Source organism: Hibiscus syriacus, unplaced genomic scaffold, assembly GCF_006381635.1.
Source record: "Hibiscus syriacus cultivar Baekdansim isolate YM2019G1 unplaced genomic scaffold, ASM638163v2 tig00117056_pilon, whole genome shotgun sequence".
NCBI lineage: Eukaryota > Viridiplantae > Streptophyta > Magnoliopsida > Malvales > Malvaceae > Hibiscus > Hibiscus syriacus.
The window spans coordinates 1,178,695-1,234,177 of NW_024063539.1; the positions used below are offsets into that span (position 1 = coordinate 1,178,695).

General features: G+C 33.4%; 3 protein-coding genes and 1 pseudogene across 3 annotated transcripts; 1 reads left to right on the forward strand and 3 right to left on the reverse strand.

The window, feature by feature from the left end:
- Positions 1-3,014: 3,014 nt before the first annotated feature.
- Positions 3,015-9,456, reverse strand: LOC120198337 (26S proteasome non-ATPase regulatory subunit 1 homolog A-like). Its single transcript, XM_039199674.1, has 13 exons — positions 9,148-9,456; positions 8,301-8,370; positions 7,696-7,801; positions 7,395-7,506; positions 7,153-7,321; positions 6,483-6,958; positions 6,244-6,379; positions 5,924-6,169; positions 5,486-5,706; positions 5,144-5,402; positions 4,756-4,988; positions 4,162-4,663; positions 3,015-3,516 (listed from the first exon to the last, which is right to left on the reverse strand). The coding sequence occupies exons 1-13, from the start codon at positions 9,300-9,302 to the stop codon at positions 3,202-3,204; spliced, it is 3,000 nt and encodes a 999-aa protein (XP_039055605.1). The 5' UTR covers positions 9,303-9,456; the 3' UTR covers positions 3,015-3,201.
- Positions 9,457-12,501: 3,045 nt separating this feature from the next.
- On the reverse strand, positions 12,502-13,247 carry LOC120198290 (annotated as a pseudogene).
- Positions 13,248-32,803: 19,556 nt separating this feature from the next.
- Positions 32,804-37,189, forward strand: LOC120197985. The gene is made up of 12 exons (XM_039199387.1): positions 32,804-32,894; positions 32,981-33,092; positions 33,166-33,229; positions 33,684-33,785; positions 33,891-33,955; positions 34,079-34,171; positions 34,468-34,547; positions 34,639-34,858; positions 35,271-35,326; positions 36,078-36,206; positions 36,337-36,520; positions 36,911-37,189. The coding sequence occupies exons 1-12, from the start codon at positions 32,848-32,850 to the stop codon at positions 37,034-37,036; spliced, it is 1,278 nt and encodes a 425-aa protein (XP_039055318.1). The 5' UTR covers positions 32,804-32,847; the 3' UTR covers positions 37,037-37,189.
- A 1,747-nt stretch (positions 37,190-38,936) lies between these two features.
- Positions 38,937-55,251, reverse strand: LOC120197793 (probable acyl-activating enzyme 16, chloroplastic). Its single transcript, XM_039199192.1, has 18 exons — positions 54,878-55,251; positions 52,358-52,549; positions 51,976-52,090; positions 50,843-50,930; positions 49,996-50,207; positions 48,880-48,998; positions 47,970-48,119; positions 47,796-47,863; positions 46,360-46,465; positions 44,721-44,879; positions 44,200-44,253; positions 44,036-44,116; positions 43,434-43,571; positions 41,121-41,280; positions 39,954-40,033; positions 39,722-39,867; positions 39,191-39,248; positions 38,937-39,111 (listed from the first exon to the last, which is right to left on the reverse strand). Exons 1-18 carry the CDS (start codon positions 55,130-55,132, stop codon positions 39,019-39,021), a joined length of 2,274 nt encoding a protein of 757 aa, XP_039055123.1. The 5' UTR covers positions 55,133-55,251; the 3' UTR covers positions 38,937-39,018.
- Positions 55,252-55,483: the final 232 nt, after the last annotated feature.

The following is a 55,483-nucleotide window of genomic DNA, read 5'->3' on the forward strand; positions in this document are numbered from 1 at the left end:
TATATTTTTTTGTAACTAATTAACATACTCCGATTGGAATGTATCGAAATATTGCTTTATATTTTCGTAACTTATTAACATATTTTGATTGCGATGATTTTATCTTATAATGTTTATTAGCATGATTTTTATAATTTATTGAAATGAATAATTAATCAATAAAATGAAATTTTAATATTTTTTAATTTTTTATAATATATTACTACATGTAAGTTGTAAAATAAACTAAAATAAAACAAAAAAATAAGAAGGGCAATTTTGTCATTTTACATTACTGAAATCAAATTTATCTGACATGTTTGCGAACCAAACAGAATATAAAATTGAATTCTAATTCCTTTACATATTCCAATTCCCTCATAAATATTTCAACGAATCAAACACCACCTTAAACATTAAAGAAGGAATGGAAACAATCATGTTTACAGATATGGGCTATTTTCTGCACATGGAATCTATGTGTAATCCTATCATTATCTTTTATGGAGTAACAAAATAAAAAAATTTAAGTTGAGCATTCTATTGGTTTAAGTTAAAAAAATTTGAATTATTTAAGTTGATAAATTTTATTTTATAATTCAATTTTATTTGATTTTTTTTCAAGTTGATTCGAATTTATAAAATTTAAATCGAGTTGAGTTATTTAAGTTTATGTTTAAATTTAATTATAAACATTTATAATATTATGGTAGTAATTGATTCTAATTTAAAAAACTTTCTATAATCATTTACCATATATATATATATATATATATATATATATATATATATATATATATTATACAGAGTTAAATGATTCGACTTTAACATAAAAATCAATCTATAAATTATTAAAAAAAATTACATAAATCTTATTTTATAATTTAAATTTTATTTATTTATTTAAAAGTTGAACAAGAATTATTAAATTACTGATCAATTGAACTCGAATCAAATGTTTAATATTAAATCGAATAAAAAATTAATTTTTTAAGTCAATGAATATTTTTTTTTCATTTATAATAAGAATTACTTCCTTTTCTGGATGTGGGCCAATAAAAAGGATAAGAAAAGACTTACAAAGTTTCACCCATAAGCGACAAGACTGAAGTGGTCCATTTTAAAATTGTTTTGTTGATCTTATCTTCCCAACAACGTGAGTTGGCACTTACGATAGTCGCCATTCTTTACCACTTTTATAATTAATAATAGATAAAACAATATTTTATAATCAATGATTATTTATGTATTGTATCATTAATTAATTAATTTATTTATTATAGGGTTCGTTAATAAAGAATTGTTATTCATCGTTATAACATTATCATTGTGAATGGTAGTTTAACATGATAAATAAGTTTAACTAATATTATTAAAATATTTGAAAACTTATTTAATCTTTAAGAAAAATGAAAATTAAGAAACTATTTAAACTTTTAAAGTCATGATGTTAAAAGTTGCCTTTAATGTTTCTTTACTGGTCATTTTTTCTTGGAGCACTCTAGTTTTCAGGGTTTTATTTTGAGTTAAAATGATATATGTTTAGATGAAATCTATTTGTTGATTAACTGTTAAAACGTTTTTATTGATTAGGCGAATACAATATAAGTAAAATACTAACGTAACACGCCATATAAGAAAAATGATGTGATATAATATATGTCATATCGATAAAAATATATTTTTTAGAAAATAATTAAACAAAAATCGAATATCATTATCTTATTGATTTAAGAGTTACAAACACAGAAAGATCAGAGTTAAGGGTAAAAAGATTTAAACTCAAGTCTCGACAAACATAAAATTGCATGAATGAAAGATGGGTTTAACTGAATAATTTGCAATACCTTTAATCCGACGTAATTGAAAACCAAATCAATGATGCTATACAACTTATAAGAAACATTCAATCCATCTTCTTTAAGAAACGGATAATTATGTTAACTCATCTTCCATAAATATTAATCAAATATTATCATAATTGATTGGTTTTAAGTTGATAATTAAACGGGTTAAAATGTGCTATAAATAACTGCAGTAAAAACAAAGGCGTTACTATTAATTAATAAAATAAAGAATAAATGAAAATTAATAAAATAAATTTATTATGATGTGTGGTTATTGTCTTATAAGTAGTTTTATTCGAACGGACGTAATTTCTAAAATTGGATTACAGAATTTTATACAAAGAACTTCTTTGCATTACAGAATTTTACCAACACAAAATTTAATGATATATAAAATTATTATTGAAAAAAAGGAAAGAAAGTCGATTAATATATAATATAACATTTTGATTAATTCAATTGCATATTACATAATCGAAATGAATATAACTAAATAAAAAATTTTGTTGTTGTCATTTTGTGAACTTATCCTTCGTAATATGTTATCTTCGCGTCATTAAAATCATGTAAAAGAAAATATATATTCACTACCACGATTTACGATAAACCCACATTTGTAATGGTAATTTAAATCCTTAACATTGAAATACAATTACATTAACGGAAAAGCACAGAACATGAGCATAACACGTTGTCCCTGAAGAGACCACTAGAAAAAACTTAGACATCACCAAACATAACTAAACTAGCTAAGGAGCTCAAGGGGATGGGAAAGCAGCACCAAGACCACTTGCACCTCCGCCGCCGCTGCCGCCACCACCTAGGCCACATATACCTGTATAACCACCTATTCCAGCTGCACCCCCGATTCCACCAAATTTCCCTATACCACCAAGGCCACCAAGTAAAGGGATTCCACCAGGCCAAAATACATAAAATAGGCTAAAATATGGTAGGGTAAACTACAAATTTCATAACTCGACTTTAATTCTACTCGTCTTGAATCTCTTGATCATTAAACTTTGAAAAGAATTTGAGTGTCTCATAGTTTGCTTTTCAAAAACAACAGTTTTTCAGTGTGTTCATATAATATCATATATATTCAACCTACTTACATGCTTCATGAAATACCGTAAAAGGAGAATAATAGTTAAACCTTTTTAATGAAAGGAGACGATGGGAAAATATGATCAATAGAACACTTGAAAATAAAGAAATATTTATATAAATAAGAAAATCAATCAATCAATAGATATATAACACGCCATGAACTAAACTACCATAAGTTTCCAGAATTGTTGCAAAGTTGTAATGTGAAGCACTGCACGATTCTGGAATTATCATTGGCCCTGTTCAGTTCTGTAACCTGGAAAAATCAGGATGTGTACTCAAAAGGCTGCGGGACCTGAGGCTCGTCATTAAGCGCCATAGCCGATGATCGACCTGCAGCTGGGGATGCCGCCGATGCAGGTGCATCTGTTAGAGAGAGCACCTCTGGTTCGTTAGGACACAGGTCTTTAAGGAGAACAAACCCAGATGGTGCCGGCTTCATAGGCACATATCGGCTGTCTTCTAAAAACTCGATGAACTTCTCCTGAGCAGGAACTACTCTGGCTGGATTGGTCAAAATCTCAAATGTCGGTTCCGGCTCCGGCTCAGGTTCTACTTTCTTCTCTGGAAGGCTATCAACCTGCGCTCAACATAAAGCATCAATGAAAGGTTAGTAAATATTTTGATCGATCATCTACTCAGCAAATCTCAAACAATCAATGAAAATCTTTGTTCCGATTCTTAATTTTTCTATAAATAACTGTATCCGGCAACCATATCCAACGCATATCAAAATATAGATATGAAAATATGATCCTCCATAGACCATGCAAATACATTAGAAAACTTGGAAAATAAGTGAATATAACTGTGCCGGATGTAACACTCGCATCCAAGTAACATAGATTAAAACAAAGTATTCGAAGAGAAATTATGTCTCTTGATTTTAGAGTTCAACTGAATTTTAGTCCCAATCCCAGCGTAACACAAATGAGTTACTGAAATAATGCTCACTGCTCACTCCACTAAGCCCCCAAAAGTCTTGAATTCTAAAATCTAAACCTATTCTTAGACTCTTCATTTTTTTAAGACAAGTATTTTGATAAAAATAGGAAGATATGATCTTCCAAAAACGCTTCAAAATACATAAAAAGAAAAACAAAAAATTGAAAATACCAGTGTTGGACACATATATTCAACACATCTGAATCAAATTAAACATAGATCTATACAATAAAAGAGAAGATTTAAACATTGTTCAAAAGGATAACTTGATGAATTTTACCTGCATAGCTTCCCCATCCTTCTCACTAGATGATTTGCCTTTTCCAGTATTCGGAGCAGCAGATGATCTCTCAGCATTAGCCTTTTGTTCTGCCTCTTTCTTAGCCCTAGCTTTAGCCTTTGCTGAAGTTGACAGGACAGCAGTTGGGAGTTTAACAGCTGACGTAGTGGTGGGTGCAGTAGTTGGCTTTGGATACTCAAAAAGCAAAGGTTTTGCATGGGATAATAACTCAAATTTCGGAACCTTCAGGTCGTAGTTCAGTCCGATAAAAGCTGTGGGTGAGAACGATAAACTCACAAAATAGATTAGGGGATACCAGTACCAAAATTGGCTAAAAACCGCAAGACCGACAATGGCAGTGACTTTGTCGTGCTTTGTCTTAGAAAGCAATTTTATGGTCACATTCCTCCCACCAGCATCAAGGATCCCAGAGGCCAAGATTGCTCCCATCTTGCTCATTGTATCCTCATGCTTATCACGTATTATCTTCTCCAATTGTCGCCTAGATTAAGGAGTTAAAAAAAAAGGGTTAGCTAAATAAAGCAATATATATGTACAACAATTAAACATGCAAAGGAAAGGAAGAAAAAGGACCTGAATGTTCCAACACGTGAATCACAGGCTTCATTGATCTGGACCATGACCATAGCCATCGCAATGAGGGCACCTTGACGAACAAAATCAACAGCATCCGATATTAAGGGTTCTAGCAATGATACGGCTTCACTCAATCCTGTGCCAGCACATGAAATGCCCACTGCAAGTGCCGCACCATATCGAACATGTGGGTTGTAAGACTCAGACAGTAAAGAGACAATTCGAGGAGTCTGCAGTGTTGACCAGACAAAATTGTGAGATCTTCAGAAATTCATAAGCCCGATGACAGATCCAAAGATAAATTATAGTTAGAAAAATTATGGGTAAAAAGGTGCATCAAACATTAATAACATCCCACTGACAGATGAAGGAAAACAGCACCTACCTGTGATGGCTCTGAATATAGAACAAACCCCAGCGCTAAAACAGCAGTTCTTCTAACATCATCACTCACATCCGATACAGCAAAGTGCAGGAGCTGACGAATAGCCTTGTTGTTTGCAGTCCCCCTATAGGCCAATGCTAATGCATACATGCCACCATAGCGTAGTATAGGATCTTGATGCCGAGTCATCTGCTCAATTAATGTATCTGCTTCCTCTTCACTTCCATAAACTGTAAGAGCTATCCCTAAAGCTAAACCCCTGAAACCAAAAGGCAAAAACATGCGGAGTAAAGAACACTACCAGGATAAAGCCTGGTCTAATACCAAGATATGAAACTTTACCTGATAATTTTCTCATGCTGTGTCTCATGTGCGTAAGCAAGCATCTCGCTTGCCTTCTCACTTGCAGTTCCAACCATAAGCAATCCCATACTGATGCCAGCAGCTTCACCGGCAACAGCACTGTCAGTATAAAGCACAGTTTTGACCTCATCATAGATTTCTTCATCAGCAGTTCCTAGCGCTGCCAAACCAAGACCTAAGCATGCCCCATGTTGGATAACCTGAAGAAAAGGTATCCAGTAATTTATTTCAAATAAAGTAGATGCTATTTTATCAAACAATATACGACAAATCCTCACAAATGGCATAGAGGTAAGAAATTACAAGCTGATGAGCATGTTTTCTTGTGAGTAGATATAAAGTCAGTATCTCTCATTACTTCAAGGCCTATTCGTTGGGGGAAAATGAAGCTATTGTAGGGCAAGAAAGTCAATATACCTCAACATTAGTGTTGCGTAGGCTGTCTCGAAGGAATTGCTTAATGCCTTCACCATGGTTGGCATGAATGAGACCCAACGCATACAGTGCACCACCTTCAGAGTATGGACTCCCACCACCACCACCACCTTGGGGAAGGTATGGAGCCATCAAAGACCTCCCCTGCTGCAGATGTCCTCTGTGGATAACACCAAGCCCAGCTGTTGCACTGAATTTGGCCCAATTTGTGGCTCTACTCAGCCAATCCTGATGATCACAACAGTAATAGTAAGTATACAGTCCAAAAGAGTGAAAAGGAAACAGTAAGATAATTATTTTACCAGATTGTCCCTCAGGAACGTATCAACTGTTGTTCCAGCATGCATTATAGCATTTGCATAGATTGTAGCACTGTGGCAAACACTATTTCTCATTTCAACAGACTGCTTTATAGCCTTCAAAATTAATAGATCCGATCTAAGATGAACAGAAACCAGTTAATACCTTGTATATACAATAAAGAAACACAATAAGAATTTATTTCCACCAAAAGATGGTATAAAAGGAATCAATGCCTCACTTGTTATGACTGTACAAGAACTGTAGGGTCAACTGTATTGACATCTCTCCAGACAAAATTCCTTTTATTTTTTTCAGCCTCTCAGCATACATAACTTCTTTAGGATCAACCGCAGGCACATCTGTTGGTGAAGCAGAAGAACCATCTATCATCTGAACATCCTCTGGAGCATTAGAATTTTCATTTTGAACAGGAGCAGGGTCGCTGGATTCTGGCTGTACTGATTCAGAAGGCTGAGATTTGGGAGCAGGAAGCCGATCTCTTACATTTAAGAGAAATGCCTGATGCTCATTCTCCACAAGATCAAATGCAACTTGAAAAGCCAAAAGAGCATCCTCTTTATGTTCAGAATGGAGAAGTTTCTCCAATATTTTTGCAACACCTTCAGGTTCATCCAAGAACATGAGACACTGAGAAGTGCTCAAATAATCAGGTGAAGGCAGTTTTTGGTACAATTTAACAAGAAGCTGAAGCACCTGCATGAACCAAAGAATAACTGGCCAACATGATGAATCTGGCAGAATTTACAAGGTTGTAGGAAATTTCCAAGAAAAGGGTAAATAATAAATGAATACAAACTGATCTAATAAAAGAATGTCAAAAAAACTAGTAGCAAAAGATTTAATACAAAGTACATATCTTTTATGAACTACTGATATAACATCCTTACTTCTCGGCGATATTCTCGGCGATATATAAATGAATGAGAGACGTGAGTAGAATATGCTAAAGTTGCATGAACATTATCGCTCCTCGTTATTGCTTCCTCAAGTTTATCAAGTCTTCGGCACTCGATTGCAATTCCCATCGCTTGTTGGTATTTTCCATCAACAATACAACTAAATTAAAGAAGAGTAAGATAAATAGACAAAATCCAAATATTTTCATCATGTATGAAAAAAGCTCTATTACTTGTCGAGCATTCTCTCCACAATCGCCTCCAACCTATGGTCAATCTCTGCTGCTTTATCACTAGACTCTGCTGCCTTTGACCGAACACTAGTGTACTCATCTATTGCCTTGGCTGAAATTAAGAGCAGATGGAGTCAAGAGCATCGAATATCAAATTTAAAACATGAAATATAATATATTCAACTATAAGTGAAAACATAGGCTTCTCTGAAACCCTCATTAGCAGCAAAATACAACCAAAGGCAACATTGTAATGAATTTCAATTGATCAAACAGTCATTAAATGAATAGAAGTTGCTACCAAGGAGAGTATGAACATAATCAGATTCCTCAGAAATATCGAAAAGGGGGCCCGCTCCAAGAGCATAAGACAACGAATCATTGAGCTCCCCCAAATAATAAAAGACCTGAGTGTAAAAACAACGTAGCCCAAATAAGTAAAATGTCAAAAAAGTCAAATTTGCATTAAAAAAATGAAAGCAGAGAGTGGACATCTACTTCTATTACTTCTCAATTAAAAATTGTAAATGCAGTCAAACTAAAGTTTACTGCATGACAGCAGGCACCATCTTAACATGATAAATGTATCTAATGAAAATTATAATATTAACATTAGTTTATATATATATATATACAGAGTATATTAACCTTTCTTTTTTGTTTAGTCTCTAAAAGGTGGACTACTCTTTTGGATCATTAAAATTTGATAATTAGAACTGTTGTTAAGAAAACATGACCAAAAAAGTAAGAGATGCACAGATGAAGATCATGGAGTTCAGATTTTTGTTTTTCCATTTTTTAAAAGAAATCGTCCTTCCAAGTTCCAAAGCATGTGCTAGTTATACACATTCAATAACTAAGATGCACATTAATACATATACAAACTGTGATGGACGAGGGGAGAACCTTTGAGACAAGCAAAGCAGCAAGTTGTCTCTGATGCTGACCAAATTCTTCATCTTCATATAAGCTCTCTCTATAAATCACAAGCATAATATCATTATTCACATAACTCATTTAGCGCACTTCTTTTTTAACAAAATTACTACCATTTCAGGCCAGATAACTTATACGACTATCTAAGAGTGGAAGAAATAGTGCCAGATAAAATTTAAAATAAGCTGGTTTTGTTCAAAAATCAGAGACAACTTGCACTATTTCATCTTATTTTAAATTACCACCCTTTCTTCCCCCAGTCCAAAACAGATATAAGAAATTTTCCAAGTGAACATTGACTTTAATTTAGCATAAGTTCAAAAATCATGGCCACCATTGTTTGTATTCTCCAAAAATGTATAACTAAGTGAAAAAGCATTACCTACATTGCAAAATAATTGCTTTTTTTTGTGTGTGAATAACAAAATAATTGCTGCAAATGCTTCCTAGTTCCTAATTATGAAATGCAAAAATACAAAGCATAGAGCTTGTGTAAAACAATCAATAATCACATAGAGGACTTGCTACAATTTAGGTGAATCACAAATTTCCCGATTGCCTCCTAAAATCTAAGAAAAAAATCAAAACCATTGGAAATCTCTGAAATTCCAAATTTTACGCACTTAAACTATGAATTCAAACCACATTCTCAATCTTTCCCACGGTAGCTAAACAAAACATCAGGAAAAAGAGGCTTTCTACACTTCGTTTCCTTCAATTTTCCCACCCACCAATCAGTTCAAAACAACCAAAACCTAACAGACAGAAGGAAAGAAAATATCACAAAAGGACCACCACAATAAAGAATAAGGCTTACATAATAGGAACACTTGTAGAGATCTCTGGCCAAAATTGATCAACGAAGCTAATAAGATTAGTGAGAGCATGGAACTTCAACTGGGGATGGCTCTCATTAAGCATCGCTAGTAACCCTCCAGCGGAGCTAACCGTCGTCGCCGCTGCCGTCGCCATTCTCCAAAATCAAAGACACTAACGTTCTATAATTTGTGGAGATTCGTCGGTAAAAGAAGAAAATGAAAGGAATTGGGTATTTTCGTCTGAAAAAAAGAGAACCTTCGACGATCCGTAAAAGCGCTCAACAGAAAAGGGACGACGTAGAAAGAAAATTATTTCCGATGCAAAATAATTGAAAAGTATCAGAATAATAAATTATATCTATAAGGATTTTTCTTTTTTAAAAGTAAAATAAAAAATCAATCTCTAACATTTATCTTTTCAAATTTTTATCCAAATATTTGGTGAAATAAGATAACAACTATTTTTATTTTTTTTAATCTTTGATATTCAAACTATTATAGACTATTCTAGGTCGAACTTTACAAATATTCATTGTTCATAAACGTCAGGACTTATAACCTTACTTAAAGAATTTAGTTTTTTATTTATGTTACCATTAATATCACTTGATGAATTCTTTTATTTTTAATTATAACAATAAACTCTAATTTTTGTTTCAACTATACAATTAGATTATTAAATCGTTAACTATATAGTACATGATTGACGGCTACTGACATATATACTATATCCGTCATTTAATATGTCTATTTCAATACTAAAAACGAATCAAAATGTCATTTTGTTGGAATAATATATATAACAAACTATAATTGAGATTAATTTTAAATTTTTTTAATAACTCAAGGACTAAACCCCGATTATCCATTATATATTTCGTGTCCCCAACTATTCTCCGCCCCCAAGCGGAAGTTTTACCTTGACGGAATTGAAATATATTATCTGATGTACATAAAGGTTAGAGTTTAACCAATCTTAAGCTGATTAATAATTGAAAATAAACCTAAGATGCATTATGGCTAAGATTTCACTGATATTCAAATTAAATATATATTTGAACTTATGATTATTGAAATATCATAATTGTCTATTTAAGATTCAAAGCGTAGAGTTGAAGATAATTTAGATTATTTTAATTTCTAATATATATTTAAAGGATCTAGAAATTAAATTATTCGAAATATATGCATTAATAATTGAATCTTCCATCACTTTACCAAATAATACAAAAAGCATCACTTTACCAAATAATACAAAAAGAATACTATTAGATTAGTCGTAAATCAATAAATCGAATAACAAATGTAAACTATTGGGCATCCACTCAAGACACAAAATCAACTTCAGTTCAATCCTAGAATGTTTAATACAAGAATCGATTAAATAGGAGCATTGATATCATACGTTAATCTAATCTAGAAAAAAATCGAACAAAAATTATCACATTGATTGATCGATGTCTGCATGCAAATATGTGATTGGGGACTTTGAAAACGATCAATAAATTCAATTCAACTAACCAACTCAACCATATATTATGCTTTCATTTAATAGATTAGTTTTTGTAGCACGGAACAAAGTTGCAGGCAGAAGTTTGAAATGCAATGTAGACATGAGAGAGAACACAAGATTCTTCCAAAACATTACCACCAACAAAAGCATACCCCACCACTACCTGAAATAAATACCTCAACCATCTTTCAAATATTATTCAAATATTAAATACAACTTTATTATTAGAACTCGAATATCAACAACTTTTTTAAGTTGATGAAAATTGTCATCAAAATTCCTTTGTCCCACACAAAGACAAAGGAAAACTTGAAAAAAAAAACCAAAACCTACCTGTGAAGATCATAAGAGAAGATACAGGAAAAGATAATGAGAAGGAAAAGGAACCATCTTTATTCCAAAATACAGTACAAAAGATAAGAAATTATGTACCAAATTAACTGACCCTGCAAGTTCTAAAATTTTCTAAACCCTAGCCTTCATTCCCTTCCCTTCTTCCTAGATGATCTGTTAGACAAAGGACTTTGATTTTTAATGTTTGTGTAATTCATTACCTCTGTCATGTTACAGACCATTAGTCTACATGTTTTTTTTAAGTCCTAATTCTTTCTTTACAAGTGAATTAATGGAGATGGAAAATGGAAATTAACACCATCACCTTTACAGCTAAAAGACTAATTCCTGTTAGTTGAAAGAAGCCTAACTTTGAAATCATGTGAGAATTGGCTGGAAATCAAGTCCTATGCAACAATGATGTCATCTACAAGTTTAATTTCTCCCATTCATAACATCCTGGGAGTGGCATGTCTTTCACGGGATCAAAGTTGTCTCTGCAAATAAACCCACATCTTTCATCAGATCTTAACAGTATTAACAAAGAGGTACAAAGAAATGTGGAGTTTACTTCTCAATGAACTGTCTTTGTTGCTCTTCTTCTGCAATTGAAAAGAACTCATCCATTTCATGTGCCGTCGGGAGATGTCCGCGCATTGAATTATGTGCTCTCTGGCTAGCCTCTGTTGAGATGGTAGGCCTAGAAGAAGAAGAACCAGGGGTTCTTATAATCTCTGGGTCCCTTATCAAGTTGCAAGGAGTTGATTCCCTAGTGCCCCTGCACAGAAACTATGGCTATTAGTTAATGAAAAGTTTGCAACTCAAACTTGTGCGTGATACATATGCTTAAGGGCCACGTTCATTTTTAAAATTGTAGGCACCATAGAACGATAACTGAATCTAGAGGCAAACACTCAATCAAAGGAAGCAGGAAAAAAAATAAAACTGGCTTTACTTCTAACAACCAAAGCAACGTTGAATGGAAAAACAGACCTACGTCACTGGGACGCTTTATTTTTCTTGAAATACCTGTCTGACACACTGGTATCGAATATGACCTCCAAGTATCCTCCAAATACATGGAAAAACTAGTAAAAATCTGACCATACTCATTTCAGACACACCAGTATCCAGCACTAATACCCAATCGGAGTATACACATTTAATTGTCATATTTAAAATATTAGGTGAGTATATATAGATTTTGATATGTTAATAAATTATCTCTTGTATAGGAATTGGTTTGGTTTCGTTTGATTTGCCTCTCATTTATGCTTCATTCCCTTTTCTCATGATAAGTCTAGGCAACACATACGATGATGAAATTGGAACTTTCTATATATTGTTACAATATAAGTTGGTACTAGAGTTTCATTGGCCTTAAAGCAAACCTACATCATCAATCTTTTATAAGAAACATATAAATCCAAAGGAAATAATATATAAACTCAAATAAAATTGCAAGGAACTTATATTAGATAACATGATGACAACGATGATAATAATAACAATGATGCAAGGCCATTTTTAAGTAGGGATGCTATGGAGCACCACGATCTCAACTGTGAGCCCTGGTCCAAACCCAAATAGGACTCCCCACTCGAGCACTTCACCTGTGGTCCGGACCGCATCTTTTTTTGATTTCTTTCTCATCTCATTCATAATGAACAGCACGCAGGCACTTGACATGTTGCCGTATTCTGAAAGAATGTGGCTTGAAGCTTTTCGGGTTTAAGGGCTAACTTGGCTTCCACTTTGTCCAATATCGCTGGACCACCTTGGTAAGCTATCCAAAAAAGAGAGTTCCAATCGGTGATTCACAATGGTTGAACTGCCTCAACTAGGTTCTTCTCAATGTTCTTAGAAATAAGCCCTGGAACATCCTTGAGGAGATGAAACGTAAGCCCGACTTCACGAAGGTGGCCATCGATGGCACCATCACTGTCTGGCAAGATCGTTTGAGCTGCTGAAACAAGTTCAAACAAAGGCTTCTCTATTTGAAGCACTGGGTCTGAACCAATTATAACAGCAGCCGCGCCATCACCGAACAATGCTTGGCCAACAAGACTATCTAGGTGAGTGTCGGTAGGTCCACGAAAGGTGCGGCAGTGATCTCCGAGCAAACAAGAGCACCTTTGTTGTTCTCAGCCAAGTCCTTGGCCACCCGCAACACCGTGCCGCCTGCGAAGCAACCTTGTTGGTACATCGTGAGGCGCTTAACGGAAGGGCGGAGACCCAAAAGCTTGGTGAGCTGGTAGTACGTGTCTTTCTTGATATGGTAGAAATTTCATACAAAGTTTCCAACATCAACTAATAATAACATTCAAAATCAGAATGAAAGAAATGAAAGACTAAAAAGTATATATATATATATATATATATATATATATATATTTCATCCAAAAAGTGATAATTTTAGAATAAACATTATTCCTCTACCAATTTTCTTCAAAAATCATTAACAAGTCTTTTGATAATAAATTTTGTTAAAATAATTAATCAATTTATATATAAAAAAGAGAAAAAAACCTCAGTGACAAAAAATGCCTTATAATATACGATTTTAACCAACTTTTTTTGGATTTGCTAAAATGACCAACTAAATCGCAATGCGATCGATAATTCGCAACGCGATCTCCGGTATCGCAAATCAGTTTCCAGATTCGCAACGCGATTCTGACTATCGCATTGCGATTTCCCAAATTCGTGTTGTGATTTTCCTAATTCGCATTGCGATTTTCCTAATTCGCATTGCGATTTACGTATTCGCGTTGCGATTTTCATAATTCGCAATGCGAATACGTAAATCGCAATGCAAATTAGGAAAATCGCAAACGTAAATCGCAATGCGAATCTGACTATCACAATGCGATTTACATAGCGCCATTCGTATTAACGCGTATTTTTTTTCAAATTCCAAACACGAATTTCTTAATATATCGGAAACTGAACCGTCCACAGTAATCGCAACTCATAACCTCAAACCTAAAATCACAACACTCAATCCCATCTCCATCTCATAACCTCAAACCTAAAATCGCAACTCATAACCTCATAACCTCAAACCTAAAATCCCCATCTCCGAAGATTTCTGTCCCCATCGCCTGCGAAATCCCTCACAACCATTCACGGTCAGAAATCCCTCACAATCATTCAGAAATGGAAAATCAACCTCCGAGGGTTAGTTTTTTTAATTATTTTTATTTTGAATTTTTTGCATTATTTTAGGTTTTTCATATTGAAATTGATGATAAGTTTACTGGTAATTTCAATAATAGATTAACCATTTCACTTAGATTTCTTATTAAATTCATTCGATTGCTGCCAATACTGCTAAACTGTGTAGTCTTTAACCCTGTGAAGGTAGTATTTGTCTTTGTTTTGTCTTTTGGTTGAAGTAATGCAGAAGAAGAATAGTTTCGAGAATGAAAATCGCAACGCGGAAATGACTATCGTAACGCGAAATGAAAATCGCAACGCGAAACCAAAATCGCATTGCGATTTTCATTTCGCGTTGCGATTTTCATTTCAACCAAAAGACAAAACAGTGTTGCAAATTTTAGTTTCAAGAATAAACTATTATTTATGTTTATTGTTTTTGGTATATCTTCACAGTGTAGTTTTTGGTATATGTAACTTGGTATGTTTATTGTTTTTGTAGAATTTTTTTTCGGCTTCATTGACATTAAGGAATAAAGTTAGCCTAGTCACTACAATTGCTTCGAAGCTTTCACCTGCACAAAGAAAATTGTTTGAGAAAACCTGCTTCGGGCCATGGCTGAGAGTACAACATCTGGGTGGAGATGTTAATTTGACCCATTTGTGGCTTCAGACCATGACTAGCGATCTACCCGACAGTATACAACGTGGTGAGGAAGAGATATGGTTTCATTTTCCACCGGCGTATACTTGTTTTGGGCGGAATGAGTTCTGCTTAATCATTGGTCTACGATTCGGACACGATGATGTAGGCCGGTACACTCGTCATATCACCCGCCCATCATGGTTATCCAGGGTTTTTCCTGATGAGTCAATAGAGAAGCCGAACTTACACGTCGACGACCTGAAGAAATTATTTAATAAGAAAGATGGTTTTACTTGGATGAATGACGTCGATGTTGTCCGAGTATGCCTTCTACTACTTTTGTATGCCGGCTTTTTAGGCAGAGAGGCCAGACAACCTATTCCTCAGGAGCTAATATTATTGGTAGAGGACCTAAATGCATGGAATCTGTTTCCGTGGGGTTCGTATATATGGAAAGCTACCTGGACTAAGTTGTCGTCTGCCTTTGATGACCGCAAAAGTTTGTGTGGCGATGGGTCGAAATACACTTTGTCAGGCTTTGTTTGGGCCTTTAAGGTAAGAATTTCTATATAATGTTTTCAAAATTATAATTAATTATTTAACAATTACTAATGTTTGTTATTATATTGTTTGTAGATTTGGATATTCGAGGCTTTCCCCAGCATGCAGACATATGCATTAAAAACCTCAAATGATATTCCTAGGGCTATTTCGTGGAAGAGGAAACGTCTGTTGGATTGGGAAGACTTAATACCATATGCGACAATAAATAATGTAAGTTAACACAAATACTATCATATATAGACAAGTTATTAATAGTAGGCGTTTAACTTTGTTTGAATTTTTATATTTTTAGGAGGCCAACACTCCATTAATGAGACTGACACCCACAGAGGTTGAGCTTGCCACTGATTGGTGGCAAGCTAGTCAGCGTTTTCTTGATGGCATGAATGATGAGCAACCTCCACTTCCTCTACTTCGAGAGCCATCACCTGATCGACCCGACTATACACCTCTACAACGAGAGCCATCACCTATCCCATCACATCATCGAGCCTCTTCTCCACCATCACCTCATGATAGGCGACCGACAAAGATGCCACGACTTCTATCTCCCTGTTCTCCTCCTCCACCTCCACGGGATGAGTCAAGGGAGTTACGTGATGAGGTCAATGCCTTGCGTGAGGAGATCGGCACTCTACGCGATAACGATGGTGCATGGCGTGTGGAGGTGTCTACTTTACATGGTGAGGTTGCCGCTCTACGTGAGATAGTAGTATCGTTGTAGAATGAGGTTCATACTCTACGCAACGAGGTAAGTTTAAGATTTTCCATATTTAACTTGATGATAAATTTACTCGTAATTTCACTTAGATTAACCATTTCACTTAGATTGCTTAGTAAATTTATTCGGTTGCTGCCAATACTGCTAAACTGTTTATTAACACTGTGAAGTTAGTATTTGTCTTTTGTTTTGTCTTTTGGTTGAAGTAAATTTATTTGGTTGCTGCCAATTCTGCTAAACTGTGTATTCTTTAACACTGTGAAGTTAGTATTTGTCTTTGTTTTGTCTTTTGGTTGAAAGTAAATTTGTTCGGTTGCTGCCAATTCTGCTAAACGGTGTATTCTTTAACACTGTGAAGTTAGTATTTGTCTTTGTTTTGTCTTTTGGTTGAAAGTAAATTTGTTCGTTTGCTGCCAATTCTGCTAAACTGTGTATTCTTTAATACTCTGAAGTTAGTATTTGTCTTTGTTTTGTCTTTTGGTTGAAGTAATGCAATCCATTCAAGTTTCAATTTGCAGAAGAAGAAGAAGTAGTTTATTCTTGAAACTATATTTTAGTAACACTGTTTTGTCTTTTGGTTGAAATAAAAATCGCAACGAGAGAATGAAAATCGCAACGCGAAACGAAAATCGCAACGCGAAACTATAATCGCGTTGCGATTTTTGGTTTCGCGTTGCGATTTTGTCGTTGCGATTTTCATTTCGCGTTGCGATTCTCTCGTTGCGATTTTCGTTTCGCGTTGCGATAGTCATTTTTCACGTTGCGATTTTAAGTTCCAGAAACTATTCTTCTTCTGCAAATTGAAACTTGAATGAATTGTATTACTTCAACCAATAGACAAAGACAAATACTAAGTTGACAGTGTTGCAAGTTTGAAACATATTTGCCTTTGTTATCTGATGCATTTTGTGAACTATGATAGAATAATGACTTGGGTGAATTCAATGCAAGTTTGAAATATATTTGTCTTTGTTTTCACTGTTTAAATATCATGTCTGTTTATTTACTGATATTTGTATTTAATTATTTAGCGGCTCGATAAGGTGGATGCTTTACGTCGGGTTTTTCTTGCACGACAGAGTTCACGCATCATACGGCGTGCACGTGCTATTAAGTCTCCGTACACTCCAATAGTACGAAAACACCGCAAGAAGAAGCCCGACTCGCCTGTCATCCCTCAAGAGTCTACTCCTATCGTTGAAGAGGCCCATATCATTCCTCGAGAGTCCCCTCCCACCGTTCAAGAGGCCACTGTCATTGTAACACCCCCAACCCGTATCCGATCCGTATACGAGTCCGAAGTGTCACATTGACTTTTCAAACATTTATTCGTATAAAACAGTGAGTAATTTAAAAACTTTGATAACATTTAACTTATTCAAAACGTTTACAAAATATATATCAGAGTTCATACAATTTATGTCTTTAGACTACATGCCAACTACACTCTATATACAGTACCTATATTTTCTGATCTGACATTTGGTAAGGAAAACTGACCTGTCTTGCTCCGCATTACTCTTTAATCTTCTCGAAACCTACGTGTGAAACAATCACACGCTAAGTTGAAGACTTAGTGAGGCATAACAACTTATAATGCACTTTATAACATATATCAATATATGCATGTTCTGTTCTATCATGTCATATCAATTCCATGCATTCTTCGTATCATATAAAATCATATCAGATCAATTGCAGTAAATCCATACATACACATAATTCATCATTAACAGTTTATCATGTAATCACATACTTTTATGGTTAACCTTTTCAATCAAACACTATACACACACAACATCATATCATTTCTATAACATTTATCATACCACTAATATATATTTGTTCATATCTTTGGATTAGCCCATGTACACCTGTGAGAACTGTAGATATGTGAGTCTATTGAGGTTGTGCACCACTATGCTGTCATTACAGCTCATATAAATGTCCCGAAGGACCTATCTAGAGGTCATAAAGATCCTCGGTAACTATCCAGAGGTCATAAAGATCCTCAGTAACTGTCCATATGTTCCTTAGAACATAGGTATACTGTCCATATGTCTCGAAAGACATAGGTAAAACTGTCCATATGTTCCGTAGAACATAGGTAAACCCTTGACTCTTGGCATGCCAACTATACCCCTAGCTCTCAAGACACATAATATGAGCATTTTCTTTTATACTTATCATTTCACATAAACTTGTAATTCACTTTCACATATCACGTATCACATAGCTTCTTTTCATATTATCACATAGTCACATAGTTCACTTACACGTAGATCATTTCCATATAATTCACATGTCACATATATTATGTTTTCATATAATTTCTATCATTTCTCACCCAATCACATTTATTCATGTAAGCATACTTATCATATCTTGTTTACATAAGATCATATACTTCATATAACACAAGAAACACCTATAACACCTTCACGTAGCTTATAGTCATAGGTCTTATCTCATAACATATACTTGTTTTCACATATATATTTCATATCATTTCTTATACCCTCACATAATTCATTTAACATACATAACATATCATGTAACATTATAATAGAAATACCTATAAGTCATATCACTTAGAGCACATATACTTATAGTCACATTGCTTATATCTTAATCTTATGCCTTCTCTTAGACATATATATATATTCACATGTTCAGGTAATCCACCATTTCATCACATAATTATGTATTCATATAACTCATTTCATTTCATATCTATCTATATATATATATTCTCAAGATTTATCCTAATATAAATCATATAGCACTCTTATAATTCATATTCATATTCATCTATGTCAGACTTATAAACACATCTCACTTCTATTATTTCTTTATATATATAATCTAATCTGTTTACTTAATTCAATTTCATATAACTCTTATAATCTTCTCATATAGCTTCATAAATTTCTATCATACAACCCATGTGTTATAGTTTTATTTAAACATATGAATCTTTCCCATCTAGCTTATCTTATATGCTCATATTATCATTTATGTTCAAATCTCCTAGTTAGTGTACTATTCTCACATTATCCTATAGATCAATATTATCTAGCTTATTTCACTTATCATTTAATAATATAATTATATTTTACTATGATCACATAGTTTATATTTCATATAATTCATAACCTTTCTTATGTAATCACTTATACTTTATCACCTAACACATAGAAGAACAGATCAATCCATATAATCAAGCATACATACATGCATATTCAACTCATGCCTTTAATCATGAATTCATGTGTAACACTTCAGGAAATAGACTCATCGCAAGTCTTATTCCCATCGCACATCATATACTATTGAATATGCACTCACCTGGCCTCACTAGTCAAATTCCAATCTCTTATCTTTCCCCTTGATCGATCTTACTTGTCAATGATTCCGGAACTGCTTTACGCGCAGAATCTACATAAATGTACATTTTGAGGCAATCATTAGATACTTACATCTTTTAATTAGATACTAGCAACTTAAACGAACTTATTAAACTAATATTCCCATTTTTCCTTTAGGGGGAATCGGTTCCCTACTATGGGGGTATCGATTCCCTAATGACATTCTGGAAATGTTGTTCGTTTGAAGAGGTATCGGTTCCCTTTGAATGGGTACCGATTCCCCTTGCCCAGAAATCATATTTCAGCCCGAAAATTACTTCATTTTCTCTCAAACACTTCATATATCATCCCCTTTTTCATTCTTAACTCTAGTACACATACTTAAACCAATCTATATTCATTTATTTCATCTTAAACCTCAAAATCCTATCTTCCATATGAGATTCAAAAATCATACCAAATTTTCAATGTGTTCTAATTCCAATTCTAACACTTCATACTTCTTAATTAGATTGATGACAAGTCAAATTCATCCATAAAACTTCAACAACCATACCATATCAAAATTTCATCTTAAAACTCATATTGCAAATTCCTTTATAATTCCTTTATCTTATTGTTTAAATCCCATATAAGCTTTCCTTAAGCTTATTTAATACCCAAAGAATCAAAACTAAGCTTAAAACTCAAGAATTAACCAACTGAAATTAAACTTACCTTTGCATTGCTCTCCCACGTATGAAGAAGAAGAAAGGAGAAGAGAACTCTGGATGTTTCTCAATTTCCCACGTTTATATTACCTTAAAAAGAAATATAAAAATCTTTCTGGTCAAATGACCATTTAATCCTTAATTTCCTTTAATAATTACTAATTAACCTTCATCATATACATCAAATAATCATTGAACTATTTCATTCTTATACTTTAGTCACCAAATTCTGAAACTTTACAATTTGGTCACTAACCCGGTATTGCGGATGTTACAAATCTCCCCTCCTTTTAAGAAAATTCACCCTCGAATTTTCACTGCACATTATCTTCTAATGTTCTTATGTTGCTTCCCTGACTTATTCTTTCTTGTCATCATCAGAAACTTACTTTTCAATCCTTAAGTTTTCCGACTATCTTTTTCGTTTATACATTCATCCTCTGTTGCTTATCATATAAACAATAACCAGTAATACCAATCCATTGTTGTATTTTCTCTTATTCGATTATGCATCTTTCATTTGACCTTTCTAAAATTCAATATAATGTCACTCATCACGTTGACAGTAACATTCATCTCTATATCATAAATCCATCTATTTCTTCATAACTCTCTAATTACCTTATAACCATACCAAACTTGTATTTCGTCATCATTTGACCAAAACACAACTCTAAATCTTCTTCAATGTGATTAAACATATACTTTAAAGAGTCAAACAATATTTTCACATCACCTTGCACACTTGTCTTATTTCTATATCAAAATTGTCCTCTGTACTTCCATATTTATCGTATCTGATCCTTTAAATCAATCCCTTTCATTTCTTTATTCCTTCTTCCTTATACATAAATCATATATTTCCTTTCATGTTCCCATACTCTTGTCTTATCACTTATACTCATCTTTATGTACCAATCTTCATTGCATCTTCATTACTCTGATAACCCATTTCTTATACATAACTTCATTCTTTATCATTTCTTATACTTGTATTTTCCTTCCTGAAGGTTCCATGCAAATACTTATCTCAGTGTCTTCATCATAGCTATCTGCTCAGAACATACAACTATATTCAAATTCACATCATAATCAATTAACTCCACTTTATCTTTCCTCCAATCTTATAACTCTAGCACCTTTACTCTGACAACTAAATAATAAATTTTGTTCAATCTAGGGCACAAACCCTATTATACCAATCATATACATCCTTTCCAATCTAAATTATCTCAACATTCGCTTACTCAACTTATCAATTTCACCTCTATTTCATACATCCTAAAATTTCTTTTACTCAAACTCAACATTCTGACTTCCTGTGTCCTATAATCTGATCATCGATATACACATTCTCAAACTCTTCTTATCCATCCTCAGCTTTACTTAAATATACAAATTCTTACTTCCTTTTCCTTTACTATACCACATTACTATGATCCAAATATGCAACTATATCCAGATCCATTGCAGATCTGGTTATCATATCCTGACAATATCTTATAATCTTATAATTCCAGTACATTTTTATCATATACTCTAGTTAGCCAATGCTAACTCTTTCCATCTTAACTGCAAACCCTTATCATAACCATACTCTTGTTTATGTGCAATACTATCACTTCATTTCAAACTCATAAGCTCTGACTTTATACATCTTATACACTTGTCACTGATGCACTTATCCTTGAGTTCTTCTATACGTACTCATCACGTCCTTAGATCTTTTTAACCTTCTTATGGTGACACCTGTTCACCATATTCTATCTTATCCACATAATAACAAAACTACTCTATATCGTTTTTCCGATTCCAAACGATGAAAACTTTCTATCATTATTCAGATATGATTTCAGCTTTCTAAAATCAACTTTTGATCTTACTAGGCATTTCCTGAGGTGTCCGCTCATCATCCTGCCTGGCCAGGGCAGGTGAATAGCTATCACAATCAGGAATATCACCTTTCACTTACTTCGAAATTATCACGATCGGATTTCTACTGTATTAAATTATTCTTATTCTATTAACAAGACAACATACTCCTTGCACTATCAGATCAAAAAATTTTCAATATAGGTTGGCATGTACACCTTTTATGACACTTTGGACTTCGGTTTATGCCGAGAATCGACTAAACCATAGCCCTGATACCATTAAATGTAACACCCCCAACTCGTATCCGATCCGGATACGAGTCTGAAGTGTCACATTGACTTTTCAAACATTTATTCGTATAAAACAGTGAGTAATTTAAAAACTTTGATAACATTTAACTTATTCAAAACGTTTACAAAATAAATATCAGAGTTCATACAATTTATGTCTTTAGACAACATGCCAACTACACTCTATATACAGTACCTATATTTTCTGATCTGACATTTGGTAAGGAAAACTGACATGTCTTGCTCCACATTACTCTTTACTCTTCTCGAAACCTACGTGTGAAACAATCACACGCTAAGTCGAAGACTTAGTGAGGCATAACAACTTATAATGCACTTTATAACATATATCAATATATGCATGTTCTGTTCTATCATGTCATATCAATTACATGCATTCTTCGTATCATATAAAATCATATCAGATCAATTGCAGTAAATCCATACATACACATAATTCATCATTAACAGTTTATCATGTAATTACATACTTTTATGGTTAACCTTTTCAATCAAACACTATACACACACAATATCATATCATTTCTATAACATTTATCATACCACTAACATATATTTGTTCATATCTTTGGATTAGCCCATGTACACCTGTGAGAACTGTAGATATGTGAGTCTATTGAGGTTGTGCACCACTATGCTGTCATCACAGCTCATATAAATGTCCCGAATGACCTATCCAGAGGTCATAAAGATCCTCGGTAACTATCCAGAGGTCATAAAGATACTCGGTAACTGTCCATATGTTCCTTAGAACATAGGTATACTGTCCATATGTCTCGAAAGACATAGGTAAAACTGTCCATATGTTCCGTAGAACATAGGTAAACCCTCGACTCTTGGCATGCCAATTATACCCCTAGCTCTCAAGACACATAACATGGGCATTTTCTTTTATACTTATCATTTCACATAAACTTGTAATTCACTTTCACATATCACGTATCACATAGCTTCTTTTCATATTATCATATAGTCACATAGTTCACTTACACGTTGATCATTTCCATATAATTCACATGTCACATATATTATGTTTTCATATAATTTCTATCATTTCTCACCCAATCACATTTATTCATGTAAGCATACTTATCATATCTTGTTTACATAAGATCATATACTTCATATAACACAAGAAACACCTATAACACCTTCACGTAGCTTATAGTCATAGGTCTTATCTCATAACATATACTTGTTTTCACATATATATTTCATATCATTTCTTATACCCTCACATAATTCATTTAACATACATAACATATCATATAACATTATAATAGAAATACCTATAAGTCATATCACTTAGAGCACATATACTTATAGTCACATTGCTTATATCTTAATCTTATGCATTCTCTTAGACATATATATATATATATATTATTCACATGTTCAGGTAATCCACCATTTCATCACATAATTATGTATTCATATAACTCATTTCATTTCATATCTATCTATATATATATATTCTCAAGATTTATCCTAATATAAATCATATAGCACTCTTATAATTCATATTCATATTCATCTATGTCAGACTTATAAACACATCTCACTTCTATTATTTCTTTATATATATATATAATCTAATCTGTTTACTTAATTCAATTTCATATAACTCTTATAATCTTCTCATATAGCTTCATAAATTTCTATCATACAACCTCTGTGTTATAGTTTTATTTAAACATATGAATCTTTCCCATCTAGCTTATCTTATATGCTCATATTATCATTTATGTTCAAATCTTCTAGTTAGTGTACTATTCTCACATTATCCTATAGATCAATATTATCTAGCTTATTTCACTTATCATTTAATAATATAATTATATTTTACTATGATCACATAGTTTATATCTCATATAATTCATAACCTTTCTTATGCAATCACTTATACTTTATCACCTAACACATAAAAGAACAGATCAATCCATATAATCAAGCATACATATATGCATATTCAACTCATGCCTTTAATCATGAATTCATGTGTAACACTTCAGGAAATAGACTCATCGCAAGTCTTATTCCCATCGCACATCATATACTATTGAATATGCACTCACCTGGCCTCACTAGTCAAATTCCAATCTCTTATCTTTCCCCTTGATCGATCTTACTTGTCAATGATTCCGGAACTGCTTTACGCGCAGAATCTACATAAATGTACATTTTGAGGCAATCATTAGATACATACACCTTTTAATTAGATACTAGCAACTTAAACGAACTTATTAAACCAATATTCCCATTTTTCCTTTAGAGGGAATCAGTTCCCTACTATGGGGGTATCGATTCCCTAATGACATTCTGGAAATGTTGTTCGTTTGAAGGGGTATCGGTTCCCTTTGAATGGGTATCGATTCCCCTTGCCCAGAAATCATATTTTAGCCCGAAAATTACTTCATTTTCTCTCAAACACTTCATATATCATCCCCTTTTTCATTCTTAACTCTAGTACACATACTTAAACCAATCTATATTCATTTATTTCATCTTAAACCTCAAAATCCTATCTTCCATATGAGATTCAAAAATCATACCAAATTTTCAATGTGTTCTAATTCCAATTCTAACACTTCATACTTCTTAATTAGATTGATGAAAAGTCAAATTCATCCATAAAACTTCAACAACCATACCATATCAAAATTTCATCTTAAAACTCATATTGCAAATTCCTTCATAATTCCTTTATCTTATTGTTTAAATCCCATATAAGCTTTCCTTAAGCTTATTTAATACCCAAAGAATCAAAACTAAGCTTAAAACTCAAGAATTAACCAACTGAAATTAAACTTACCTTTGCATTGCTCTCCCACGTATGAAGAAGAAGAAAGGAGAAGAGAACTCTGGATGTTTCTCAATTTCCCACGTTTATATTACCTTAAAAAGAAATATAAAAATCTTTCTGGTCAAATGACCATTTAACCCTTAATTTCCTTTAATAATTACTAATTAACCTTCATCATATACATCAAATAATCATTGAACTATTTCATTCTTATACTTTAGTCACCAAATTCTGAAACTTTACAATTTGGTCACTAACCCGGTATTGCGGATGTTACAGTCATCGTTGAAGAGGTCTCTCCCACCATTCAAGAGCCCGATTCACATGGCGTCATATTTAGGATTCTTGAGAAACCCTCTGACGTGCCGGACATGGTGGATTCAAGTTGGCTCTCGTATGAGTTACCAGCCAGTACCATACCGGTATCTGAAGTGGAGAGGAGACAACTATCGGACACAATTCTGGATAACACCCTTTGGGCTAAGACCGCAGTTGATTTTTATCTACATGAGCGGAGCCAGGGTTGTTTCACTGACATATGCAAGCTCAACGATGATATCTATTTGTTGCTTGATCGGTCTTGGTGTGGCGTATTATTAGGGGTCGAAGACAATGGCTATTTCGATGGAGGGGTAAGTCTTATATTTTTCTTATATTTCAATTTGATTATTTTTTTTAAATTTATGTAAGTTACTAATATATGTCTTTTTTTGTAAAACAGCATATCAATGCGTGGGTGTCACGTCTTCTAATAATTAGGAAACTTAAGGAAAATAAAAGAAATACACGATATATAATTATGTCGACGTCTTTTAACGTCGTTCACTTGAAGAATCAACGAGATGAATCATTTGCGTTGGGCAATGGACAAGCTAAACTTTATCTTGCATGGTGGGAGGTCAATAAAGTTAGTATTTATTTTAGATTGAGTTTAAAGGTATTCATAAATAAGTGCGCAAATGAATGAATTATTACTTATGATTGCAGGTGTTTATCCCTGTTTTGGAACGTAAACATTGGCTTCTCGTCGAGCTTCAGCTCCCATCCCTTAAGGCAATAGTATATGACAGCATGATAAATTACATATCATTGGCTGATTTAAGAGATATTATTAAGGGATGGAGCTCTCATTTGGCTAAATTCTTGGATGCGATAAATTATTGGACTCGTTTTGGAAACAAGAAGCCAAAGAAGCTCAATATTACAGTTAGCAGAGACGAGACCGCACCACAACAAACGAAAGGAGCCAGAGGGGATTATGGTCCTCTCGTATGCTTGGCGTTGGAGCGTTTGATCACAGGAAGTATAAAGTATCTACCTCCCACCGATAGAGATAGAGCTGCAGTTGCCTACCTGCATCCGCGTTATAAAAATGTCCATAAACAATTGGTAAGTTTATAGGCTTGTGGTTTGAAAATGTTTGGTTAAGTACCTAGAATTCAATAATTTGATGTTTGTAGGTTTTAGATGTGTACAAAGTGTTGTTTGAGCAAATGTTTGATTTCTGCAGGTTAATCTCAGAAGTGAGCTGCGTGAAAATGATGTATGACTGCAAAAGTTGATTCAATAGTAGATGAAGAAATAAGAATTATTGCTTATTTTTTGATTGTTTAATTGATTTGTAAAAGATGATTTGTTTAATTGATGTGAACATAATTCTTATTTGTGCTTGTTTAATTGATTGAAATGTAATGGTTGATTTTGTTGATTTCAATATGCATTATGTTGAAGGCAAAAATGACTATCGCAATGCGAAATGAAAATCGCAACGAGAGAATCGCAACGCGAAATGAAAACCGCAACGCGAAACTAAATTCGCGTTGCAATTTTCATTTCGCTTTGCGATTCCCTCGTTGCGATTTTCATTTCGCATTGTGATTCTCTCGTTGCGATTTTCATTTCGCATTGCGATAGTCATTTCCGCGTTGCGATAGACATTAAGATGATTGCGAACGTCATTTCCGTGTTGCGATAGTCAAATGAATGCCTAATAAGTGATAACAACTGAACAGATCATAGCAATTTTCAAACTCAAGTTACTAATACATGCCTAACTGAAAATGTTAAAAGTTTACACATAAAATCCACATAATACAACATTTGCATTTAAAAATCACCTAAGTTAACAGTCCCAAAAGGTGAAGCCTGTTGTGATTGGGATTTTAAAGATGATTGCGATTTTGATTGCCTTTTGCTTGACACCATATGAGTTTTGGATTTTGATGAGGATCCATATTTTGGTAGAGGAAAAGATGATTGTGATGGCACTGGTGATCCACATGTCAACCTTGTATGACAACTTTCCTTGCACCGACTACATGTCGATCTCTTCTTCTCTTCACCCTTAGACGGTATACGATCGTGACTTTTTGGTCGCCCAGGTAGCCTTCTGTCCATGGCTGGTGGCAAAACTGTTTGTAAGTCATCTGGTATGTCCCACTCAGAAGGATGTGGAATAGGGTAGACAATCTCGCCATAAGTCTGTCGATATACTTCTGTAGTGTAGCAATCCATAGCATATGCGCTTGAATCATCTTGGTTTAGATGAAGAGAAACTTTTATAACATGGCCACACGGATAACCAGATGTTTTCCATTTCATACAACTACACGTCTTTGCATTTAGATCGACAAGCCCATTTAAGTTATTATCCAGTACTTCAAACAAAGTGTTTGAACATGGTTCAACTCTCCATGACGTTGACTTCACAACACGTTTCGTTATCTTTTTTTCTGTCCATGGTGTAACACGATGTTCCAATGTTCATGTAAATTTAAATAAATAATACTTAGTAAAATATATGATAAGTTACGAATTTAAAGAAATAATACCTGCATGGTTTCTTTTCTTGTAGTACCACTGTTGAATAGAGGCTCGAAAAAACTCCATTAACATAGTAATGGGTAATTTCCGGGAATGACGACTTAGAGCGTTGATTGATTCTGCACTATTAGACGTCATGAAACCATATCTTGCTCCAAGTTGATGTACTCTTGACCATCTTTCAAACCCGACATCTTCTAGTGTTTGAGCACACTGAGGCAAAATACGTCTTAAACACTTTATATGAATTACATAATGGATGTTCAACATATTCATTTACAGTCGTAACTTCCTCCTCATTATCATCAACAACATCTTCCTCGGCAACGGCTGTTTCATCATCAAAATTCGGGTATTGACCAATATCAAAATCATTACACGCAGGGTCTGTTTCTTCTTCTGAAAAATATCAAAATCCGAATATTGACCAAGATCAAAGTCCGGGTATTGACCAAGATCAAATTTCGAATACTGACTAGTACTCACAATTTTTTTTGTTGGCTCATCATCATCTAACTGGTCAATACGAAAACCGGAATTTGGTGCTGAAAGTTGATTGAGATTTGGATTAGGGAAAGGTTGTGGGTTTTGAGATTGTGTTTGGTATTGGAAATGTGGTGAAACAATATTTGCTTGGTGATGAAATTGTGGTGGAACCATTAAATTTTGAGCACCATAAACTGGTGTTGAAAAACTTAGTTGATTACTACCCGCTACTGACCCAACTTCACTACTTCTAGGTTCAACAACATACAATGTAACATCATCACTTGAAACACTAATGTAAGCAATGAATCGTTCAACATCTTCATTGTCTGTTAACAAATAAACTTTACCATTTCTCTGATAAGATAGCCTAAATCCACTTAGGGGCTCTAAATTCAATTTATTTGCAACACGTAACATTAGAGTTTCATAAGTTAACTTTTTTAATGACAGTTTTAGTTGAAGATTCATGGGTAAAGGCATATATTGTAAAACACCATGAACATTCTCCCATGACCCTCCAAAACACAAATCTATCCAAACATGATCAACATTAGATGATTTCATTATTGTAAATTAATTTACTAAACAAACGAGCTACGAAACTAAAACCTGTTGCCGGATGGGGAAGGATGTCGTTGGATATAGGAACGGATGTCGCCGGAGAGAGTGATAGATGGAGATGGAATGAGTTGCGATTTAGGGATTTAAGTTATGAGTTGCTATTGCTGCGTATTTATATACCCAAAACATTTGTGTTGCGAAATTAAAACCTGTTGCGAATTCAGAAATCGAGTTGCGAATTTGAAATTCAGTATTGCGATAGTCAGAATCTCGTTGCGAATTAGGAAAATCGCAATGCGATTACGTAAATTGAAGTGCGAATTAGGAAAATCGCAATGCGATTACGTGCGATTACGGTATTCGCATTGCGAATTATGAAAATCGCAACGCGAATTTGGGAAATCGCAATGCAATAGTCAGAATCGCGTTGCGAATCTGGAAACTGATTTGTGATACCGGAGATCGCGTTGTGAATTATCGATCGCATTGCGATTTAGTTGGTCATTTTGGCAAATCCAAAAAAAGTTGGTTAAAATCGTATATTATAAGGCATTTTTGATCACTGAGTTTATTTTCTCTATAAAAAAATTAAATCAGATTCTCTTATTCTTCAGGTTGAACTTTGATGATATTAAATTGAGTTAATGAACCTTTAAATTATTATTATATAATATTTTAAACTATTCAAATCTCACCCATTAAAATCATAAAAAAATCATTTTAAGTTATTAGACTCAATAAATTAATCTCTGAACTTATTTACTTCTCAATAAAAAAATCATTGCGAATTCATAAAAAAGATTAAAAATAATTTTATATTACAGGTTTTTAAAATAATAATTAGATAATTATTCGACATAAAATAAATTTATTTTTCAATATAAATTTTGTAGCGATAATATAATAAAACCTAAATTATCAAATGGGTCAACCATATAGTATATAATTAAATCAAACACCAACGTAATATATATTTTAGAATTTAAGAATACTTTTATGTTAATAGTATAAATATAATTAAAATAGATCAATATTTTAAACACCAATATAATATATGCATTAAACATGTTTTAAGTGAGCTTATATTTATTAAACATATCGTATTTATATGATTTACTATTTGAATCTGATCATGCAGGAAGAATATTCCGCATTTTATTTGAGACCCCTACTTAGATTTTGTATTTTTTTAAATTAAATAACGTGAAAATTAATATTAATTAGATTTAAAATTATTTTATATATTTCTATTGAACCCATTTTAAACAGTTAATCACCCGAACCCATTGGATTCAAGTGAGTTGCCTTAAGAATGTTGTTTTTATTTAAAGGGCCGAGTTTGAGTATATGCATCTATAAGATATCTATAAATTATCATAAGTTAAAAAAAATTAAATATATATTATCATATAATCATTTGAGACTATTAAAAAATTGATCACTTACCCATTATCTTATCTTTTAATATTCCTTCAATATCCATCAACTATGTGCATCCAAATAACGATAATGATAAAAGAAAAAGAAGCTTACACATGCGTTTTAATTTCTCTTTCAGCTCAATCTTGTGCTCACTGTTTGTGATACGAAAATAATAGTCAGGATAAGTGCTTTGATCAACGCAATTTGGCGGAGTTGATGTGCCGATCGCCAACACGGTGGTCAGCCCTTCTATAAATTGAGCCTTACGTATTTCTTCAACGCTCACCATCATTTTCTGTTTCAAAACAAAAATCAAAGGTTAGGAGTAAATTGAAACGCAAGTACCAGCAATAACGGATGTGGAAACGTTGGTGGTGATAATGGCAGTGATGATTGTATGAAAGAAGCTTATATGAGTAGTAGATGGAAGTGTGTTACCGTCGAAGTTTGCGGAGAGCTTTGGTCATATAAATAAGAGATATAAGAATCTGGTAGCTGAGAGCTATCCTTTAAAACTTTCAACTACGCAATGACATATGAATTTGGTGCATCTATCTCTCCTTCTAACCTAATCAAAAACTTTCAACGAGACGATGACATGATTAAGGGTTGCTGTGTGACATGTCACATCAAAATAACATCATTTTGATGACGATTATTGATGTTCAAAATGATGTCGTTTTAGGCAATAATTTTTAGGAGTGTATCAATTTTGCTACTAAACTTTTAAACACTTTATATTTTTAGCACTATAATTTCTAGCTGTCGCCGCCAGACAATCATCACCTGTCATCGACTGACTTTCGCGACAAGATCGTTAACAAAATATTTACATTTCACTTATTTTTTATTATAAGATTGATTTTTCATGAAAATCACTCAAAATTGATAAAAAACAATTTAAAAGTTTGACGTATTAATACCTTGATCCCTTTCAATGATCATTCGATAATACTAATTTTGAGATATGTCATCCGTCTTCTCAAAATAATGCTTCTCACTAGATGTGTAAACGAGCCTAGTCGAGCTCGAGTATTGCTAAGCTCGACTCGACTCGAAAACTCTGAACTGAAGCTCGAATCGACTCGAAAACTCGCTAGCTTAAAATTTTTAAGCTCGACTCGAACTCGAAATCATGAACTGAAGCTCGTGAGCAGCTCGAAAATGCTCGAAATGAAAAAAAATCTTAAACTTAACTAGATTGAAGCCTCAAACTCAAATTCGAACCTAAATCTTAAATACATAAAAGTCTCACTGTATTTTTTAAAAAAAAATCAACACATAAATGTTAATATTATTAATAATTTATTTTTTTTAAAAATAAATCTTAATATATTATATTTTCGAGCTGTCACGAGCTTTTCGAGTCGAGTATCAAGCAGCTCGTTTCAGCTCGTTAAGAATTCGAGTCGAGCTCGAGCTCAAGTCGAGTTCATTCGATCCGAGTATTTATTGAGCCTTGACCGAGTCGATCTCGAGTAGCTCGCGATCTATCTCGTCTCATTTATAGCCTTACTTCTCATCATTCAAATTTTTGAAGAAACACCCAAAATCTCATAAATTGAAGAAAACCTCTACACATCTTTAAAATGATAGATTTTTTTGTTTAGCTCTGTCAACTTTGATTGTGATTCATGAAAAACTAATCCTAAGAGAATAAAGAGAAATGAAATGTGAACGTTTTGGTATCAATTTTACTATAAAAGACAATCAGTGATGGGTAATGAATTATGATTGATGCGCCCAAGAAGTGTAGTATGAAAAAAGAAAACTGTTTAAAAGTTTATTGACAAAATCAATACATCTATAGAGTTTAATGTCTAAAACAACATCGTTTTAAGTATTAAAATAGTCACACCAAAATGACGTTTTTTTGTATAACAAGTCATGTCAACAACTGTTAGTCATGTCATTATCATGTTATTGATTTAATGTCAGGGTGACATAGTTCAATGTAAAACTAAATTTCAATGTTATAATTGATAAAAATAGAAGTTTAGTGGTATAAATGAGTTAGCATAAAGTTGAATGGTACTTGTGTAGTTTACTCTTATATATATAATTATATATTAATATATTATTTATAAAATTTTGATAATATTTTATACATTTTAAAAATGTTGAATATTTTTTTAGATGGATTAAGTTATATATTTTTAAAATTGAAATAAATTTAAATAAATAATTTTATTTCATTTTTCAAGTAACCTAAGTAATTTGATTAAGAAGCCGAATTACTTTATTAACTTTAAATTTGCAAAAGAAAATGTCGATTTTAAATAAGTAGGCCCAGCCCGCCATTTTTCCAACCCAAACACAAATAAACGTGCTCCACCAATTTCAAACAGGCGGGATATTAGTTTTATTTTCCAAAAATAAAAATAAAAAATTGGCGGAGCCGATGGAGATTTCTTCATCAGAACCTCTTAATCCTCACGCTATGCGCAGGTATTTTCCTATGTTGTGAAGCAAATTTTTATACAGGATTTTCTCTCTCTTTGTACCCCCCCAAAAAAATTTAATCTTGTTTTCAGCCGAATAAGTGAGCTCTCAGAGATTCATAGTAGCAATCAAAATGAAGTTGAGAGTGAAGCTCTCTACTCTGATTCGGAGAAGTTTCTCAATGATTGCATTTCTCATCTCGAGGTGATTCTCTATTTATCTTTTATACAATTTAGGGTTTTGTTTTTTTTAAATAGATTAAGGGTGATCAATGCAGAATAAAGTGAAGCAAATTACCGAGGAGTATTCCGATGTGGGTTTCTTAGGCATTGAAGATTTAGGTATGTTTCCTTTGATGTTTTTAGCTTCTTCTTTTTTTTGTTTTATTAAAAATAAATTGCCTTGTACATGTACAAATTCAACTTTAAGAAAATACCTATATATTTTTCTCTGCCTTGGGTTAATGTTCCTCTTTCTTCCACTTTTTATTGGAGTATTGGGTTTTCAAGAGGTTATCTTATTAAGTAGCGACCTCTTTGGCTCGTTTTAGTTCTTTGAACCAATCGTATGGACCCATTTAAGGTTTTTGATGCTCTTTGGGATAACTTATAATCCTAGCCATCTATCTACATGTCTAATAATTAATAAATATCACCAAAGTAATAGAATAAACATGGTAATAGCTCCTGGATCAGAAAAGATGAATACCTAGCACATCATGGGAAAATATCTATGGTAGCAATGCATGGTTCTGTTGATGTTAGATTGTTGTATTTTTCTGAATTATTCATATAGATAAATATCTAGCATACTTGAAAGAGGAGCTTAATCAAGTGGAGGCAGAAAGTGCTAAGATTTCTAATGAAATCGAGGATCTATCAAGAAATCATATTGAAGGTGAGGAGTCTTCATTGACTTGGGTTTAATTTTTACATGCATTTACTTTTAAATTCATTTCCTTTTGCTGATTTACTTTTTTCCTTTAACCTTCTATTTTTACAGAATCAAATATACTGGAACACAATCTTGAAGGCTTGAAATGTGCATTGGATTCTATTGCATCTCAGGTTGTTTCTCTTATTTTAATTCATTTGTGAACCAACCTTGACGGGTTGATAGGCATTCAGTTTGAAATCAATTTTGGAAGCCAAGCTTAAACTGTCAGCTCGCCTACTTATTTTGTGTTGTAGGAGAGAGTAGACGAGGGTCCATTCTTCGCTTCTTCTATGAATGATGGACATCAATCAAATCTGATGGATGCGAATGAAGAGCAAAAGTTTGAGGTTTTTTTTGTTTCCTCTCTCTTGCTTCTCGAATACTACATTAGATTTAAACTGATGGCTGAACTTTGAGAATTGTAGCATTGGTTTTTGTTTGCTCTGTAAGCATCCTTACAAGAATCTCTTTTCTTTGGTGATAACTTTCTTGCAGTTATCTAAGATGTTTGATATGCTCAATTAGGATATCACTTATTTCTATATGCTAGTAATGTATGTTAAATTCTGGGTTCTAAACAGCATTTTACTTCATCGAGCATTTGATATCCTTATATATATATATATATATATATGCATTTCAGATTTTGGAACTAGAAAGTCAGATTGAGAAGAACAACGCAATTTTGAAGTCTTTGCAGAATCTTGATTCTACATTCAAAAGGTAGTTCAATTTTTTCCATTTAATTGTATGTGTTCTATATCATTTATCTTATAAAGCTATATCGTTTTGTTTTGTTTTGTTTTGTTTTCAGATTAGATGCCTTAGAACAGATTGAAGATGCATTGGCAGGCTTGAAAGTCATTGGCTTTGATGGAAACTGCATTAGGCTGTCATTACAGACATATATTCCAAAAGTAGAGGGTGCTTTGTGGCAAACAATTATTGATGATACTGATGAGCCATCTGTAATGAATCATGAATTGCTGCTAGAGATAATGGATGATGGGACCATGGAGGTCAAGAACGTTGAGGTATGATCAACTTTTCTCATGAAAAATTGAAATCATCTGTTATTTTCTGCATCTCTGTTCTAATGGAGAAAAAAACTATATGTCGGATATTCATGTGAAGTAAACTGAAAAGGGAAAAAGTGGTTTTAGGAATGCCAAAATATTCAGTTTCCTTTCTATTTAATGCAATCGAACTGGAAACGACAAAAATAAAAGTTAAAAATCTATTGTCATCACTATTTTCACAAAAGTTACTGTCATATATTTTTCCTTTTGGATGATAATCTTCATTTATTAGTTCAGTCCATGTTTTCTTTTTATCTCAAATTAACCATGCATTAGAAAAGCTGTACTTTCTTCTAAAGAAGAATCATGGTTCATGTCTTTTTGTTCAATTGTGTTGAAAATCTTACTAATGTATCATGTTGTCTAGATGTTCCCAAATGATGTTTACATAGGCGATATACTTGATGCTGCAAAGTCTTTCAGGTTGGGTTTTCTCAATTTCTCTAACTTAGAGGCTGAATCCTAATTTATCATATTTAATTTTGTACATTTGTGCATGTGTAGTAGTAGAAGGCCAAAAAAGGGAACATACTTTATCAGTTTATATTGGAACGCTAGTATGATTTCTTGAAAAGGAAGTCTTCTGAAGGACAATCTAGTTTCTTGTTCTTTCAGTTTTCAATGTCTTATATTATCCAAACCTAGAATTACCTGCATATCTTTTCTCATCCTTGCTACTATCTGCCCTAAATAAAGTATAAAACCCATAATCCTCTTTGATACATCTATTTATCCATCATTTGGAGGGTATTATCAAATTATGGTATTTTTATTGACAGGTATTTTTTTCGACCTAGAGCTGCAATCTGTTTTCCCTTTTACTCATTTGAGCCTTTAAATTCCCATCTTTACGTCCATTGTAGGTCCTGTTTCCCAAGGTAGTCCCATTAGGTATATAAGCTTTACTAATCCTTGTTTTTTGTTTTTTTGCTAAAGGTACTGCTCATGGTATGTAGCTCCTGCCCCCTTTTACTGAGCTTTGCCGTACTTGTTCTATATACATCTATTATTTATATAGATATACATTTTAGTTTGGCTTTAATAAACCAGCCATGTACAGATTGCTAGTAACTTAATAAAACCTGACAGGAAACATTATTTTTATCCAGTTCTATGACAATAGACCTTGACTTGAATTTTTTAATAAGGGGTATGAACTATTGTAATGTTGTAGGCAACTATCCACTAACTTAGTGGCACCGGAGCGATGGTCTTCATTGGAGTGGCTTGTGGGAAAAGTGCAGGATAGGATTATATTGAGTACTTTGAGAAGATATATCGTGAAGAGTAGAAATAAATCAAGGTGAGACACATAAATAAAGTTTAATAACTAATAATATATTATTTTCAAAACTTTCAAAGTAGCTTATCATTTGTGCTTAGAAAATAGGCAAAAAGATAAGCTATTTACATTTGAATAGTACTTAATGCAGGTATTGTTTTGAGTACATCGAGAAAGATGAGACCATTGCAGCTCATATGGTTGGGGGAATTGATGCATTTATAAAGGTATCTCAAGGTTGGCCGCTATCAAAATCTCCATTGAAACTGTTATCTGTCAAGAGCTCAGATCATCATTCAGGGGGAATTTCATTGAGCTTGCTTTGCAAGGTCCAGGTTGGTGGTATTTATTTATCTTTTATTTCAAATGCACTGAAGATTTTAGTACCTTCAGAATGCACGTCTCCCTGGAAGTGGAAACATTCCCTTAATTAAAACCAGAGTCTAGCTCAAAAACATATACAAAAATTATTTTCTGGGAGGGTAGAACAGCGAATGGTGAACTCCAATTTGTTTGTGATTTAGGCTCAATTGATTTTTTCCTTTAATGTATACTGGTCATCTGTTTTTCTAGTTTAAGGCATGGAGAAGCATTTAACTATGGTCCCATTTATCATAGGATGAGAAAAAAATTCAGCTTTCCTGTTTCTGTTTTGTGCTCTTTATCAATTTGATGAATTTCATTTTTGTTTTCGATTTTTCTTTTTCTTTGATTTCATTCATTAGGAAATGGCTAATTCCTTGGACATGAACATTCGTCAAAGTTTATCGGCTTTTGCGGATGCTGTTGAAAAGTTACTTTTAGAACAGATGCGATTAGAACTTCGGTCTGACGATGCCTCCGATATGTGACTGTGATGCAGCCTGTATAACTTTGTTAGCTCAACTGTCAGTATCGTATATAATCTTAGAAATCTGCCGAATCCATTATCAGGAAATCATCGGACGCGATATTTGCCAGGATCAAACCCTTCCACAAGATACAACATCTCTGGAGAATGGTTAGCTATCTTTCTATCTCTAGTTTCTGTAATCTACTGGAATTTTAATGACATAAACAGTCATGTAGAATACCAAGAATTGAATTATGGAAATTGATTTGCTTATTATGGAGAATGGTCCTTTGAAAAGTTTCTATGTTCGCATTAAAGATATTCGTTAACTGATCTTGTGAATGGAAAATCAAAATACTGCATCCAATAAGGTATATGCTTTTATTTCTCGAAACAACCTAGGTGAGGTGAAACAAGAATAAATCATTTTGGTGAAAGTATTTGCCAGGTCTCTCTATTATAGGTAATGTATCAGTTTAGACCCTTTTATTATTCAATGAGTTAATACAGTTCTAATATAGAGATTGGTTTAATTTTGTACCTCTACTATTAAATGAATTAATTTAGTTCATATATTAATAAAAAATCAAATGAGGTCATTTTTTTTTTATAAATTCAACATTTATTATACCGATATTTACTCATCTTCCTTGCTTCAAGTTAAGATTTATACCTATTCTTTTGTATTTTATACAAACTATTTTAACATAATAACTCATGTAACAATTAAGCCTTTTCCTTACGTGATTACTTGTGTACCAAACGTGATTAGGGCGCTTATCGAGCGAGCCAATCGTGAGTTGAGTAGTGTTCGATTCATACTCGTTATTTTGTTGCTCAACTTGAATCGTTGCTTTCGTTAAAATTTTTCTTGGCTCGTACTTGTTAATAAAATTTATTGCTCGATTCGACTATTTTTTAGTTAAGCTAACCAAAATTTTTACCTTATAGAGTTTAATATAGGTAAAATCTACTAATACTATAGAGAGTTTAATATAAATATAATTTAATAAATTTAACCAAAAAATATCAAAAGAGAGTGAAATAATTTTGAAGTCTAAACTCTTAAGTAACAGTCCCCATATACACTAAACTAATAAATTAGTAAAATAATATATTAGTAAATTAATATTAATTTGTAATTTATCATCTTTCTTATTATTTATTAACAAATTAGTAATTATTATTTAGACTTTTTAAATGTATTAATTTTTAAGATAATAATTAAAAATTACATAAAAAATTAACGAACTGATCGCTAGTTTATCGAGTCGAGTTAAACCTTATTTGACTCAATTCGTTAAGGTCTCGAGTCAAGTTTAAATTCAATCAATTCAACCCAAGTCGAATATTGATCGAGTTTTAACTTAGTCGAATTAAACATGATATGATACTCTGCAAATGTAGAAGGAAATGCAATAAAGGACCTAATAGGCCCAATCAAATTACAAGGAGATTATTATTTTGGATTTGTGCAGAACTATTATAGTCTGATGTCTATTCGAATCATTATAAATAATAATTTTCTTATTTCTATTATTAAAAAATAAAATATTATTTATTTTAAAATTAAAAATCAAAATAAAGAATATTTTTACTGTCCAGAACGGAAACTTAGAATAATAGAGAGAGAATAAAATTGTAGAAAATATTTTTCTTGTTTTTTATTAATAATTTTATTATTAAATATATATCTCAATAGTTCAGTACTTAGAGATTATAAGATGTTTTTAAGTAATATTAATAATTTTACGATAACAATATTAAATTTTATATTAATGAAATTATGTAACTCCAATTTATATTATCAAACATGTGTACTTACACTATATCGGGTAACATGATTAGAGAACTAAAATTGTATGATATAATTATTAAGATAACTATTATATTTTCAAGCAATTATAAAGGTCAACAAAATGCTACCAATATGGAGGATAACTCACATTACTAATCTTATTGCAGTTTTCAACAATAGTCATGTTTTCACAAAAAACGAAACTACATGAAGAGATTGGCTATTTCCTCCTTGTATTGAGCCACAACTCGGTCTCTTCGGATTTTCATGGTTGGGGTCAATAAGCCACTCTCGATCTACAAACCAAAAACATGTATAAATATATGTCCAACATAAAACATGCAGAATCACATAATGGCAGAGCATGCGTGTTACCGTAAAAGGTTCATCCACAACAAGGATTGGTCCGATTTGGAATGAACACTCAGATGTCCTGCATAAAAGAGAATAGTTAAGCACTCATGTCATGTTCCAAGCGACTGAACCTTTTGTAATAACAAGATAAGTATAATCAATTTTCTTTTTTGTTCTGGTTTTTGTATAGATTTTGAGAATCATATCCCATACTCATCTCCAAATATGTGTTGAACAAGAGTATCAGACACAGGTACTTAACAGAAAATGAAGGGTTGGTCTTTGGGGTAGCAGAAAGAATCTACTACTGGACAGAAATTGGAATTTTCCAGCAGGCTTGAAGCCTACAAGCAATAATTGTAACCATATCTCTGCAGCGTTCATACTTCATAGCACATTAAACCTAGCAACTTTCGGTTTAGATTTCCCGAAACCCAAAATTTCCATGTTTCCCAAGTACTGCAACATGAAAGGAAGGGGGGGGGGGGAAGAGATGACACCAGTATAGAATCTTACATCAAAACTAAAATAATTCAAGTAACCGATTATTACCATTTTCTCAATTCGTCATATAGCATGCTTGTAATTTGGTCCTTGCTGAGATTGACGGCATCTGAATCTACAATAGATGCATTTTTTGCTACCAGGAGAACTTCATCTTTGTTTGGGACAACGATAGCGCCAAGGCGTCGTTGATCCTGGAAGATGTCGGTCAACAATGAAATGTTAAAAAAGATTGAAACAATACATGCACAGATTCAATCTCTAAATGTGTTAGACTTGCCTGGCCGATGACAACAATCTGTTGAATAAGAGCACTCCTCATGGCAGCTTCTTCAATCTCTAAAGGTTCAACATTTTCACCTATTTTCTCCGAGGAAAATCATTTTGGGTTAATAAAGGAAAGAATCTTAAATGTGTGCTTAACAGAGTTTATTAAAAGAAAAGGCTTCGAAGTATGGTTGCAGCATCAAAGTTCAACTTTGAAAACTCTGACCATAAAATTTTCCCAACTACCAAGAGAAAGAGAGCAGTATCTCTCAATCCTATAGTCTCCACATATGTTGCTTTGACTCTTTACGTTCTTGCAATACATGTGTTCGATGCATATCCGGACATTGGTCCTTCAAACTTCAAAGACTCTCCAAGTACAAGAAAATCATAAGAAAAATTGAACATACTCTTTGGACACAAGCCCAAGTCCAAGGAACCTAAATCACCACAAAAAGCACCATAGTCGAACCAAAAGAACTGAGTGCAGGTGTCTTTTATCAGGTATGGCAGATATTGATAATGTCAAATTCTATGAGATTTATATTATAATAGTTATATTAAAGATAGAAGTTAGGAACCAGATTGAGGCCCCAAGTAAATTATGACACATAACTCAAAATTATAACTGGAAACTGCATACAGAAAAGAGAAAAATGTGGTCTCACAATAAGGACAGAAGAGTGCATACGGTCATATGTTCATTTTGTTCAGTAGCTAAAACATTCATGCTACATTTGGTTGGAGTGTTAATTTTTCCTCATGTTTAATACGTAAGATAGGAACAAACTACCTTCACTAGGTAATTTTTAGCCGCTCACATGGCTTAATTTGAACAAAGATAAGGAATATATATTGCTTATTTTGAATAAGTGTTATTTTTTACTCGGAGTTTTTACTCATCTTCCTCACTTCAAGTTTAGGTTTATGCCAAATCTTCTGTATTTTATATAAACTATTTTAAAACTCATAATAACTCGTGCAATAATTAAGCCTTTTCCTTGTGTTGTTACTTGTATACCAAACGTGACATGATACTCTAACTGAGCAAATCTAAAAGGAAATGCAATAAAGGACCTAATTAGCCCAATCAAAGCTACATGGGGATGATTGTTTCGGATCACTAGTATTAAGATTGCACTATTAGAGTTATACGTGTTTAAGAGGCTTTAAAATATACCGGAAGAAAGAACAATAGTGTCCTTGACGCGTCCTTCGAAAACCACCACACCTCCGCATCGTCGACTTCGTCCTACTGAATGATGAGGAGCAATCCAACCTAGATCACCAGTGTTTAGCCAACCATCTTCATCTATGGCTTGCCTCGTAGCCAATGGATTCTAATTCAAAAAATGACCGGAAAATGTCATTTAAGATGCCACAATCATCAATTGCATGTAATATGACATTGGTAAACAACGAAAGTTTAATCCCAAATTCCTAGAAGAATAAAACTATTATACATTTATACTCTCGGAATTCTTTCTTAAACAGACAAAATCGTCCAACAAAACAAACACTGTAAATATCTTTTCTTTGAAATAATATTGGTGTTTCCTGAATTAAAAAAATAGGAAGTATACATGTTTAAATGTTTTCTTGGCTTCATTTAGGTTTTTTGTTTTCTACACAACCAAAAAAACAGCAAAAATATCGACTTCTTAATTGCCAACATTGAATCCTTAAACACAAGCCTGAAATAGTCTGAGCCAAAAACCAAGTAGATTGTGTTTCTTTGGTTAAGTCACCTTCCACTCTACCACTTACAAAAGTGAAAATTTTCCTACTGCCCAAATTCCAAAGAGAAAATAACCTCAGTGACCAAAAATCCTAGATAATATACGATTTTGACCAACTTTTTTTAGATTTGCGAAAATGACCAACAAAATCGCAATGCGATCTCCACTGTCGCAAATTCGCGTTGCGATAGTTGAAAATCATGTTGCGATTTTCTATTTCGCGTTGCGATAGTCTACAGTTGTCTCTTAAGAATTTTCTCTAAAAAGATAGTATCCGCGCGGACGTGTCGAAGACACGTATTACCACGACCACGACCACGACCACGACCACGACCACGACCACGACCACGACCACGACCCGAGACGGACGGCGGCGGCGCGCGAGAGTCCCCCTTTTTCTCTATCACTCAACAAGGAAGTGGGAAAGCCAAGCCTTAAATACCATTCCCAATAGTGTTTCCAATACTATGTGGGATTGAGCATTACCAACACTTGTTTCCAATACAATGTAATTATTCAGGAAACAATTAACAATCATGCACCTTAAAACAACTCAATTAGCAACCAATTGCATTAGTATTATACGATTAAATATGTCATAATTAAAAGTCAATCTACAATCAATCGCGATTATTGCAATTTTAAGCAAAACATTCAAAAATAATATCACTATTTAAGGCTCAATCCCACATAGTATCGGGAACAAGTGTTGGTAATGCTCAAATCCCACATAATATTGGAAACACTATTAGGAATAGTATTTAAAGCTTGGCTTTCTCACTTCCTTGTTGAATGATAGAGAACAAGGGGGACTCTCGCGCGCCGCCGCCGTCCGTCTCGGGTCGGGTCGGGGTCGGGGTCGTGGTAATATGTGTCTTCGACACGTCCGCGCGGATACTATCTTTTTAGAGAAACAAAATATTTTTTTTTAACTATCACAACGAATTTGGAAAATCGCAACGACAACTGTAGACTATCGCAACGCGAAATGGAAAATCGCAACGCGATTTTCAACTATCGCAACGCGAACTGGAAAATCGCAACGCGAAATGAAAAATCGCAACGCGAAATGCAACGCGAATTTGCGATAGTGGAGATCACAATGCGAATTAGAGATCGTATTGCGATTTTGTTGGTCATTTTCGCAAATCCAAAAAAAGTTGGTCAAAATCGTATATTATCTAGGATTTTTGGTCACTGAGGTTATTTTCTCAATTCCAAAAGCATAGCTTATGGCACAAGGCATTTTCTATATGCAAGACCAATTCTAAACATTTTTACAGGTTAATACACATTTGGTGCATGAAGAAAATAAATTCATGATCGATTAATTCAACTTCGTTAATTGTATACTCACTAACTCCCTTAGTCAAATGTGTGACACGACCAAAAAAATAAAGGTCTAGCATTTCTATGGCCAGATTTATGCCACATCAGCCGTTAAACTAATGGAGATATTCTTAGGTGCAAACTATTTAACTGAAGCAAAGTTTGTGTACCTAGTTGTGACTTGTTAAACTTCAGGTATCAAATAAAACATTTGAGCAGATTTCAGGTGATTGGATGCTAAATATGATAAGTCCCATTTTTATTTCATTAATTTTGAATTATTTGTGGCTATTCTTATGTTTCTTGATTCTCTTTATAAAAATAAATAACTAAAGGTTACAAGCTTAGACTGCATGTTGTAAAAACTGCACAATATATGAACATACGACAATAGTTTTCATAAGCATATTTTAACATAACGTTACCTTATAGTAACCTTTCATCACTGGCGGCCCCCTAACCTTGATAACGCCCTTGGAACCAGGTGGGAGGATTTCATCGGTTTCTGGATCTACAATTTTGTATTCTGTGAGGGGAATTGGATGCCCAACAGAACCAAGAACCTTTAAAGTAAAACAAGAGAGATTTTCATATAATGGAAGACTCTCGAGTTCGTTACAATTTAGGCCAAAGAAAGTACACAAATAAGATCAGATGACACGAAGACAAAAAAGAAAAAATAGTATAAAAAACAAAACGGTGAATCCAATAAGATACGCTTATCATGCAAAAGTATTACGATGACATATTAGCAAGTCTGTTCAGTGTTTTATAAGTTTTTCATGTATTTGAAAGGCTTCTGTAGGGAAATATCTCCATATTCATATCTGGGTATGCATCAGGCTCTTCTACTTCAAGAAAAATTAAGAGTTGGACCAACACAGATTGCCGGGTATACAACTATTAGTTCTCTTATTGAGAATTTCTTCACATTGCTGATGAGAAGTCAATGCACTACCACAGGTAGCATGGAAGAGAGAGCAGTTCCAGATAAAAGTAATAATAGAAAGAGATAGAGGTATCATACATTATAGGAAGGTCGTCGACCAGCAATACAAGGGGCTGTTTCTGTTAAACCGTATCCGTTTTCTACTTCTAGACCAATTGCCTGCATGTATGTGACTCCATGAAATAAGATATAATGATTACTAACCTTTTAATTTGAATACCAAGAACATATCAGCATCTAACCTCATAAAACTTTTCAATATGTGTCGGCAAACTTCCACCTCCGCTTTTGGCAGTCTAGAGGATGATTAAAAAAGATAATAGATAAAATCCAGAACAAAAAAATGAGAAATGTTGAACAAAGTAAAATAAAAGTTACATAGCAACAGGGATCTTTGTACATAAAAGACCAAACGATAATCAGTCCCTCTTCCTTTTTCCCCTTTGTAAAATTTTTCTTTTATTGGAATACACTTAAGTTTCTCAGACTAACATGTGAGTGTCGAATAAGGGTATATACAGAACGCTGGTACTTCGCGTATGTTTTTCCATGTATTTGAAGGGTCGTTGCAGGGTAACATTCCCAAACCCTTATCCAGAAATTTGTTAAACACAAGTATTGGACACAGGTACTTAAGAAAAAAGAAGAGCTTGAGGCATCATAATAATTCATACAGATTCTTCTTGGATGATAAACACAGTTAACTTTAACAGCTGGATTACGAAAACTTCAATAACAAGTTTATCCAGCAAATAGATCAAACCTTTTGTATTCCAATAGCAGAGCGGATTTTTGCATAGACAAACTTCGTAGCTAATGCATGCAATGGCCACAATAATGCAGCAATCACTCTAGCCCATAAGTAATCTAACATGGCTACAACATATGAAGGTTCCTTTGGATTGTTTGTTAGGCATAGTCCCTGTTAATCAAATAAAAGCAAAGGGGAAAATTGATATGAAACACTTAAATTATTAACAAAATAAAAGCAAAGGGAAAATGGAGTTGAATCAAGTAACTAATAGGGAACGTGATAGTACAGCAAGTTTAATAGCACTGTAACTCATTATATGTCACATCCAATACATGGGGCAACTAGACAATAGCTAAGTTATTTGGACTCGTATGGTATGTGTTGGATGTAGAGCTGTGACCAATATGGGTATCTATAGGCTCCATAGGTCCTAGACTAGTCACCATATGCTACAGAAAACTTCATCAGCTTAGTTAATTCTGAAATGGAAACATAATTGTCAATTGATTTCCAGGATAAACGGAATTGTGTTTGTTGGTCTAGTGCCCGGACAAAGCTTTAGGTCAGTGGTAAATGGGATAAAACACTGAAAACAGAAAATGTAAACAGATAAGACAGAGACTGTAAATCAAACAACGATCCTCCGTCTGCGGAGCCTTGCTTAAAGAGAAGTCCACTATTCTCAATACGAGAGACATGTTAACGTCAACCCAACTCCACACTAGTTGGAGGCACTCCCGTACAATATTATCCTAGCTATTCTCTCTGTTAAATAATCCCCAATTATTATTTAGACACTCACTGAAAACACAACACACTCAAAAAGCACACTAATTGTTTCTTAGCAAACTGATTAGAGCAAAAAATACAATGAAGCTCATTAACCTAACTCGAAAATACAAAGGCTGTATGTATTAAGATGTTGCCACCCTTATAGAAGAGTAGTCCAGAGAAAAAAAATCTTCTCTACTGATCCTTGATCACGTTCATAATTTGCATCAAGAGTGGCAAGAATCTTCAAGATATTTATTAAAAAACTAAAGATTTTGTCCCATAAAAGTTTCCAAGTGGTATATGAAAAGTAATGGCTGCAGCAAGATAAGCTTTCAAGTTTTCAAGGATTCTCCAATTATTTTCAGTATGTATATCTCCAAAAATTCTCATCAAATATAGTGAAATCCTCTAAAGAAATCGCACATTAAACTGAGCAAAAAGTGCCAATAAAATAACCTTAAAAAATGAAAGTTGCACAACGCAGAGCAGTGCTAGAAATCAGAGAGAAAAAATTAGCACACATAGCTTTTGCACCAACAGTGTTAACTCTGATTCTACATATAGTAGGATTTTAACAATTTTATTGAAAGGTGCAAATGCTTAAAAAACATTAATTTACTAAGAAAATAGTCGTTATATGGTCTTTCGGCAAAGGGGTTGTAAGTTTAAGAAACTTTATGGTCTTAGTTGAACGTTAACCATTATAATAATAAAAGAACTATGGGTATCAGATTACACTGGCATCTAATTCACATTTATCTCTAGTTTTAGGGCTTTAAAAGAATGAATTTAAGCCATAGGAAGCATAAACAAGGAATTTGCAGAATTTAACTTTAGGTTCATAAAAATTGTAAAAAAGCTCAGTTGCCATCACCTTGTAAATTCTCTTCAACTCTGTATATGCCAAGCTGATCCTTATGAATGAAAGTACCATTAATTTAATAGCATTGGGGCTCGTAGAGGTCTGCTTTTGAATCCCACTGCAAAGCAATCCAAAAATATTTTAAAAGCTGCAACTGGAAATCAAAGAGTTCCTTACGCAAAAAATTTAACTGGAGACTGGTCGTAGCAATATAAATAGCATTCATGTCAGATAGATAGACATGAAAACCAGTCAAACACATAAGATGAGAAACAACATTTATCCCAAAAGATTTTTTGTTGTTGTTGAATAATCGGATACAATCTTTAATCAACCAATCATGCATGATGAACCTCGGCCATCTAGATTTAAAATCTAAAATTACAAACATAACTCTCATTACTAAGAAAATGAGTCAATACTAGATGTATAAATGAGACTGCTCGTAAGTTACTGGTTTCCACAAAAAGAAATCGAATTCAGTTTGGTCATTGTTGAGTTAAGCTCAAGCTTGAGCTATCACGTACTCACAAGCCAAATCGAGGTTTTTCAAAAGAAATTTTTCAATTCGAAATCAAGCTTGAAGACAAATAAATTGAGCTTGAAGTCAAGCTTGGAAATATGCTCATAATTACTACGTAGACGAGACTACTCAGATACTCAAGCATTTTGATCTTCATCTCAAGTCCACCTTTGAAAAATGAACTCAATCACACTCAAGTCAAGCTTCAAGTGTCAAATTTCAAGCAGAGCTCAAACTCATGCTTCTGAAAACTTAAGCTTGACTTGGCTCAATCATTGCCCTGATTAGGACCGTAGTTTGGTTCTTTTCACCATCATGCTCAACAAAAAATTGTTTTTCATAAACTAGAGACGCATGTTACAACAATCTTTAGAAGGCAACGGACTACACCAATCACTCAAGCTAGTGAAAGAAATTATTAATTGTATAACTGAACACTACAAAACCGACTCCTTATCAATCATACTTCAACAAAAAGTTTTCAAAGTTTATGAGCTAAAATGTATCAACAAAATCTATATGAAAAAATTTGAGCACAAGCTATAAAATCGGATTAAGAGATTACTTCTTTGAAAGAGTTTTCCCCACTAGATTGTATAGCAAGAAAATTAAACTTGATTTTATAACTATTAAAATGCAGGGATTTTTCCCCATGAAATGATTATATAATATGATATATTTTATCATATATTAGGAATAATGCATAACTCTGAACTGATGGAACACATGAAAATATAGCACATGTGGATGCAATGCAACATGAACAATTAGCATTTTCCTTTTATTTTTTACTAAAGTGCGTTTAAGAGAACCTAATTTCACTGACCAACAAAATAATTTATAATTGTTTCCAAAGAAAAGTATCCCAATAAACTTTTCCAGAGCAGATTAATTAAGTTTCCGAAATCCCGAGAAAAAGACATACCTATAGAGTGTTTCATACACTAAAGGTACAGAAATCATGTAATCTGGCTTATAATTTCTCAAATCATCCTACAAAAGAAAATATATATATAATTAACAAATAAGTAAAAAACTAATAATCATGCAACACGAAGAATCATTCGATAACCATTAATTATTCTACAATAAACAATACCTTCAAAGTTCTCACGGTTGTATAGACTTGCTCAATTCCACGAGTAAATAGGAAATACTCACAAGATCGCTCATACATGTGCCAAGTAGGAAGCATACTTAGAAATCTATCCCCTGGTTTAGCAGGTCCAAGAACCCCCAAATTTTCTATCTGAAAAGACAACAAAAAAATAATAAACAATAGATATTAAGCAAGAGGTTTCTTTCAATTATAAGAAACAAAATAGTTGAATGTTCTCCATAGAAAGATAAGCCACAAATACACGGCAACATGAGTCAGTATAGATTTCAAGCCTAGAGCTCAAACCCCTTTGGATAAAAAAGTATTCAGATAATACTCGAGTTTGGAAATTAATTACCATTCACGATTTGGAGTATGCAGATGTTAATTCTCGGATATACACTATTCGAATATAATAAAAATGAGTGAATAATAACAGAATCGGATAGAATATTGATGACAACACACACACACCCTGCAGACGCAGCTGCTCAAACCCGATTCATCAAGGGAAAACAACATTTCCTTTTACTACTAAGGCCAATCAATGGGTTCTTGAAATAACTAGGACATAAAAAATGTAGACATCTGACACACTACCATCTTCGGGATCAATTTCGGTAATCTAAAGCTTGGAACAACTAGGAGATAAAAAAGCATGACACGAATTACCCAAAAGAAATGAAACTTTATTAGCTTACTGACAACTGAAAAAGAAAGAAGAACAATTGCCTCAGATAGCAGTTACGTAGATACATAGCTACAACCATTTCACTATATTCACTAGTTCACCCTTCACATATAAGCATATTACTTCAGATGGGGGAAAATTGGCTCAGTACTCAATTAAAACAATGTTCTTTTGTGACTTGTGAGAACTAGAATACCTAAATCAGTATTAAGAAGTTACCTGGTGTAATAAATTTTTATGTGAAAGCATAACACCTTTTGGATTACCAGTGGTTCCACTTGTATATACGAGAGTAGCAATATCAGCTGAGCTGATGGCTTCATATTTGTAACCTTTTCCTGAAATCACATTTAGCCAACTGTTATAAATCTATTGAGGAAACTCATAGTGAGACCATATGATTTAGACAAGTTGTACAACATGCATGATTAAATAGAAGTAACATGCAAACTATCATGCAAGTATCATCATGTATGAAGCGGCTATTTAGGACTCAATGAAACTTTAGGTGTTAAGAATGATGAACATGGAGGGCATAACCAGAGAAATGTGATCCACCTTTCACCCCAAGCTCACAGAGTTTTAAAGCAGAGGCTCATATATGTCCGAAGCATATATGGACAAACGTAACAGGATATTAACTCTTAGGACTCATATCAGGAACCCACACTTGAATCCAAGTAACAATCAGCTCCCAATGCTTAACAACTTCATCAGTAAATGTTCCAATGAATCTAAATTTTATCATAAATTCGTACTGATATTTACTTTCAAAACCAAGGACCATTTTGCAATCAATAATACATTATAATGAAATTAGAAAAAACACATCTTAAATCAGAAGCCCTAAAATGCAAGAACCAGTGACAGGTCAATATCGTTTTAAACCAATCATCTGCACATGCAAAATGTAGTTAGCTATGTTACTTGGACTCAGGTGTATCAAATATGGGTATGTGTCCAGCATAGACATGCTTAATATATTTTTTTAAGTTTTCTCCATTTATTTGGAGAGTCTTCAGAGGATTGTAACCCCATACCCGTATCCGGATATGTGTTGGGCACAAGTAAAAGGCTGGTAGTTCAGGATAAAAAATGTAGTCAGAACAATATAGCAGGTAATACACAAGGAGAAAAAACTAAAGGTTGTGAATAAATTTGATTCCAAAGCTGGACAGATAAGATCTTGGTCTCTGTTCAGTGACATAAGGCTTCGGGCAATCAAAAGCACAACACTGAAGCGCAGACGAAAGTACATAATTAAATAACAAACTCAAGGGAACCACAGTGACAAGGTATAATATTTTATCCAAATTATGCGTTCAATCAACTTACTAGCATCAAGAGAATCGATAAGGGCAGCACGGTTCTCTCTTCCTAAATTCACAACCTCCTCATAACTGAATACAGGTACACCAAGTGTTTCATTGTTGGCCAGGCGTGATTTTTTCCCCCAAAGTAGAACAATAAATCTCATTGTTGCATTGGAACAAAATTTCCCGGCAAGACGATTGAAAAATTCAGGATTGTCAACAACAAGCCCAACACTGCCATAACAATAATATAAAATCAGTAACTTCTGTAGAACAGATCACAATGAAGGCAGAATAGCCTGGATAATGAAACCCAAACATTTATAACTTCAAAAAATAAGAACTAGGGGCGATCAGAAGACATGAGGTTCATGTGAGCTTGCATGTGTGTTATTTACATTTTGAACAACAATTAACTGTTCATGAGAATAATGATTACTTCATGATAACATATTTCATGATTACATGCAGAGAAATTTTGGATTATCAAATTAAAAGAAGAAAATACTACCAATCATTAGAATTAGGAATGTTCAATGAAGGGGTAATCCAACATTTCCCATAGTGATATCAATTTCAAGTACATGTATATGACTCACACCCGAATCGGAGTACATAGCTGGATTCGTGTGCTGATGTAAACTAAAGTGAAAATAGATCCTTGAGCGCACAATAAATAACAACAGTGAGTATACATAGTTGGCATTGCATACAATATGTCAGGATATCTTTTGCTTAGAAAACTACAAAACTAGAGTTCACTTCAAACAGGAAAAGTCAAGTGTTTTATTTTTCAAAAAGGAAAAAGGAAAAAAGAGGAAAGAAAAGAAATATTGAAGTATATTACAAAAGCACTTATTTCCCTGAACCTTTCAGAATGATTGTATATCTGTAAAAGCTCTTCCACAGCTGATCTTGACCCTCTGACAATATTAATCGCTCCTGTTGTCATTATAGCTAGGCCAAAATAATACACCAAAGTTATTTTAAGATTTCATAAATTGAACTAGTAATCAGACTGACAGAGAAAGAAAAATGTGTTCCTACATCGGATACCAGTCGTATACCAATTTCAGGATATAAAAATGAATAACCTCACAGCTTTCAGAATGAAAACACAGGGCCTCTTCCTTTTTTAAGTCTCGAAACCTAGGACTAGATTAGCATTTCTGTTGAAGTTACAAAGTGCTTTTGAAAAGCTTGGTTTGCAAAAGTAATTTCATTAAATTATAAGCTATTAGGAAGACAGATCGATAAATGAGGTAATTTCAATTTTCATAATTTTATTTCAAAATGAGCTATTCCAAAAGCCAAAAGCACCTATTGTCCAGCCTTTTGGTTTGCATCCAAAAGCTAGTTTGAACAGTGCTTTTGAATAGCCAAAAGCAATGCTAAATGTATATAGGGAAAACTTCACTGCCCACAAGAGAAATTAAAATCATAAAACCAGACGCAGTTGATGTTTATAATCTAAAGCATGGAAGTTTTACCATAAAAGTTCCATTTGGTTCGGAAAAAAAGGAACTCTTAGATGAACTCGGTGTCATCAAAATCTTTAGTCACAACCTTAAGACATTCGATTCTAAAAATAAATACATCTTAGAATCATGGGGATTGACAAGTGATCCGGGTTTTGAATTCGTTGGAAGTGGAGCATCAAGAAATGAAAAAGAAGATATATGGCTGCATAAGGTTTAAATTCGTGCATAATTATTTATTAAATTCTAAAAGCATATGTCTTAGGCTACTGATTCAATAGCTAGTTATTCAACTTCACCCTTGCAGTCACTGGCGCTCAACCCAATACTTCTAGGAACAACAATGATTCTTTTAACCACTGAGATAAGTTGGTTCATGCAAAATCCTTTAAATGTGTTTAAACTAGTAATGACATGTTTAGATTATATATATGGTAATACAAGTACACTACCAAGGAACCCTATTTTTTTTAGCTAATGGACATCAGCGAGGAAGTTAATGGCAAATTACAAGTGATACGCACCTTGATCAGCAACAAGCCACCGGCACGAATTATCAGCAAAAAGTGAATACTTCTCTTCTGGCTTTACTCCAATAACCCTTAAACCTTCAGCAAAGTCCAATATTTCCTGCTCCAACTGAAATTTGGGAGGAATTGAAAATAAGGCAATCGAAAAGATATAATTACTTGTTCTACATAAATACTGGAAATACTAATGGGAAGTTAGAAAACAAACTTATTTTATGAACTATTAATACAATTGAAGATAACTAAATACAAAAAAAAATTATGAAAGATACGAGTATTCAAATATTAGTTTAACAAATTATGAATTGGGCTTCATATTTCTACTTTAATGTATATCTAAATAGTTTTGTAATAACTTATAGAAGCAACAATTTACCTGTTTATAAGTCAAGGTAGATGGCGGATCATGATATGGATCCACCGATGCTACTCGATCACCATACTTCTCAGCTGAAGACCTCCAAATGTCGGGGACTGCTTTCCATTCATCCGATACCAGTGCACCATTACTTGACAATGATGATTTTTCAAGTAAAGGTGAACACCTTCTGATCTGCAACTCTTGTGTCTAGAACAGGAAAAAGGAACATGGTTACTCAGACTCAAGTGTGAGTGTCTAATACGGGTATGTGCCCTACTTGAACATGTGCAATTTTTTTTTTTAGTTTTTCATGTATTTGGAGGGTTTTAGGGAAGTTACCCATACCCATGTTCAATTATGCATTGACAAAAGTTTTGGACATGAGTACTTAAAAAAAACGAGTCGGAGCACCATAGGTAATGCCCCTATGAACTAGGGAATATTATATGGTAACACTTTCAAGATGTTACAAGCTGTATTCAATTTTAGTTATTTTTCTATGGTTATATTTTATTCTTGGGCTGGAAGTAAGGACTTTATTTTCCTTTTCTTTTATAAATAGGCCATGTTTTCTTGGTAAATATACAAGTTAATTTTCCATTATTCCATGCTATTTTACACAAGGAAAAGAAAAAGCTTATTTTCAACAGAGACAGTGACTGCAATATAAGCAAATTTATCACACAGGAACTTTGTTTACATCCTCCAAACAAAACACCATCTAAACAAACTCCTCAAACCAAAACACCGTCTCATACTCAATTTGATACCAATCAGGAACTTGTACCATACTAGGAAGGACGACCTACTACAAACTTAGAGGATATCACACAGGTGAACAACTATCAAGAACCTAAACTGGATCCTCCTGCCTTAGAAATTAACATAGGTATGATATCTTCACCTAATGATTCTCTTATTCCTTTTGTGGTTAGGGGTGTTCACTTTTTGGTTTTAACCAACCGACCGAACTGAACTTTAATTCGGTTAATCGGTTGGTTAATTTGATGTTAGATCGGTTAACGGTTTATAAAATTTTCAAAGTTCAATTAACAGTTAATCCGATTCGAAATAGGTTAATTAACCGAATTAACCAAAATATTAAATATTTAATATATTATATAAATATTATATATATATATACATATATATTAAGATTAGACTCATTTTTTTATAAAAATATGGAAGACCTCGTTAAAAAACCCCTTCATAACAAGACTAAACTAATTAAAAATTAAGGCTCAATTATATTTCAAGGCTAAGTTGATACCAATTAACCGATGACTATATAACTATACAACTAGTCAAGGTTTTAAATAATACTAATATAGATATATTTTGAAAATTTGAAGAATGGGTAAAAAAGATTTTTACTCCTTTCTTGGATTTAATTTGGTGTTTCTAATGTTTGATTTTTTATGTTTTACAGTTTTTCTCCTTTATTTTCAAGTCTGAGTAAAATTACTATCATACCATTATTTTGTTATTCAATTTTTTAATAAAAAAAATATTAGAGGCAAGTACATTAAAAAAACTTCCAAACAAAATTTAAACAGATGTTTTTACTAATCATTTACCATATTTAATACAAATTTAACATTAACACCATTTCCAAAAGTACTCAAAATCCAATTTAAAAAGTACTTCAATCATTTAATTGAATTGAGAATCCAAGATTAAATCAATTTAAAACTCTACCCAATTTTTCTGACCATGATTCAAACGGTCAAAAACCATATCCAATAAATAAATAAACCGAATTCATATATTTCATCCAAATCCAAATTTTGTTTGCAAGTTACATCCACGTTATCATAGTAATTATTGGTTGGAGATTCATTAATCCACGTCATCATAATAATTATTGTTTGGGGATTCATTAATGAACTAAGTGGTCAGACATACTTAAATTATCTAGTCCTCTGTGGGTTCGAATCCCGACATCTACCTATGATATAATATATCTATTCTTAATAAAAATCATAATTGTCATTTGAATGCCATGCCAAATGACATATAAGAAGTGAAGGCAAACCTGAAATGAAATATTGTATATAAGGTATGAGAAAAAGCCATGCTTTAGGCATCGTATCGGTATTAATTTGACGTATCTGTTTAAAATTTATATAGTTTATTATCGATAAACATTGACAACGCATATCTTACAGGCAGTTGCTCGAATTTACTCGATGGGCTCATTTCTTACAAGATTTTAGTGTGTTATGTTTGTCAATTTCAACTAATATTGACCTATACCAGTGTATATGAATCCACATCAGTCAATATAAGGCCAACTTGCAGGAGAAGAACATTAAAGAGCACTGGCAAAAATTCCATTTTGCCGGCATTCCCATTGACTTTTTGTTGGTTGGGTAGTGGTGTTTGGCAGGCATGATCCCAACAGGGTTCGAAGGCCGGTAAACCAAACAACACTTCCATAAACCAACTCATCACTGATCTACTATGATCCCGTAAAAGTAAAGTAAAGAGAACTTCGGGGGGAGGGGGGACTAAAAGAGGGTAAGTGAAAATCACCTTCGATTCACAGAAAACGCGAAATTTCGATCCTCTGGAGACACTGAACTTGACGCCGGAGAGGTGCATGGTACCCAAAGTGCCGGAGCACTGCAATCTATTCAGCGGTAAACGGAACCGACGAGTAGACCTCGATTCATCTAAGCAAATCGTCGCCGACGAAGGCGGCATGACCGACATTCTCTTTTCAAAAGAAGCAGAGGTTAAAGAAGAAGGAGAAGATGATTTGATCGGATTTATCGAAGTTCCCAACATTTTTGAAAGAAACCAAAAGCTTCAATTGATTGAAATTTGAAAGAGAGTAGCAAAGGGAGTGAAGTGGGTAGGTGAATGGGAATCTTGAAGATTGAAGCACCAATAATGGAAATCGTGGGAAGTAGAGATGATGCAAATTACAAACAAACAAAATATAAAATTATATAAAAAGGGGCCACTTAATTACTCTACTGGACACTGACATCGAAATATCATATAATTATTTGTACAGTGTATTTCTGCTATTTTTTTAACGCACCATGACAGAGATGCAATGTTTAAATCAATTACATATAGAATATGGTAAACGACGGCACGCCTTCCCAGTAAAATTTCATTTTCAATCTTTTG

Excerpts from the sequence above, each read along its gene's own strand:
- LOC120198337 (XM_039199674.1), bottom strand. The coding sequence starts at position 9,302 with ATGGCGACGGCAGCGGCGACGACGGTTAGCTCCGCTGGAGGGTTACTA. Across the intron at positions 6,170-6,243 it reads CGTTCCTGAGGGACAATCTG|GATTGGCTGAGTAGAGCCAC; the intron begins GTAAAATAATTA and ends TGTGATCATCAG. Across the intron at positions 4,664-4,755 it reads TCACGTGTTGGAACATTCAG|GCGACAATTGGAGAAGATAA; the intron begins GTCCTTTTTCTT and ends TCCTTAATCTAG.
- LOC120197985 (XM_039199387.1), top strand. The coding sequence starts at position 32,848 with ATGGAGATTTCTTCATCAGAACCTCTTAATCCTCACGCTATGCGCAG. Across the intron at positions 33,230-33,683 it reads CTTAGGCATTGAAGATTTAG|ATAAATATCTAGCATACTTG; the intron begins GTATGTTTCCTT and ends TTATTCATATAG. Across the intron at positions 34,172-34,467 it reads ATGAAGAGCAAAAGTTTGAG|ATTTTGGAACTAGAAAGTCA; the intron begins GTTTTTTTTGTT and ends TATGCATTTCAG.
- LOC120197793 (XM_039199192.1), bottom strand. The coding sequence starts at position 55,132 with ATGTTGGGAACTTCGATAAATCCGATCAAATCATCTTCTCCTTCTTCT. Across the intron at positions 47,864-47,969 it reads CAACCGTGAGAACTTTGAAG|GATGATTTGAGAAATTATAA; the intron begins GTATTGTTTATT and ends TTTCTTTTGTAG. Across the intron at positions 44,254-44,720 it reads CTGCTATTGGAATACAAAAG|ACTGCCAAAAGCGGAGGTGG; the intron begins GTTTGATCTATT and ends ATCATCCTCTAG.